General features: G+C 40.6%; 2 protein-coding genes across 2 annotated transcripts; one reads left to right on the top strand and one right to left on the bottom strand.

Moving 5' to 3' along the window:
- Positions 1–8655: 8655 nt before the first annotated feature.
- Positions 8656–14064, top strand: LOC113888710 (uncharacterized protein C5orf46 homolog). The gene is made up of 2 exons (XM_027535740.1): positions 8656–8778; positions 13847–14064. The coding sequence occupies exons 1-2, from the start codon at positions 8664–8666 to the stop codon at positions 13996–13998; spliced, it is 267 nt and encodes an 88-aa protein (XP_027391541.1). The 5' UTR covers positions 8656–8663; the 3' UTR covers positions 13999–14064.
- Positions 14065–41414: 27350 nt separating this feature from the next.
- LOC113888711 (secretoglobin family 3A member 2-like) lies at positions 41415–44964 on the bottom strand. Its single transcript, XM_027535741.1, has 3 exons — positions 44811–44964; positions 41951–42132; positions 41415–41560 (listed from the first exon to the last, which is right to left on the bottom strand). Exons 1-3 carry the CDS (start codon positions 44863–44865, stop codon positions 41537–41539), a joined length of 261 nt encoding a protein of 86 aa, XP_027391542.1. The 5' UTR covers positions 44866–44964; the 3' UTR covers positions 41415–41536.
- Positions 44965–55735: the final 10771 nt, after the last annotated feature.

Below are 55735 nucleotides of genomic sequence, written 5' to 3'. Positions count from 1 at the left end.
ATCGTGATTATCTGGGTCATGAAGATCTCAGTCATGAAGATTATGTATACTTCTTCTGTGTATTCTTTGCCACCTCTTCTTAATATTTTCTGCTTCTCTTAAGTCCATACCATTTCTGTCCTTTATTGTGCCCATCTTTGCACGAAATGTTGCCTTGGTATCTCTAATTTTCTTCAAGAGATCCCTAGTCTTTCCCATTCTGTTGTTTTCCTCTATTTCTTTGCACTGATCATTGAGGAAGGCTTTCTTATCTCTCCTTGCTATTTTTTGGAACTCTTCATTCAGATAGGTATATCTTTCCTTTTCTCCTTTGCCTTTTGTTTCTCTTTTTTTTCTCAGCTATTTGTAAGACCTCCCAGACAAGCATTGTCCTTTTTGCATTTCTTCTTCTTGGGGGATGGTTTTGATCACTGCCTCCTGTACAATGTCACATACCTCCGTCCATAGTTCTTCAGGCACTCTGTCTATCAGATCTAATCCCTTGAATCTATTTGTCACTTCCACTGTATAATCATAAGGGATTTGATTTAGGTCATACCTGAATGGTTGAGTGGTTTTCCCTACTTTCTTTCATTTAAGTCTGAATTTGGCAATAAGGAGTTGATGATCTGAGCCACAGTCAGCTCGCAGTCTTGTTTTTGCTGACTGTATAGAGCTTCTCCACCTTTGGCTGCAAAGAATATAATGAATCTTTTTTCGGTGTTGACCATCTGGTGATGTCCATGTGTAGAGTCTTCTCTTGTGTTGTTGGAAGAGGGTGTTTGTTATGACCAGTGCGCTCTCTTGGCAAAACTCTATTAGTCTTTGCCCTGCTTCATTCCATATTCCAAGGCCAAATTTGCCTGTTACTCCAGGTATCTCTTGACTTCCTACTTTTGCATTCTAGTCCCCTATAATGAAAAGGACATCTTTTTGGGGTGTTAGTTCTAGAAGGTCTTGTAAGTCTTCATAGAAATGTTCAACTCCAGCTTCTTCAGCATTACTGGTCAGGGCATAGACTTAGATTACTGTGATATTGAATGGTTTGCCTTAGAAATGAACAGAGATCATTCTGTCATTTTTGAGATTGCATCCAATACTGCATTTTGGACTCTCTTGTTGACCATGATGACCACTCCATTTCCTCTAAGGGATTCTTGCCCACAGTAGTAGATATAAAGGTCATCTGAGTTAAAATCACCCATTCCAGTCCATTTTAGTTCACTGATTCCTAGAATGTCAGCGTTCACTCTTGCCATCTCCTGTTTGACCACTTCCAATTTGCCTTGATTCATGGACCTAACATCCCAGGTTCCTATGCAATACAGCATTAGACTTTACTTCCATCACCAGTCACATCCACAACTGGGTATTGTTTTTGCTTTGGCTTGTCTCTTCATTCTTTCTGGAGTTATTTCTCCACTGATCTCCAGTAGCATATTGGGCATCTACCAACCTGGGGAGTTCATCTTTCAGAGTCCTATCTTTTTGCCCTTTCATACTGTTCATGGGGCTCTCAAGGCAAAAATACTGAAGTGATTTGCCATTCTCTTCTCCAGTGGACCACATTTTGTCAGAACGCTCCACCATGACCCATCTGTCTAGGGTGGCCCCACTCATAGTTTTCTGTGATTGTGGTTTTCAGTCTGTCTGCCCTCTGATGAAGAAGGATAAGAGACTTACAGAAGCTTCCTGATGGGAGAGACTGACTGAGGGGGAAACTGGGTCTTGTTCTGTTGGGAAGGACTATGCTCAGTAAATTTTTAATCCAATTTTCTGTGGATGAGTGGAGCTGTGTTCCCTCCCTCCCATAGTTGGGGCTAAACTCTGGTGGAGGTAATGAAGATAGTGGTGACCTCCTTCAAAAGGTCCCATGCATGCACTGCCACACTTAGTGTCCCCAACTGAGAGAGTCAATTCCTAGGCAGATTGATAAGAAGTCCAGGGTCCCCAAGGGGAGAGGGGGCTGGGGCTCTCAAAGTGGAGATAGGGGTCTGGAATTCTCAAGGAGGAGAAAAGAACAAACTTTTTTTTTTTCCTCTACATTCCTTCAGTTCAGTTCAGTTCATTTCAGTCGCTCAGTCGTGTCCGACTCTTTGCGACCCATGAACTGCAGCACGCCAGGCCTCCCTGTCCATCACCAACTCCCGGAATTCACTCAAACTCACATCCATCAAGTTGGTGATGCCATCCAGCCTTAGTCTTAGTCAATTACACAACTCAGTTTAAACTCTGTACTAGGGATTATACAAGAACAATGTATCCTGCTATAGGACAGTTTCTCCTTCCTGAAAACCTTATGACTAATCCTGATATCTTGGAATGTATATTATGGGAGTGGGTCTGGTAGGATCTTTCTATTGTGAAATTCTAATCTTGTTATCCTAAAATGTAAACTGTGGGAGTGGGTCTGGTAAAATTTTCACAAACTTGAGATATGCTTTTGATTCAGATGCAAAAATCCTTAACAAAATTCTAGCAATCAGAATCCAACAACACATTAAAAAGATCATACACCATGACCAAGTGGGCTTTATCCCAGGGATGCAAGGATTCTTCAATATCCACAAATCAATCAATGTTATACACCACATTGACAAATTGAAAAACAAAAACCATATGATTATCTCAATAGATGCAGAGAAAGCCTTTGACAAAATTCAATATCCATTTATGATAAGAACTCTCCAGAAAGCAGGAATAGAAGGAACATACCTCAACATATTAAAAGCTATATATGACAAACCCACAGCAAACATTATCCTCAATGGTGAAAAGTTGAAAGCATTTCCTCTAAAGTCAGGAACAAGACAAGGGTGCCCACTTTCACCATTACTATTCAACATAGTTTTGGAAGTTTTGGCCACAGCAATCAGAGCAGAAAAAGAAATAAAAGGAATCCAAATTGGAAAAGAAGAAGTAAAACTCTCACTGTTTGCAGATGACATGATCCTTTACATAGAAAACCCTAAAGACTCCACCAGAAAATTACTAGAACTAATCAATGATTATAGTAAAGTTGCAGGATATAAAATCAACACACAGAAATCCCTTGCATTCCTATACACTAATAACGAGAAAACTGAAATAGAAATTAAGGAAACAATTCCATTCACCATTGCAATGGAAAAAAATAAAAATACTTAGGAATATATCTACCTAAAGAAACCAAAGATCTATATATAGAAAACTATAAAACACTGGTGAAAGAAATCAAAGAGGACACTAATAGATGGAGAAATATACCATGTTCATGGATTGGAAGAATCAATATAGTGAAAATGAGTATACTACCCAAAGCAATTTATAGATTCAATGCAATCCCTATCAAGCTACCAACGGTATTCTTCACAGAGCTAGAACAAATAATTTCACAATTTGTATGGAAATACAAAAAACCTCGAATAGCCAAAGCGATCTTGAGAAAGAAGAATGGAACTGGAGGAATCAACCTGCCTGACTTCAGGCTCTATTACAAAGCCACAGTTATCAAGACAGTATGGTACTGGCACAAAGACAGAAATATTGATCAATGGAACAAAATAGAAAGCCCAGAGATAAATCCACGCACATATGGACACCTTATCTTTGACAAAGGAGGCAAGAATATACAATGGATTAAAGACAACCTCTTTAACAAGTGGTGCTGGGAAAACTGGTCAACCACTTGTAAAAGAATGAAACTAGAACACTTTCTAACACCATGCACAAAAATAAACTCAAAATGGATTAAAGATCTCAAAGTAAGACCAGAAACTATAAAACTCCTAGAGGAGAACATAGGCAAAACACTCTCCGACATACATCACAGCAGGATCCTCTATGACCCACCTCCCAGAATATTGGAAATAAAAGCAAAAATAAACAAATGGGACCTAATTAAACTTAAAAGCTTCTGCACAACAAAGGAAACTATTAGCAAGGTGAAAAGGCAGCCTTCAGAATGGGAGAAAATAATAGCAAATGAAGCAACTGACAAACAACTAATCTCAAAAATATACAAGCAACTCCTACAGCTCAACTCCAGAAAAATAAATGACCCAATCAAAAAATGGGCCAAAGAACTAAATAGACATTTCTCCAAAGAAGACATACAGATGGCTAACAAACACATGAAAAGATGCTCAACATCACTCATTATCAGAGAAATGCAAATCAAAATCACTATGAGGTACCATTTCACGCCAGTCAGAATGGCTGCAATCCATAAGTCTACAATCAATAAATGCTGGAGAGGGTGTGGAGAGAAGGGAACTCTCTTGCACTGTTGGTGGGAATGCAAACTAGTACAGCCACTATGGAGAACAGTGTGGAGATTCCTTAAAAAACTGGAAATAGAACTGCCTTATGATCCAGCAATCCCACTGCTGGGCATACACACTGAGGAAACCAGAAGGGAAAGAGACACATGTACCCCAATGTTCATCGCAGCACTGTTTATAATAGCCAGGACATGGAAGCAACCTAGATGCCCATCAGCAGATGAATGGATAAGAAAGCAGTGGTACATATACACAATGGAGTATTACTCGGCCATTAAAAAGAATACATTTGAATCAGTTCTAATGAGCTGGATGAAACTGGAACCTATTATACAGAGTGAAGTAAGCCAGAAAGAAAAACACCAATACAGTATACTAATGCATATATATGGAATTTAGAAAGATGGAAACAATAACCCTGTGTACGAGACAGCAAAAGAGACACCGATGTATAGATCAGTCTTATGGACTCTGTGGGAGAGGGAGAAGGTGGGGAGATTTGGGAAAATAGCATTGAAACATGTATAATATCATGTATGAAACGAGTCACCAGTCCAGGTTTGGTGCACGATACTGGATGCTTGAGGCTGGTGCACTGGGACGACCCAGAGGGAGGGGAGGGGAGGGGAGGGAGGAGGGTGGAGGGTTCAGGATGGGGAACGCTGGTATACCTGTGGCGGATTCATTTTGATATTTGGCAAAACTAATACAATATTGTAAAGTTTAAAAATAAAATAAAATTTAAAATAAATAAATAAATAAAAGGTATATAACACCATTGTTTACACTAGTAAGGGGGTACTTGTCGAGAGCCGCATTAGGCATTACTGACAAAATGGAGGCACGGCCCTAAACCCCCTCCCTTTGTTCCGTAGGCACGGACCCAAAATGAAGGAGTTAGGCTTTGTGATTCTGACTTGTTTTTCCCTTTCCTCGGCTGAGTTGACTGAAGAGAATATTAAGGTGCTTATTGTTTTTGAGAGGAGCATAAGAAGGCATAAAGCCTTCTGCAGCTGTGCTCAAAGAGTAATTTATAAAGTTAATCACTGACATTTGTTCAAGGACTTTTATAAAAAAATGTTCCAGGGTGAGCACATAGGCTGCAGCTTGAGGGCATGGGAGGGATTGCTATCCGAAGCCCATTTGTGAGAAAAGTGTTTATGGCAACGGAGTTTGCTGAATTTAGGGCTTAGGAATAATTAAAATAGTTAGAAGCTAAAGATATAAGGATTGCTGTAATGTTAGCCTATTCTACTATAGCTTATAGGAAAATTAGGGACTTTAGAGATACTGTTAGGTGTAGAAGCCCCTTTCTAAGAAATAGTGAGCTTAGGATACTTAGGGGCAAACAGAACTTAGAAAGATAAGAAATAAACTGAGGAATGTGGTATGCAGCCCAGACATTAGCATGAGTTACAGTTGTATTCACAAGGACACATGAGAAAAAGTAGATAAGAGTATCGCTGAGGAAGGAGCTCCTTTTGAGGGGCAACAATGATTTCTGGAGAAAAATAAATCTGGAGTCAATGGAACTAAAAATACCAAACCTCTGACCTAATGCTTTTGTAAAAGTATAAAGAGAGTATATAGCTTGAAATAAACAGTCAGTCCAAGAAAACTGAGAGGCTGCCTCAGTTTCTCTCTCGCCAACACCACTCACCTCCTCAGGTTTGATCCTGGCTTGCTGAGCTGGACTCTGGCAGATACTCTTCTGCCCCATTCTGATTGTCTATTGTCAGAAGCTTTCTCTATCCCTTTTATTACTTTAATAAACTCTATTACAACAAAAGCTCCATGAACGATCAAGCCTCTTCTCTGGATCCAGATTGAACTCTCGCCTCCAGAGGCCAAGAATCCCAGCGTCTGTCATGGTTAAGCCAACAACCTTTCACGGCCCTGCAGCAGCCACCACCACCCACGCCTCCACCAGAGACTCATGGACATTTCTGGGCAAGTCTGGGTCAGTGTCTTGTGGGGTCACTGCTCCTTTCTCCTGGGTTCCTGGTGCCCACATGGTTCTGTCTGTGCCCTCCAAGAGTATGTTTCTGCAGTCCTGTGTAAGTTCTGTCAGCTCTATGGTGGGGTTAATGGCGACCTCCCTAGAGGGCTTATGCCTACCCAGGTCTGCTGCACCCAGAGCCCCTGCCCCTGCCACAGTCCACTGCCAACCTGTACCTCTGCAGGAGACACTCAAACACAGTTCTGTCTCAGCCTCCATGGGGTCTCTGGATCCTGGTGCACACGGATTGTTTGAGCCCTCTGAGCATCTCTGGTAGGTATGGGTTTGATTCTAAACACTATTTTGCCCCTCCTAACCTTCTTGTTGGGGCTTCTCCTTGCCCTTGGACGTGGGGTATCTCCTCACAGCCGCTCCAGTGCCACACAGCCACTGCTCCAGCACCACGCAGCCACTGCTCCAGCGCCCACCGTCTTGCTGGGGCATCTTTGCCCTTGGACAGGCTTATATCCTCACAGTTGCTCCAGTGCCGTGCAGCTGCCACTGCAGTGCCACACAACAGTAAGAGAATCTAAAAAGAGTGGATATGTATGTGTATGATTGATTCGCTTTGCTATATAGTAGAAACTAACACAACACTAAATCAACTATACTCCAACAGAAATGAATTTTTAAAAAATAATAAAAATGAGAGAGAAGAAGCACTATTCTGATCCCGAGGATGGTGCTATTTCTTTGACACCCGACTACCAAGAGCCATTCATTCTTCATTAAATGAGCCACTACATGGAGTATGCAGACTTATCTCCATGCCCCATTTAGCTGATATATCCTTGATAAGCCAGCAGGCCCTATGTTGTAATACCCAGAGCTTTTGCTTGCCTGCACAGCATCCTTGTGGTGAATTAGAAAAACACACCACTCTCTTGGCTGATTAAGCCCTGAGAACTTGAAGCTTGTGCAAAGCAAAAGGAATCGTTAGCCTGCAAATATAGGCACATGTCAGGGTCCATGGCAGGACTAGCTTGAATGTTATTTCCCCACTAGGCTCTTGGAGAGCACAATGCTCAGTCCTAAGCAGTGACCCTGATGGCATAAATCTAACTTGCTGAAATCTCCCTACTAGGAACACAATCTCCAGGTCACAACCCTCTCTATAGGAGAGACTGAACCAGAAGATAGGTTGGCGAGGCCTGAAAGCATCCAAGCAGAGCTTCTTGATGGCTTTCAAGTACTAAAGTGAGAGTAAGAGGACCTAGCCTAGGCCCTGTGACACCAGAAATGCCCATTTCTGTAGCTTGGTTAATTTCATCACTTATTAAAAGGATCCTCTGACATTCACAATGTACAAGTTTTGGTCAACATGTAAGTTTAGGGACCATCCCTAAATCCTTATTCCAGGTAACTGTTTTATTACATCATTCCTCAGAATAAGCAGTATCACCTAGACTCGAACCAAATTGTATCTTCTTGAATGTCTGTATCTGAAAGGAAGGATATTTTACATAACAGCATGTCAAACCCAATACTATCTTTCAATGAGTGCTGTAATTTAATTTTTTTCTCTTTTTTAATGTCTGCTATAGGCCTTGAGTAATAGATATATATATGTAAATTCTGAAAAAGATAAACTTGCCCTCAAGGAGCCTTCAGTCAATTTGTGGAGATATTAAGCAGGTGCTTATCAGGTACATAAAAAGAACACTTAGCCATTCCCTGGAGAACCAGAACAACGTTCCCAGGGAAGTGAAGTGAAAGCCGAGACTAATGCCAAGTACTATGCTAGACTCCTTGAGGATTCAAAAGTGAATAAAGTACCCTGCCTTTAAGAGATCTATAGGCTAAAGGAGAAGAGAACTCTTAAAATACTTAGCTCCCAAATAACTAGTCAAGGAGGATATATGGCTGGTGACAGAGCAACTATCTGGAGTGGGATGCAATGGCCATGATGGAGGTTCTGCAGAGGGGGCATTTGAACCTGAGCTTGAGGAATAAGTGGGGACGGAGCAAGGGGAGACAATAGGGATGATAACATATACAGGAAAACAAAGGGCATGAGCACAGCATGTGGGTGTGAATGGGCAAGCCCAGGTGGGGACAGGTCACTAGCTCAGAGCAAGGAAGGAAGCAGAGTGTACAGGGAGGAGAGTAGGCACACCTTGCCAACCGGTTTATTGCTTGTTCTTTGGCACTGGAAAGCAATTCTGCCTGATCCTCACCTAATTGTCAACCCTGGCACAGAAATAACTGCAAAAGAATGATTGCAGTGTCATTTATGAAACACATATTAAAAATACCAAGAGGGTTTTTCTTTTCCTACCTGTAAAACTCTTGGTTTTAAAGACAGGGCAGGGCCCATTAGTATAGATTCAGAAGCAAGCTCTACTGATATATTATGCAACAACCTAAATTCCATAGCAGATGATGTCAGCTATAAATGCCCTATAAATGGAGCAAGACTTCGGATGCATCGGAACAATTTCTCTGCATCGATACCCACTGCTACAAACATGGCTGTCTCAGGGCTTCGGCTGACAATTGTCTGGGGACTGCTTGTCTTAATCCTGACTTGCCAGGCTGGTAAGTACTTTAAGTCTCAGCTCATGCTTTACGCAGTAGTTAGCCATGACTGGAGGAAGTCAGTGGCACTGATCTGGAACATGCAAAGGAATGAGGGGAACTTAGGGCACCGCAGAAAGAGCACTGGACTGGGAGACAGAGGCAGATTTAACAAAAAGCAAGTAGGATTTGTATTCAAGTGTGCTTCAGTTACAGCCTCCATCCTCAGTGAATGTATGAAGTTCAGAATGATTTTTTTTCTTATATCCTCACATGATATAGTGACACTATTATACCATAAATTCCTTGAAAGCTGGGGGCATTTGTTTTTTCTTTTTTTTAATGACTGTAACTAATAATATTCAAAAGTGAAGAGTCTAGAATAAGACTCCTGGGCCTGGCTCCACCACTAATCAGAAATATGACTCAGAAACACTATTTAACCTCTATGGGCCTCACACTTAAAAGGGAGTATCAGTTGTTAAGTTTCTCATTTAGCTGTCATGAAAATTAAAGATAAAACATACTGTTCCATAATAAACACCAACATTAACCATTATGGATATGTATTATCTCGTTTGATTCTCATAATTCTTTTAAGTAAACATGCACAGTTTTATCATTTCCCTTTTTGCAGGTAAATAAGCCAGGCTTGCAGAGAGAAAGTTACTTGAGCATTGACACAGGCAGAAGTGGCACATCTGGGACTGAAACCCAAGTCTTTAGATTCTTTCTATTATAAAGCATCTACTTCTTTCATGTCTGTTCCAAGCACACAGAGGACCACAGGCAGCAGGCAGAAGTTTCATTAATTAATTTTTGGTCTACAGATGACAATGAGCCCTTAATCTGTCTGTATTCAGAATAACAGGTCAGAAAATACAGACAGTGCTAATTAGTAATAGAACCTTTTGAGCTATTCTAAATATAATTTGGCAGAACTCACAACCTCGGTCACCCACCGTCCACTGGCACAACATGTGGGCAGACACTCCAGCAGGGCTATGGCAGAGGTGGCCTCAGAGATTACTGTGTCCATCTGGTTCTTTGGTTTTGGTTTTACTCACTAAGGCGTGTCTGACTCTTTGCAACCCCATGGACTGTAGCCTGCCAGGCTCCTCTGTCCATGGGATTTCCCAGACAAGAATACTGGAATGGGTTGCCATTTCCTTCTCCAGGGAATTTTCCTGACCCAGGAATTGAACCCACGTCTCCTGCATTGCAGGCAGATCTTTACCACCGAGCCACCTGGGAAGCCCACTGAGTCCATCTACCCCTAAGTAATCACTGTGATAAAGCGAAAAGTGAGATTTATATCCTAGAGACCAGTCCCAGGTCTGTCTCTCATGAACACTGAAACTGGTTAAAACAGTTCACTGCTTTGAACCTCAGTTTCCTCATCTGTAGAATAGGATAATTACCAACTTCACCAGGTGAAATGAACATGGTTTTGTAATCACTTTATAAGCTACAAAAACTGTAGAAATATCAGCATTATTGTTTTTCAGAACTTTATGATTATACTAAGAAACACAATCAAGTATTAATGTAAATAAATGCTGCTAAAATATTAAGAAATTTGAAAATTTTGGAAAATAATAAAAACTAAGAAATTTGACATACCAGAAAAAAAATTATCAAAGCCAATAGTTGAATATTTTCTCCTTTCAAATATAATATGGGGGAGCTTTTATTTGGGCTTCCCTAGTGGCTCAGATGGTAAAGAATCTACCTGCAATGCCAGTGACCCATTTTGATCCCTGGTTTGGGATGATCCCCTGGAGAAGGGAATGGCTACCCACTCCAGTAATATATACACATATATATGATATACAAAGATACATCAAGTATCCTTCCATCTTGACAAGAACACAGTGAAGAAACTGAGAGGCAGAGCAGTTAAACATTGGTGAATTTTTTGCTGAAGACAAGAATCAAACTCAGATATACAGGACTTCAAAACATCACCCACCACACTGTAATACCTCTCATATACATGATCCAAGGCAGGGCCAAGGATTTGATCTTCACACACACTCTAAGCCAGGGCTCCTTGTATTTTGAAAACTTGTAACTATTGCTAAGTTACAATAAAAATAATAAAATTAAATTGTTATTCAAGTAGGCAGATAGGAACCAGAGAAAAGAACTCACTTTTCATGGAAGAAATTTCCATCTGCAGCTGGTAAATGTCTCCAGAGAACAACTGCTTGAAGGCAGGATTTCATGTAAGAAACGTGTTCTGTGAAATTTGAAAAAAAAAAAAAAAAAATAGATTCAAACCCTCGCTCATCCACTTGCTAGATGTGTGACTTTTGCTGAGTCATTTATTTTCTCTGAACATCTGTCTTCTCTTCTATAAAACTGTAATGCTATCACTGAATTGAATAAAGATCAGGAAAGTGATGAATGTACATCCTAGTACCTACACATTACAAATAAGCCTTCTCTTTCCTTCCCCTTCCTGTAATGAAAACAAAGCAATTCTGGTCTCCATGGTTGCCCTGCCCTTTATGTAAGGATCATGTCCATATATGTCCATTTTTGCCTTAACTCTTAGCAGCATATGCTATATACATAATAGTAGGCTCAAAAACACTTATTGAATGTGAAAACCAACAGCTGAATAAATACTTGGTGGTTGGTATATTGATCTTGTCTTTAGGTCTCAGACTATTGAATCTTTTTTTGTGGCAAAGTAAAAAATAAATGTTTGTAGAATTGAAAGCCATATTTTTTACTAAGAGTCTCTATTTTAGGATATGATACAAATGCAACTCTTCTCGCTAATTGATAGCCTCCACACCAAAAGCTAGTTACATCTCCTTCATTCAGAGTCGTGGGGTACTTTGTCTAGAGGATGGGACTTCTTGAGTCAAAATTTGTGATAAGATTGACAGATAAAATACAGGGCTCCCAGTTAAAGTTGAATTTCAGATAAATAGCAATTTTCTATTTTAGTTTATGTATGTTCTAAATATTTCACAGGTCATTCTTATACTAAAAAAATATTGTTTTTTATCTGACATTCAGTTTTAACTGGGCATCTGTGTTTTTGTTTACCAAATCTGCCAGCACTACTTGTGAGGCTACAGTTAAATCAAAAGATAAAGGGTTCTACTTCATCCTGACACCAGGGTCCAAAGGGGAGGCCATTCGTACTTTCTAAATGCTGCTCTTCATTGCTTTTAATCCCCTGAACCTGTTAGACCACTAAGCAAAGCCAAACCCACCAAGGGACCTTGCATGTCACCAACTTCACTTTCTGGATCTTTGGCCTCATTCCAAAAGGCACTTGATTAAATATCAAAAGTAAGAGATCTAGAGCCTGTTGTCCACAGTAAACTAAGTCAGAAACAGAAAAACAAATATCATACATTAACACATACAAATGGAATCTAGAAAAATGGTACTGATGAGCCTACTTGCAGGGCAGGAATAGAGATGCAGAGGTAGAGAACAGGCCTGTGGACACAGCGGGGAGGGAGACGATGGGGTGAACTGAGTGACACTGAAGCGTATACATTACCATATGCAGAATAAATAGCCAATGGGAACTTGCTATGTAACACAAGGAGCTCAATCCAGTGCTTTGTGGTGACATCCAAAGAGGTGGGATGGGGTGGGGGATGGAAGGAACGTTCAAGAGGGAGGGGATATATGTATACTTATGACTGATTTAGGTTGTTGTATGGCGTGAGAGTTGGACTGTGAAGAAAGCTGAGCGCTGTAGAATTGATGTTTTTGAACTGTGGTGTTGAAGACTCTTGCGAGTCCCTTGGACTGCAAGGAGATCTAACCAGTCCATCCTAAAGGAGATCAGTCCTGGATGTTCATTGGAAGGACTGATGCTAAAGCTGAAACTCCAATACTTTGGCCACCTGATGTGAAGAGTTGACTCATTGGAAAAGACCCTGATGCTGGGAGGGATTGGGGGCAGGAGGAGAAGGGGACGACAGAGGATGAGATGGCTGGATGGCATCACTGACTCGATGGACATGAGTTTGAGTAAACTCCAGGAGTTGGTGATGGACAGGGAGCCCTGGCGTGCTGTGATTCATGGCGTTGCAAAGAGTCGGACACGACTAAGTGGCTGAACTGAATGGCAGAAACCAACACATTGTAAAACAATTATCCTCCAATTAAAACTGGTTTTTAAAAAGTAAGAGACCAGCAGTTAAAATCACATCTTCTCCTGCTATTTGTAAGATCTTCTGCAAGTCACCCAGTGTTCTCAGATTCTGAGTCCAGTGAGCTAAAATCTGCACAGTCCAAAAAATTGATCAAACTTAATATTACATATAGATGTAAAATCATTATTTACAGAACTATCACATGCTGGGATACAAATGACAGAATTTCTCCTTGTCATCATAATACTTGCTGTCTTATAACACACATGTAGTTAGTTCATACCTTTTTTGTCCAAGACTATGCAGTTCATCACAGAGTGCTTTAGAACCCAGGTTTTAGTACCAGACAAACATGGGGCTGAATTCTGATTCTACCACTCCAACACTGTGACTCTGGTCCCCTTCTAGACCTCTCTCAACTTCCATTTCCTTACCTTTAACTTGGGATAATAATGTTGCCTCCCTCATAGGGTTGCTGGGAGAATAAAATGAGACAGTGCACATAGATTGCCTGTCCCAGGATTGCCTGTCCTATGTGCTCAGCAAATGCTACCTATTATTATATCATCCTCCTCATTATCACTTCCAGAAGTCCAGGGATTACATGAGAAAAATACATTAAAACCAAGCATCCTGTATTTCAGTCCCAGCACTGGTGTTTACTAGCTGCTTTCACTCTGAACAACTAACAACTTCTGTGAGCTTTGGTTTTCTCATCAGAAAGAGAAACTGTGTCTACCAAAGGCATCAATATCTGTGGGTCTGTTTGCTTAGGAATAAATGGCATAATGCACATGAAGACAATAGGCAGGCATTAGATGTCCCTAAATATAATTATATGAGGTTACATAATGGGGGGGGGGGTGTTATAAAGGGCCCTAGGATTCCTTACAATGAAAGAAACTTCCTTATCTTTTTGCTGAGAATCAACCCTGAGATTCCGTTTTGTTTTTCAGATGACAAACCAGAGGGCAAGCCAGATGAGCAGCCACACGACTCAGGCAAAAATTCAGAGCCAGCGTTCCCAAAATTCCTAAACATTTTGGGCTCAGACATTATTGAGAATGCGGTGGAGTTCATCCTCCGCTCCATGACGAGGAGCACGTAAGCACTGAGACAAACCTTGCTTTTGTCCAGTTGGCTGTTGGTAATGACCACATTGCATTAAAATGAATGAGAAACAAAATTACATGCATGCCAATGTACTGTTTTAATTGAAACGTTGTCTATGTTAACATATATTTGCATCTGCATGGATTTCCCTAAACTCTTTGGGGGTGAGAACATTCCCAAGGAATTTATGAAACAAGGGGATCCATAAAATATGTTTTATTTGACGACCAAGTAGGGGGGAAGAAGAGCATCAGACCAACAGGCAGAAAACTAGGTTCTGGTCTTGACACAGGTGCTACTTACTGGGTGATCTGCACTTAGACTCTCCCTCTCTGTGTGCGTCAGTTGGCTGATCTGTAAAGTTAAAGGAATAAAGGACCTACCCAATGCAGACACAGTAATTCTCTGATGAAGGTGGTGGGTAGGGATGTGCTCAGTAGTAAGGGGCATGAGAAGTTCTATCTTTATTTTCTAGTCTGAGTAATTTAGGAGGGTTAGCAGACACAGTAGCTATCTCTCCTCCAAGGCAATCTAGAGAACCTCTCTTAGAAGGGAGGGTTTGTTTTGATCTTGACAGACTGCCTTGTTGGCAAATTGCATAGCCCATAAACTTCCTGTGATTTTCAACCTGCTTCCAAGCTCCTGTGCCCAACTCCTAATACAGCCTACGTAGATTTACATAGCTCTGGTTTCTAAATCTACTTCACCCTGTTCTTCATTCTCCTGACATTAACCTCCCTCAGTTCAGCTCACCAGGGTCTAATTTGTTTTCCTGAATTTCTAGGTGCTAACCTCCCTGAGACTCTGCTCTCTAATTCTCTCTTCACAACACCCTAAGCAGAGTTTGACAAAGTATAGACCATTACTTACCTGCTTAAGAATCTCCTGGAGAACTTTACAAAACGCGGACCGCTTCATCCCATGTTGTACCTTCCCCAGGCAAAGCTGCAGGTTTGCATTTTAACAACCTTTCAGGTTATTCTAATATTGATTAACCATTGATTGGATGCTCTGAGCTACATGGCTGGGTCTTAAAGGTCCACATCACCTTTAAATTTATATTCACATTTTTGTGTAGATGTGAATCTTTCTATTTTCTAGGGGCAGTGCTTCTGACTTTATAAGATTCTCAAAATAGTCTATAACCAGTGACAAATTAAGGGCCGCTTCTGTATAGAAGTGATCGGGGCCATTTTGTAATGCCCGATCTGCTTAAATTGACATATTACAATCAGGTGAATAGGCAGGAGTCTGCATACAATCAAGAACAAACTGTTAAAACTTAAAGGTGTTTATTTTGTGTTTTCATTTTTCCTATCATGGTTACTTTTGCAACTGTCGAGTTCCCACGACTGTTCATGTAAACAAGGAAAAAACTGACAAGGAAAAGAATAAGAGCAACACTATTCATCTACAAAGTACAGATTAGACTCCAGTTGAATTCAAATTGTTATAAATCATAACAATAGCAGTGCAAAGAATCAGAACAATAATAATCCCTTTTATTCCTTCCCTGGGGAATTCCCTAGATATATTATAAAATAGCACTTGTTTTCTCTGTTAACTCAAACTTGAGGGATCTTCATTAAAGACACAACAGTCCTTGCTCAAGGCAACACATCTAACTCCCCTCCCTCTGTCCAAGAAAATACCATAAATATGGCAGAGGATGGGGAGTGGGAAGAGACCCTCAACAACTATACCTAAGAACTTAATGTGTGCTTAGGAAAGTAGGGGGAGGACTTGTGAAGGAAACAATCTAGACTATAAGTCTAGAAGTCTCCTCAAAGCAATTGCAGTCCTTATCGTATAAGGTGACATGAGCATATCTGGTGATAGCTAAGATGTTTAGGTAAATGTCAGTCAACCCTCACAGTGAAGGGTCTAAGGAAAGGAGCTGGCACTGGGCAAGGATGCTTAGGGGAGTGTTTCTGGCAAAAGCAAGATGTGCTTTGGATCTTAAAGGACTCGATGAGATTTGATTAGAAGAGAGAATGACAAGAATGATGGAACTTCATAAAGATAGAAGTTTTGCTTTGTTTACTCCTGTGTATCTGATGCCTACATACCGTATCAATCATGTAACAAATGCTGGGTATGTGCTTTCAGGACAGTGAATAGACCAGCTCACTCCCCCTACTTACCCTCTGGGTAAACTTAAGAGCTATATGAACTGCATTCTGGTCACCACTGATCTAAAAATATCCATATTCTTAATTCCCCTGGCCCTTTGAGAAGCCTCCAATTCTTGTGAATTTCACCCTGACCCCCAGGTTTCCATGACACAACATTTTCCTTGTTCTCTCCCTACCACAAGCCTTTCTTTCTTATTCTTTCTATTTGACTTTTCATGCATCTGCCCCTTAAACATCATTGCTACTCAAGGTTCCAAATGTAGAGCCTCCCTGATTTTTCACATCACAGCTTCCACATTAGGAATATTACTTACAGTCTGATGTGTTCCTAATACAGATGTCTATTGCATTCTTTTCCCTGAGCTACATAATGTAACAATTCATGGGTTGCTACAAAAACCTTATTTAGGTTTTCGTCAATACATCAAATTCACCTGGTCTAAACCCAATCCCATCATCTCACTTACAAATCTGCTCCTCTTCATTTTTTCCTTATCTCAGTAAGTCACATTTCCATCTATTCAGAATCTAGACACTTCAGGTCTTCTTTGATTCTTCCTGCTCATCACCACTTCTATCTAGTTGCTAAATTTTCTAAGTTTTTCTTAGGGCTTCCCAGGTGGCTCAGCAGTAAAGAATTTACCTGCCAATGCAGGAGATGCAGGTTCAACCCCTGGGTCGGGAAAATCCCACGGAGAAGGAAATGGCAACCCAATCCAGTATTCTTGCCTGGGAAATCCAATGGACAGAGAAGCCTGGTGGGCTATAGTCCATGGGGTTGCAAAGAGTTGGACACAACTTAGTGACTAAACAACAAGTTTTTCTTCCTATACCATTCCTTTTCTTCAACTCCACTGACTCGTAGGGCTAGTTGAGCCTATCATCATCTCTTTCCAGAGCTCTTCTCATTAGATCTATCATTACTTACACTGTTTCTGTCTATCCCCACTCCAACCCATCCTCTACCTGGCTACAAATTTGATTCTCTCTCTGCCATGCTTGAAACCCTTTCAGTGAACTTCCATTGCCTGCAAAATCAGAGCAAATGCAACAGCTGATGCTAAAGGGCCTTCCCTGATGCCAATATATCTTTCAGTCAAATCTCTCACTTTTGAAGCCAAACACCTGATGACCCAGTGACAAGTTATTTCTGTTTCAGAACAGATAATGTTCGTTTAAATCTCCAGTTATCTTTGCACATGATTTTCTGTCATCAGTGCCTCACCCTCAAACCCCAGCTCCACTCTGTTCACCTGCTAAGTCTGTAATGATTTTGTAAAATCCAGTACAAAGACAAGCTCTGTGAAGATGTCACAGACCCCTACTATTAGAAAATTCAGATATTCAGATGCTGGGATTTCATAATGCCTTTGCTGGAAGGCAAATCCTGCAAAGGCATTATGAAGGCATATGGCTTTTCTTATCTCACTGTTTTAAATTATTTGTCTCTGAATGCATCTGTTTTCTCCACTAGATAAGAATATCCTCATAGACCACATTTTTTTCTTTTACCTTCTCAACAGCTACCCCACAGTCAATCCTTAAACAGTATAGAAACCTCTGGCATTAATTCATGCTTCTGGAGACCTAAGTTTTAGACTCTGCTTTGCAATTTACCAGCCATTTGACTTAAACAGGTTATTTGATCTCTATGAACTTCAGAGGTCTTTTCATATGTAAAAAGATTAAAAATCATCACTTACCTATTCAACAAATATTTATTAATTCATACTATATGCCAGGTATTGTTCTAGGTATTGGGGATGTATTATGAAACAAATAGATCAAAATATCTATCTTTATAGAGTTTATATAAGACTAGACACCAAACTAATAGATTTCTTGGCAGAATTAAAGAGAGAATTATGCATGCATGGCTTGTCAAATATGAACTACTGTAGAAATCTTATATCTTCTTATTTTACAACCCAGGAAAACCTGGAGAAGAAAAGTATTGCTCAAATAGTATAAATTAGTGATCTTTTTAACATTCCTGATCAGTCTAAATCATAATTCATTGTTTTCTCTTTATTTTTTTTCAAGAGAATTTTTGGAACATGGTGATAAACAAGGAGAACATTCATCAAAGTGACTTTCTCAGGTGATTTTAACTTAAAAACTTACAATCAAAAAATAGTATACTGAACATAGCAAAAAATGTGTTTTTTGTGTGTGTTTTTGCTTTGTTCTTGCATTTTTAAAATAATTTTTAATAGATGTATTTTTATTATCTCAAAGTCACAGACTTAGTAAGATTTTCTTAAGGGAAGAAGCACGATTGTGGGGTGAAACAAGTAAGCACTGAAGTGAGGAGAACTGGGCTTGTCCCAACTCCGCTTGGAACTCGATTTGTGCAAGATCTGCCTGTGAAAGGAGGAGCTTATATGCACTAAAGTCTAAGGACCCATGAAATCATGCAGTTAGTTACTCATGAGAATAAGATTTACAAAAACTATTTCCAGCAGAAAGAACTAATAAGCTCTCTAATTTATATGAAAACAGTCTGGTTTGTGTTCAGAGATACCCGCTGGTTCCTTATCCAGTTCTCTCTTGAGAATGGATTTCGAAATATAAATACAGAAATGTTAGACCTGGGAAGTGAATTCTATAAGTAACTAGCACAAACTAGCTTAGTTTTAGGTTTAGGCATTAAGCTAAGTGCTCTGTATGCGTTACCTAATTTAATTCTAACATTCTCTATGAAAGATAGGTATTGTCATTCTAAAATTTTGTAAATAGGGAAACCAAAGCTCAGGGAGCTTAATTAAGGTGATCTGAATTCAAGCAGCCTGAGTCCATAGTCTGTGCTTCACCACTAAGCAATAGAGCTTACTGGAGAACAGAGAACAGTGACTGAACTGTGTGATTTTAGACATGCCTCGAGGTGTCCATAGAGATAATACACTACCCCTCTGGTTAGTTGCGTTCTATACATCTCTAGGATGCATATTTATATAAGTAGATATACAAATAAACTATCTTTCTCCTGTAACATATGCCTCTTTCTTACACAGTCCTTTAACGCTCATTTAACCCATGCCTACTATGTGTCAAATTCTGTCAATGCTACCAAGATAAATAACACTGTCCCATCATTAAGAAGTTTCTAGTTTGGGCTATCACCTAGCACAGTGCGCTCCAGGACTGTGCAGGGAAACGGTCAAGTTCTATGTACAAGTGCCGTGGATATGCCTTGTAGAAAGGATATAAAAAGGAAGACCTGGAGGAAGGAGTGGGCATTAGGAGGGCTTTGCAAAGAAGCTGCATTTCCGTATAGTCTCAGATAATGAGCAGAAAGGGGCAAGTTCTCATAAACAAATCTTCTAATAGTCGGACACCTAATTAATCTGAGGTCCTCACAACCTCTGCTTAATCACATTGACACAATTTCCTTATGTTAATAGCCTTACAATTTCACCTCCTAGTGTCCTGCGTCACTTGAAATCATGGGGATTCAAGTCTCCCAATGTCTTAAGTCATTTGACATTCAACACACCTTTCTTATGTTAAAATAAGAATCGGATGAATCTTACTAAGGTTATAAGAGAAGTAAAAGATGGCAAAGCACTTTGCAAATTCTCAATATCTATCTACATTTTTTTAATTAAGAAAAAAGTGTAACCGACACACCAGATGACATGTTTAGACTTGCTGAGTCAGAACTTCCTCAGGAGGGAGCTAGAAAAACTAAATTTCATAGGAAATCCTTAAGTAACCAATGAGCAAAACTGCAGATGGGCAAGACACCACTCAGTATCTACACCATTAAGCCTGATGGGAAATGTTGCTTTTAGAATTTAGAGCAAGAGAAAAAATGAGCCTTCCCTAAGGACTGCTTCCTCGTTTCTGGTTATAAGATTTATGTAACTTGGTCTATTTCATTTATTTTTCCTGTCTATCCAGAAACTCAAAGAAAAACTGATGACTCAATTTATCCCAGTGTTTAACATACGTGCCTTCTCCCTTCATTCCTGTTACTGATTCTTGCCTCATATATCTTGCATTTTCATTTTTGTTGCTGTTGCTTGTTTTTTCAAATACATATTATAGTTGATTTCATTATAATAAATCATCTCATGTTCTATAGTACAGAGACATAAAAATGTTTGTGTTTTTCCTAGGTCTTAAGCCTTTTCTAGCTGGTAATTGTTTCCCTGTGTCTGGTTTGTTTCTAAGGACACACCTACACGGCTCCAGAACAAGCCAAGGGCAACCAAATCCTGCTTTTCCAGTTCTGTTTCACAAGTCCTCCAGGACAGAGGGCTCAAAGCAGTTCCCAGCGAGTGCTTAGAATTCAGGCCCTGGCTTCAACCAAACACAGCTTATTCTGAACATCCTGACTTTGCAATTTTGCTTCTAGAAGTCAAAATAAATATGTCCACCGTGGGTCACAAATCCTAGTTCATTAAGGTTTTTGTTGGTAGAAGTAATTTTTCCAGAAAATGTTTACAGTTTTTAATGATGCAAAAAAAAAGAAATATATAAAAATTATTTTTATCCAGAATAACTGAAGAACATTTCAAATTAAGAGAACTAAATTTTGGATAATGTAAGTCCAAAGTCTCAGAACCAGTAAATGACAGAAAAAGGATTTGAACCTGACTCCAAAGAACAAGCACTTAATCCCTAAAAACATATGAAATTTCAGAGTTAAAAGTTTCATAAATCCTTTTTGGAAAAGTCTTTCAAAAAATCTGAACCCATGTTGTTGGGCTAGTAAACTAAAACCTGACCTTTAAAAAAAAATTAACAAGGTTATTGGTGTTTCACAGTCTTCATTGGGTTTTCCTAGTGGCTCAGCAGTAAAGAATCTACCTGCAACACAGGAGGAACACAGGATCAGGAAGATCACTTGGAAAAGGAAATGGCAACCCACTCCAGTGGGTTGCCTGAAAAAACCCCAGGGACAGAGGAACCTGGTGAGGTTGCAACAGTCAGATGTGATTTAGCAAGTAAACCACTACTCCCACCAGTCTTTGTTATTCTCATGGACTAGCAGAGTGCCCTTGAAGACACTTGAAAAGAGTGGATGAAAGAATTTTGGCAAGTCTAGTGCAGTCTTTTCATTTCTTCCACAACCTTGTTACACAGATGTGGGTCCTCAGTGGCCACTGGTGTGGTTCTTGCCTACTTGGTCATAAAGGATTGAACCACTGTCAAATCTGACCCAGCTGAGCCAGGAGGATTCTCCCAGAATTATTTAATGGGACAGTGAGACAAGACTGAAACCATAAAGCACAATGACAATTATGGCATTAATTGCACTCTACAGCTCTACAGCATATAGCACTCTAGTCTAGAATAAAAGATCTATGTACTTCTGTCCTGGATCCTGTTCTCCCAAGCATTACTTCAGTGTATTTTCAATAAATCTTTTGTTTGTTTGTCTTCCTTTAAGCCAGGATAGGTGTGCATGCAACACAAAGAAACTCTCATAATGCAGATAGCTAAGCAAAGAGTGAATACCTACTAAATACTGAAAAATACATTACTTTCTATCATAAATTTAGATAATCCACCTTCTGCATTTTCCAGAGACTTCCAGTTTTTTATTCCCAACTCCACTGACATTTAATAAACATTGTGTAAATTTAAGATGTACAATGTGTTCATTTGATAGACATGTACACTGCAAAATGATTACCATGAAAAGGTTAGTTAACACATTCATGGCCTCACATGGTTACTTTTTTTTTAATTTTATTTTTTAATTTATTTTTTGGCCATGTGCAGCAAGTGGGATCTTAGTTCCCTGACCAGGGATGGACCCCCACACCCACTTCAGTGAAAGTGCATTCTTAACCCCTGGACCTCCAGGGAAGTCCAAATAGTGAGAACTTTTAAGATCTACTTTCTTAGCAACTTTCAAGTACACAATACAGTATTATTAACTACAGCACCAGGCTGTATATTAGATCCCCAGCTTACTGATATTATAACTGGAAGTTTGTAAACTTTGACCAGCTTCGCCCATTTCTCTCACCGCCTCCTCTGGCCCTGGCAACCACCAATTTACTCTCTACTTGAATGACTTCCCTTTTTTTAAAGATTTCATATATGCATGAGGCCATACAATATTTGTCTTCCTTTGTGTAAAAAGCTGAGCTTCCCTGATAGCTCAGCTGGTAAAGAATCCACCTGCAATGCAGGAGACCCTAGTTTGATTTCTGGATCAGGAAGATAGGCAAGAGAAGTGAATGGCTACTCACTCCAGTATTCTTGTCTAACTTAGTTCACTTTAGCATAACATCATCACATTTCATCTGGTGGTTTAGCTGCTCAGTCATGTCCAACTCTTGTGACCCCATAGAATGTAGGCCTTCAGGGTCCTCTGTCCATAGTATTTTTCTAGGCAAGAATACTAGAGTGGGCTGCCATTTCCTTCTCCAGGGGATCTTCCCAACCCAGGGATCAAACACAGTTCTCCTGCCCTGCAGGTAACTTCTTTACCAACTGAGGTACTAGGGAAAATTTGCTGCAAATGACAGGATTTCCTTCTTTTCTAAGGTTGAACAATATTACATATATATGTATATATACACACACACCACATCTTCTTTATCCATTCATCCATTGACAGGCATAGGCTGTTTCTAGATCTTTATTGTAACTAATGTTGCAATGAATATGGAGGTACAGATATTTCTTTGAGATAATGATTTTATTTCCTTTAATATATATCCAGAAGTAGGATTGCTGGATTGTTTGGTAGTTCTGTTTTAATTTTTTTATGGTAGTTCTGTTTTTTATTTTTTAGCCTTTATGACTGCACCAATTTACACCCCCACCAACAGTGCACAAAGGTTCCCTTTTCTCCATATCCTTGCCAGCACTCATTATCTCTTATCTTTGATAATAGCCGTTCTAACAGGTGTGAGGTGATGTCTCATCATGGCCTTGTTTTCTATTTCCCTGATGATTAGCGATGTTGAACACCTTGTCATATATCTGTCAGCCATTTTTATGTCTTCTTTGGGAAAAATGTCTCTTCAGATCCTTTTCCCATTTTTTTAATAAAAAAAAATGTTTGTTTTTGCTGTTGATCACTGTGAGTTCCTTATCTATTTTGGAAGTTAATCCCTTACCAGATATAAGATTTGCAAATATTTTCTCCCATTCAGGGCTTCTGTTGTGGCTCAGCTGGTAAAGAATCTGCCTACAATGTGGGAGACCTGGGTTTGATCCCTGGGTTGGGAAGATCTCCTGGAGAAGGGAAAGGTTACCCACCCCAGTATTCTGGCCTGGAGAATTCCATGGACTGTACAGTCCATGAATTCGCAGAGTTGGACACGACTGAGTGACCTTCACTTTCACTTTTCACTTCTCCCATTCCATAGGTTACCTTTTCATTTTGTTTATCATTTCAAAACTAAGCTAAATTTAAACATCACATCATCTTAAAGTTATCTAAGATTTCTATTATATTCAGCATCTGCCATGTGGACTGCTTCTTCCCAACAAATATGACCCAAGAATCCTCCTTCAGATCTGAGTGCCTAATCTGTGCTAAGGAAATTTACTGTAAGCAAAATGATTGGTGTACTCCCTGTGGGAGAGAGACATGCCCTATCAGAGCTTTTGTCATTATCTCCATCTGTTCATTGTACAATTTGAAATCCCTCTTTCATGCTGGTAAAATAACAAAACACAACACAACAAAACAAATAACAACAGCAAAAACATAGGCACTGAATCGGTACTGGATTTGGTGCACTGCAAAGAAATACGTAAGACTTCCCTGGTGGCTCAGATGGTAAAGAATCCACCTGCAATGCAGCACACCAGGGTTTGATCCCTGGGTCGGGAAGATCCCCTGGAGAAGGAAATGGCTACCCATTCCAGTATTCTTGCCTGGAGAATTCCATGAACAGAGGAGCCTGGTGGGCTACAGTCCATGGGGTTGCAAAGAGTTGGACACAACTGAGCAACCAATACACAAGCAAATATCTAAGATCTCCAGCAACCTGTAGAGATTTTGAAATTTCCCAACTGCTCTACAATGCACATTTCCTCTTCCTGCCCTATGTTACCCCTCTTCCCACCCTCCAATAAGACCGCTCTCTGCAGCCAGCAGGAACACTTGTTTTTGTTTTGTTTTCTATTTTTTATTTATTTTTATTTTTTTCAACTGGAGTAAAACTGCTTTACAATATTGTGTTAGTTTCTGGTATACAACACGAATCAGCTATATGTATACGTATATCCCCTCTTCTTAAGCCTCCCTCCCACCTCCCCCAAAATTCCACCCCTCTAGCTCATCACAGAGGACTTCCCTGGTGGCTCAGATGGTAAAGAATCTGCTTGCAATGCAGGAGACCAGGTTCTATCCCTGGGTTGGGAAGATCCCCTGGAGAAGGAAATAGCAACCCACTTCAGTATTCTTGCCTGGAGAATCCCCATAGACAGAGGAGCCTGGCAGGCTACAGTGCGTGGGATTGCAAAGAGTTGGACAAGACTGAGCGACTAAGCACACACATGTCATCACAGAGCACTGGGCTGAGCTCCCTGTGCTAGATGGCAGCTTCCCGGTAGCTATCTACTTTGCACATGGTGGGATATATATGTCAATGCTACTCTCAGTTTGTCCCGCACTCTCCTTCCCTCCGTGTTCCATAAGTCTGTTCTCTACTTCTTTTTTTTTTTTTTTTAATTTTATTTTATTTTTAAACTTTACATAATTGTATTAGTTTTGCCAAATATCAAAATGAATCCACCACAGGTATACATGTGTTCCCCATCCTGAACCCTCCTCCCTCCTCCCTCCCCATACCATCCCTCTGGGTCGTCCCAGTGCACTAGCCCCAAGCATCCAGTATCGTGCATCGAACCTGGACTGGCAACTCGTTTCTTACATGATATTTTACATGTTACAATGTCATTCTCCCAAATCTTCCCACCCTCTCCCTCTCCCACAGAGTCCATAAGACTGTTCTATGTTCTCTACTTCTGCACCCCTATTCCTGCCCTCAAATAGGTTCATGTCTACCAGTTTTCTAGATTCCTTATGTATATGCATTAATGTAAGATATATGTTTACTTCACTCTGTATGACAGATTCTAGGTCCATCCACATCACTTCAAATGACCCAAATTCGAGGAACAACTGTTTTTGAAGATCAAGAATCTCTCATATCTTCACATTTTCTTTTGCTTTTTTATGATCCCTTGACACTATTATCTCACTGTAACCTTATAACTGCAGTACAGTAGGGCCAAGTGTACAACTGAAGTAACCTGGGCCAAGTATTATTTTCTTCACAAGATAGGTGAGGAAACCAAGATTTAGGGAAGCTAATGGATATCATGCCTAAGATACGAGAGCCGATGGTGGCTGAGCATGAGGCTGGTCCAATCTCCAGCACAGCTCTGCTGCCCTGTGACACCCTGAGGACACAGTTCACAGCATCACTGTGTCTACAATCCCAAGATCCCTACCCTGACATCAGCACTTCAGAGAATTTACCTCTTACACTTTACAGCAATGCCATGCAGGAAAAGTAAAATAAGGTGTTTATCACTCAGTTGTGTCCGACTGTTTGCAGACCTGTGGACTATAGCCCACGAGGCTTCTCTGTATGGGATTCTCCAGGCAAGCATATTGGAGTGGATTGCCATTCCCTTGTCCAGGGGATCTTCCCAACCCAAGGATTGAATCCAGGTCTCCTGCATTGTAGGCAGATTCTTTACTCTCTGAGCCACCAGGGAAAGAGTACTTCTATTAAAATATTCATATTCTTTAACATCTGAGCCATGCAGAAAGAGCACATCTATTGAAATATTCAAATTCAAATTCTTTACCTTCTGAGCCACATAGAAAGAGTACTTCTATTAAAATATTCTAATTGTATGGATTCCTTCTGCAACTTCCCATCTCATTCTGAACAAAAGCTATTCAAATTGTTTTACAGTGGTGGCTGAGGACCTCCCTGAGTTGCCCAGGTCACATTTCTTCTACTGCCATTCATTCCTTTGCACCTTCCACTCTAGCCATCTGGGATCTCTTTAACACTCCAGGCATGTTCTTTCCTCAGAGCCTTGCATTTACTGTATCCTTTGCCTAAAATGCCCTTCCCCAAGACAGCCACATGGCTTGCTCCCTCAGTTAATTTTGTCTTTGAGATTACCTTCTCAGTGAGATCTTTGTTTGGTATTTTGCTTAAAGTTGCATCTTCTGGCCCACCATTTCTTATCCCTTTAGGCTGCTATATTTTAGTCCATAGCACTCATCTTTTAACACTTGTTAAGAGTTTTATTTATTTTTTTCCCTTTTCTGCACCCTCAATAGACTACAAGCTCTATGAGGCTATACTTTTACTTCTTTTGCTCAATATTCCTGGAAATATATATGACAAGCAATCAGAACAGCATTTGTTCTATATAAATGCTGTTTATATAAAGCATTCTATATATATATATATATATAATGCTGTCTATATAAAAGGTCAATAAATATTTATTGTGCTCTATATTAAGCAAACCCCTTCATGGATCACTGTCTTGTCATGGCAAAGGGGCTTGCAAAACTCAATGAAGCTACGAGCCATGCTGTGCAGGGCTACCCAAAACAGAAGGGTCATAGTGTAGAGTTCTGACAAAATACAGTCCACTGGAAGAGGGAATGGCAAACCACTCCAGTATTCTTGCCATGAGAACACCATGAACAGTATGATAAGGCAAAAAGATATGACACTGCAAGACAAGCCCCCCAAGTCTTAAGGTGTCCACTATGATACTGGGGAAGAGCAGAGGTCAATTACCAATAGCTCGAGAAAGAATGAAGCAGCTGGGCCAAAGCAGAAACAATACTCAGATGGGGATGTGTCTGGTGGTGAAAGTAAAGTCTGATGATATAAAGAACAATATTGCATAGGAACCTGGAAAGTTAGGTCCATGAATCAGGGTAAATTGGGTATGGTCAAGCAGGAGATAGGAAGAGTGGACATCAACATCTTAGAAATCAGTGAACTAAAATGGACCTGAATGGGCGAATTTAATTCAGATGACCATTATATCTACTACTGTAGGCAAGAATCCATTAGAAGAAATGGAGAAGCCCTCACAGTCAATTAAAAAAAAGTCCAAAATACAGTACTTGGGTGCAATCTCAAGAATGACAGAATGATCACAGTTCATTTCCAAGGCAAACCATTCAACATCACAGTAAACCAAGTCTATGCCCTGGCAAGTTTGGCCTTGGGATACAAAATGAAACAGGGCAAAGGCTAACAGAGTTTTGTCAAGAGAAAACACTGGTCATAGCAAACACCCTTTTCCAACACAAGAGATGACTCTACAGTGGACATCACTAGATGGTCAATACAGAAATCAGACTGATTATATTCTTTGCAGCTAATGATGGAGAATGTTTATATAATCAGCAAAAGAAAGACATGAGCTGACTGGCTCAGGTCATCAGCTCCTTACTGCAAAATTCAGGCTTAAATTTAAGAAAGTAGGGAAAACCAATAGGACATTCAGGTATGACTTAAATCAAATCCCTTATGATTGTACAGTGGAGGTGACAAATAGATTCAAGGGGTTAGATCTGGAAGACAGAGTGCCTGAAGAAATGGCGGACAGAGGTTCATAACATGGTACAGGAGGCAGTGACCAAACCAACTCAAAGAAAAAGAAATGCAACAAGCAAAGTGGTGGTCTGAGGAGACTTTACACATAGCTGAGGAAAGAAGGGAAGCAAAAAGCAAGGAAGAATGGGAAAGATATACCCAACTGAAGGCAGAGTTGCAGAGAATAGCAAGGAGACATAAGAAGGCCTTCTCAAATGAACAGTGCAAAGAAGTAGAGGAAAACAATGGAATGGGAAAGTCTAGAGATTGCTTCAAGAAAATTGGAGATATCAAAGGAACATTACATGCAAAGATGGCCACAATAAAGGACAGAAATGGTAAGGACTTAACAGAAGCAGAAGAGATTAAAAAGACATGGCAAGAATATACAGAAAAAACTATACAAAAAAAAGGTCTTAAGGACCAAGAAAACCACAACGGTGTGGCCATTCACCTAGAGCCTGTCATCCTGAAGTCTGAAGTCAAGTGGGCTTTAGGAAGCATTACTACCAACTAGTAGTTGTCCACCAGTACTACTGCTAGTGGAAGTGATGGACTTCCAGAATTTCAAATCCTAAAAGATGATGCTGTTAAAATCCTGCACTCAAAGTGCCAGCAAATTTGTAAAACTCAGCAGTGGTCACAGGACTGGAAAAGGCTAATTTTCATTCCAATCTCAAAGAAGGGCAACGCCAAAGAAGGTACAAACTAACATACAATTGCACTCTTTTTGCAAGTTAATAAGGTAGCGCTCAAAGTCCTTCAAGCTAGGCTTCAATAGTACGTGAACTGAGAACTTCCAGATGCACAAGCTGGATTTAGAAAAGGCAGAGGAGCCAGAGACAAATTGCCAACATTTGTTGGATCATAGAGAAAGCAAGGAAATTCCAGAAAAACATCTACTTTTGCTTCATTGACTACATTAAAGCTTTGGATTGAGTGGTTCACAACAAACTGTGGAAAACTCTTAGAGAGATGAGAATACCAGACCACCTTACCTGTCTCCTGAGAAAGCTGTCTCCTGAAAAACCTATATGTGAGTCAAGAAGCAACAGTTAAAGGCTTACATGGAACAATTGATTGGGTCAAAATTGGGAAAGGAGTACAACAAAGTTATGTATTGTCATCCGATTTATTTAACTTATATGCACAGTATTATGTGAAATGTGGGGATGAATCACAAGCTGGAATCATGATAGCCAGGAGAAATATCAACAACCTCAGATATACAGATGATACCATCTAATGGCAGAAAGTGAAGAGGAACTAAAGAGCCTCATGATGAATATAAACAAGGAAAGTGAAAAAGCTGGCTTAAAACTCAACATTCAAAAACCTAGGATCATGGCATTCAGTCCCATCATTTCATGGCAAATAGATGGGGACAAAATGGAAGCGCTGACAGATTTTATTTTCTTGGGCTCCAAAATCACTATGAATGGTGACTACAGTCAAGAAATTAAAAGACACTTGTTTCTTGAAGGGAAAGCTATGACTAACCTAGACAGCACATTAGAAAAGCAAAGATATCACTTTGCCAACAAAAGTCCATATAGTCAAAGCTGTGGTTTTTCCAGTAGTCATGTATGGATGTGGGAGTTGAACCATAAAGAAGGCAGAGCACCATAGAATTGATGCTGTCAAATTGTGGTGATGGAGAAGACTCTTGAGAGTCCCTTGGACTTCAAGGAGATCAAGCCAGTCAATCCTAAAGGAAGTCAACCCTGAATATTCATTGGAAGAACTGATGCTGAAGCTGAATCTCCAATACTTTGGCCACCTGCTGCAAAGAGCCAATTCATTAGAAAAGGCTCTGATGCTGGGAAATATTGAAGGCAAAAGGAGAAGAGAGAGTCAGAGGATGAGATGGTCAGGTAGCATCACCAACTCAATGGACATGAATTTGAAAGCTCCAGGAGATAGTGAGGACAAGGAAAACTGGTGTGCTGCAGTCCATGGGGTCTCAAAGAGTTGGACATGACTTAGTGACTGAACAACAACAACATATTAAGAAAAAAAATTATACATAAGGACAAGATAGTAAGGATACAAAGTTGGACACTCTGTAATTTTGGCATTCAAGTAGTTCAGGGTCTTGATGCAGAAGTTATGAGCACATAATCAAGTGACCACACTTAGCTTGATCTAACAGAGGCACAGACATGGTAGCACTGGAACCAGGACAGCCATCAGTTCTCATTTGGAAGCCCTGGGAAGACAGAATCTGGACAGATGAGAAAGGATTTGGAGACACAGAGAAAGTGGAGGAAGGGTAATTCAATCACAGATGACAATTTAGACTAAAGCTCAGACTGTGACAATGCTTGACATTCAATGGCAGCTGTTCAAAAGCTACCTGGGTTGGTAAAGGAACGGATATCATTGGGACATCACCCATATGTGGACCTTCAGAAATGATGCTTTATTTAATCCTCATTGTAAGTGCAAAAATTAGATATTAGTATTCCTTTTTGAAATAATCGGGGCTTCCCTCATAGCTCAGTTGGTAAAGAATCCACCTGCAATGCAGGAGACCCCGGTTCAATTCCTGGGTTGGGAAGATCCCCTGGAGAAGGGATAGGCTACCCACTCCAGTATTTTTGGGCTTCCCTTGTGGCTCAGCCGGTAAAGAATCCACCTGCAATGTGGGAGACCTGGGTTTGATCCCTGGGTTGGGAAGATACCCTGGAGAAGGGAAAGGCTACGCACTCCAGTATTCTAGCCTGGAGAATTCCATGGACCAGTCGATCAGGTCACAAAGAGTCAGACACGACTGAGTGACTTTCACTTTCACTTTTCACTTGAAATAATCAGTTGAGAACCTGAAAGTTTAAGGAAACTTCCCGAGATCCCTCACATCACCACTGAACTTAAAAAAATTTCTCTGTGAGCCCAAAACCCCTGAGTTTTACTTCAATGCCTTTTTAGTTTGTGATAGGATTTCCTTCTGTTGTTGTTGTTGTTTTTGAGAGGGAAGGGAACTTACTATCTAATAGGTGCTAATTGACAAGACACTTTATTCAAAATTCCTCTTCAAAAATGATTAAAGTAGTATATGCGATGGCTCAGCAGTAAAAAAAAAAGAACCCACCTGCCAATGCAGGAGACAGGTTTGATCCCTGAGTCAGGAAAATCCTCTGGAGAAGGAAATAGCATCTCACTCTAGGATTCTTGCCTGGAGAATCCGGTGGACAGAGGAGCCTGGGGGCTCGCAAAGAGTTGGACACAACTTTGTGACTAAACAACAACAGTAACTCGCTCACCCTAAGGGAAAAACTAGTTAATCAATTAACCATCTCCCACTCAGACGCCATTATCCCCACCAGCCCTCCAGCAACCAGTGGAGGGGAACTCCGTTCTCTTGTCCATCGTAAAGTACATTCAAACGTAGAGCGAGGTCTGTGTGTGCCCTATGCTCTGCAGCATGTCCTTCTCATTTAACAATATCTCACTGTATTTACTTTAGATAACTGGATACAAACCTTGAAAAGCTACCTGACAGCTCAAAACTTAAGACACTGTAATTTCCCTATTGCTGGACATTCATGATTCTTTTTTTTTCCTTCATGTTTTTATTTCTTCATAAAAGACTTCCAAAAACTAAGTTGCTAGATGAAAGGACTTTTTTAAAAAAAAACTATTATGCATATTGTCCAAAAAAAAACTTAAAATGTAGCAATTCTCTTACTGTCTCAAATTGACATTGTACTGACAAAAATTAGCTGAGATCTGTATATCTCTCAGTGTATGAATAACTTTCTACAACTTTACTGAAGCATAACTGATATATAAAAAACTGCATATATTTAATGGAGAAGGCAATGGTACCCCACTCCAGTACTCTTGCCTGGAAAATCCCATGGGTGGAGTAGCCTGGTAGGCTGCAGTCCATGGGGTCGCTACGAGTCGGACACGACTGAGTGACTTCACTTTCACTTTTCACTTTCATGCATTGGAGAAGGAAATGGCAACCCACTCCAGTGTTCTTGCCTGGAGAATCCCGGGGACGAGGGAGCCTGGTGAGATCCCGTCTATGGGGTCGCACAGAGTCGGACACAACTGAAGTGACTTAGCAGCAGCAGCAGCATATATTTAAAGTATACAATTTGAAAAGTTTATATATATATATATATATATATGTATATATATATGTGTATATATATATGGCTCCACAAAACCAACACCACAATCAAGATAATGAAAATATCCATTACCCCCCCATTGATTTTTCTCTTTCTTTTTTTTTTAAATTTAAATTTATTTATTTTAATTGGAGGCCAATTACTTTACAATATTGTATTGGTTTTGCCATATATCAACATGAATCCATTTGTAATTCATTCCTCCCTTTCACTACCCCTTATTCTGGCCACGGTGAACTGCTGATTTGCTTTTTGATACTACAGATTAGCTTACATTTTCTAGAATTATAAGATAGACTTCGGAGTACTTATTTGTTTCTCACCACGTTTTCAGCCATGTCTCAGACACTGAGACGACAATTGACACGCAGTGGGTCTGGTTGGCATATGTGAGTACTGAGGGACCTTGGAAAAGCCAAACACATGACCAATACACCTCTAGCTCAGGTAATACGTGAGGGAAACCAGGGTACTTCTAGCTTTCAGTCCTCTTACCTGCATTCCTCTTACCAACATGGGTGGAGAGTGCAGTGTTCACTTAAAAGCAGACTAATACTAGACTAACCTGAAGGTAGTGTAGTCTCCTATCCTTTCATTAAATGAAATGCCTTCTAGAATATCTAGAAAACAGATCATCTGATAGGTATATATTAAGTCATGTTACTCATTTAATCGTAGAATACTTACTGAACATTACTGCGCACCGCGTACTATGCTAGGTACTGGATTCTGCCCTCTTGGAGCTCACAAACAAGTGGGAGAGACAAATAGTGATCACCTAATCACACATAAGTATACAATTATTTTTGAGATACATGCTCCGAAGGGAAGGAACATGATTATATTACAGCCTCTAATAAATGTATCTCACTTGGACAGGGAGGAGGGTTTCCTAAGATAGTTAGACCTGAACTGTTATCCAGGAAAAGAAAAAAGGAAAAAAATGACAAGGAGATAATGAGAAAAAATTCAGCAGAAGCAAATGAAGAGGAAGTACTTGTGAGCAAACAGACAAAAGCCCTGTGTCAGGCATCCTTGGTGCCAGAGGTTCAAGGTGGCTGGGAAACAAGTGAGAGCAGAGAGAAAAGCAAACACTAGGCCTAGAGGACCTCACAGGCAGGGTCAGGATTCCATTCTTAACTTCGAGAACGATGGGAAGCCACCAAAGGGTTTGAAGCAGTAGAATGAGAATGCTCATTGTTGAATTTTGAAAAGATCACTTGGCAGCTGCAAGGATCAGACTGAGGGCTCGAGAGTAAGCTCTTACAAGAGATGAGATACTAGGGTGAAGGAGTATCAGTGCAGATGGAGCCATGTGGGCGGACTCAAGAGAATATTAGGAAGCAAGGTGGACAAGACAAGATGATGAGTTGGATATGATGTGTCATGGAAATGGAAGTATCAAAAGTTGTCTGACTAACACAATCTGACTCTCAGTTGTCTGACTAGCACAGTTGGACCTGTGGTGGTGCTACTGATGGAGATGGAGATACTGGATCCAAAACTGCCTGTGACTCTCAGGATACTTGCATATTCAGGAAACTCAACAAAATATTCTTTGGCCAAGATGGATTCTTCATAACCTCGAGTCCCAACTTAAATAACATTTCCAAAGAGAGGACTTCCTTGACCACTCAAAATAAAACAGGGAACCTCTTGTCACTATTACTATTCTTAAAATCCTATTCTTTTCTTTCATTGTTCTTATCATAAATTCATAATGATCTATTTACTTGTGTTTACTTATACAGTTTCTGTCTTTCTTCACATTGCAAAATCTGTGGGGCCATGTTGATTTTGTTTTATAATTTTGTGCTCAATTTTTGGCAAAGTTAGTGTAATTTATATTCAATCACCACTTGAATTAAAAATACATAGAGGATATAACAAATAACAAACAACCATTACTATAACTATTAGTCATGTTAGTGGTTACTATCATTCAATCAGGAAACAAGTTCTCATTAGACAGAGACACATACCTAGCTAGTGGCAAAGAATGCACCTTTTTAAAATGCTCAAAATAAAGCCATAGGTAGTTACTAGAAAGGACGATCTAGATCGTTTTCATCTAGGTGTGTTTCCAAATGAAAAATTTGATACAATAGAAGGTGCTGAAATTTATTAAATATCTTCAATAGATAATATGTAACAAAATGTCTTCTTCGATGTTTCTAACGACCTATGAGCGCCCCCTACTGCCTTCAATCTGCTTCAACAGCCTGCAAGCTTTTCTTTTCCAAGCTTTATATAAACGCAGCAAATTTTACTTTCTTATCTGTTTGTTTGTATTACTTGACTTAAACACGGAGGCCAGAAATAGAATGTCATATATTGCATCTCCCGACCCTCCAACATATCAAGCCAGTAAAGGAATTTATTGCTTTCTTAGGCAGAACAATTACACCAGAAGCCTTGTCTTGGGTCCCTAATTCATCTTTGGGAATGGATCTTCTCTGACTTAAATAATCTCAGATCTCAGTTGCTCTTTTATATGGAACTTTGTCAGTGGCTATCAAAATTTTAAACACTAAAGAATTCTTGGCATTGCATTTCTACTTCCAAGATTTTTCTGAAAATATAAACAGAAAAATAAATGCAAATATGTAGAACTCTTCAAAGTAACAAAAAACATACTAGAAATGATTTAAATATTCACATTGATGTCAGTTTAGATAAAGTATGGCTTATTCATGGATGCATGTTTCTTTATTTTTTTGGCCACAGGGCATGTGGGATCCTAGTTCCCCAACAAGGGATCGAACCCATGCCCCCTGCAGTAGAAGCATGGACTCCTAACCACTGGACCACCAGGGAAATCCTGGTTGCTTTTAAATGTGCCCAAAATGTTTTGAAAACTCATATAAAACTATGAATGGGTTTCTTATAGTTTGTTGGGTTTATGGAAGAAAGGAATTAAGGTTACATATTCCATCACTTCGTGGTAAACAGAGGGGAAACAGTGATAGACCTTATTTTCTTGGGCTCCAAAATCACTGCAGATGGTGACTGCACCCATGAAATTAAAAGACGCTTGCTCCTTGGAAGAAAAGCGATTACAAACCTAGACAGCATATTAAAAAGCAGAGACATTACTTTACTGACAAAGTCCGTCTAATCAAAGCTATGGTTTTCCCAGTAGTCATGTATGGATGTAAGAGTTGGACCATAAAGAAAGCTGAGCACCAAAGAATTGATGCTGTTGAACTGTGGTGTTGGAGAAGACTTGTGAGAGTCCCTTGGACCGCAAGGAGATCCTACCAGTAAATCCTAAAGGAAATCAGTCCTGAATATTCATTGGAAGGACTAATGCTGAAGCTGAAGTTCTAATATCTTGGCCATCTGATGGGAAGACCTGACTCACTGGAAAAGACCCTGATGCTGAGAAAGATTGAAGGCAGGAGAAGGGGACAACAGGAGATGAGATGGTTCGATGGCATCACTGACTCAATGGACATGAGTTTGAGCAATCTCCAGGAGTTGGTGATGGACAGGGAAGCCGGGTGTGCTGCAGTCCATGGGGTCCCAAACAGTCAGACACAACTGAGTGACTGAACTGAACTGATGTAATTATACACATATGCTGCTGCTGCTAAGTCGGTTCAGTCGTGTCCAACTCTGTGCAACCCCATAGATGGCAGCCAACCAGGCTCCCCTGTCCCTGGGATTCTCCAGGCAAGAACACTGGAGTGGGTTGCCATTTCCTTCTCCAATGCACAAAAGTGAAAAATGAAAGTTAAGTCGCTCAGTCGTGTCCAACTCTTTGCGACCCCATGGACTGCAGCCTACCAGACTCCTCCACCCATGGGACTTTCCAGGCAAGAGTACTGCAGTGGGGTGCCATTGCCTTCTCCATACACATATAGATACACGTATATATAATTATACACATGGGTATATAATTATACACACATGTATATACATGTATATACACATGTCACATGTGTATATAATTATATATGCATATAATATATATCATATATAGGTATATAGCTTATATTAATTAAATTGCATATAATATGTATTTCTGTATTCTGATTATCTTCCCAATGTGTGCTAAGTCGCTTCAGTAGTGTCTGATTCTTTGCGACCCCATGGACCATAGCCTGCCAGGCTCCTCTGTCCATGGGATTCTCCAGGCAAGAATACTGGAGTGGGTAGCCATTTCTTTCTCCAGGGGACCTTCGTGACCCAGGGATCAAAGCCGGGTCTCCTGAATTGAAGGCAGATTCTTTACCATTTGAGCCACCATGGAAGCCCCATATTCTCTACCAAGTTTCTTGCAAAATGATGCTATAATATAAAAAACAGTGTATTGACATCAATACATACAAATACAAAGCACTTCTATTACCATAAACATTTCTCATGGGATCCTTATATACCACACTCACTTCCCTCTTATTCCTGTCTGCTTCTTAACCCCTGGAACTCAGAAATCTGTTTTCCTTTTCTATAACTTTGTTATTTTGAGAGTGTTTATGTTTATATAATGGACTTACACAGTATTTAGCTTTTGGAGATTGACTTTTTTCATATAATTCACTTTTTTAGCATAATTCTTGGAAGTTTCATCTGGACTGTTGTGTGTATCGATAGTTCCTTCTCTGTTTATTGCTGATAGTATTCCAATTCTGTAGATAAATATATAGCAGTTTGTTTAACCATTCATCCATTTAATGACAACTGGATAGTTTCTAGGTTTTGACTATTACAAATGAAACTGCCATGAACATTTGTGTATAGGCTTTTGCATAAACATAAATGTTATTTCTTTGGAGAAATGCCTAGGAGTACAATTGCTGGGCTGTATGGTGTAGTTCCATGCTTAGTTTTTAAAGAAACTGTCAAAATATTTTTCAGAGTAGCTGTACCACTTTACATTCACACCAGCAATGTATGAGTGATCCAGTTTTTCTATATGCTGGACAGCATTTGGTGTTGTCACTTTGATAAATTTTATCAACTTCTGCCAAATGTTTATCATCAGGCTCTGCCTATGTTCCCTCACATAGTCTGTCCTTCATAACTAAGTCCTTCCCTTTGATACACCCCCAGAAAAAAATCCTTCAGACTGCTGTGTTACATTTATTACTTAAAACTTGGTGAAACAGAACTTTTGCCCCAGGCTTCTCCATTTAACACCTTGAATAAAAGCATTATCATCTTTCTTAAATATGTAAAATGCCACAAAGTAGGAGAAATGAACAGCTTATTAATACAACTGATAGGAGAGAATGAAAGGATCAACCCAACAAGATAAAACTTAACAGAAAGAAATCCATCCATTCAATAAACACAAACCCAACACTGACCACCTACAGACTCTGTACTATGTGCTGAGAATACAGACATAAGTAAAATCAGGTCCCTATCAATCTGATTTCACAGTTGAGAAAGAAGATTTTGATATAAGGATAAAAATGCATGTGTGCTAAGTTGGTTCAGCCATGTCTGACTCTTTGCTACCCTTTGGACTTTAGCTCACCAGTCTCCTCTGTCCATGGGACTCTCCAGGCAAGAATACTGGAGTGGGTTGCCGTGCCCTCCTCCAGGGCATCTTCCTGACCCAGGGACTGAAGCCTCATCTCCTATGTCTCCTGCATTGGCAGGAGGATTCTTTACCACTAGCACCACCTGGGAAGACCAAGTATGAAAATAAGTATGTCTAATCTGTGATTTGAGTATGTTTGTTAGTTTAAAATAGTGTCTGACTATTTTTTTATTCAATCAGCACTAAAAATCTTTCAGTGAGTTTGAAGCTGGAGTGATTTTTCTATTTTAAGAAATCACTTTTCTTCTGTGTGGCTGATAGATTGGAAAAGATCAGCTTTGGGAATACAGAGAATATTTGGGAGGTTAACAGAGTAGTCAAATGATAAATGACAAGGTTTTGGGGAAAGCAGTAGCAGTAGTGATAATGAAAATGTATATGATAGATATGAAAAAGTCTTATAATTAGCAGGGCTTTGTTACCAATTAGAAAGTAATAAATAACACCAAATCTCATGGTCTTACATCTGCAACATTTTAGTTTTTTCTCATACTGTATGGCCATCTTGGGTTGCGTTTCCAATCACAGCACAGGGGAAAGAGAACTTAGGCCAACTTTTAAAGCTGCCACTTTCAAGTGATCCTGTCCTTTTCATTGACCAAAGCAAGTCATATGACCATGCCTGACTTATTTAGGAAGGGCATATACAATTCTATGAATGGAAGATGCCAAAAATGGGTTAAAATAATGTAAATTACCACATTACTTGACTACTTCCAAGTAATTATCACCTAAGTTTTCTTTCCCCATGTGCCATGATGATCAGAAATGCTCCAAAGACTATTCCATCAGTTCTGGGTCACAGAATTCAGGCAACACAGGGAGAGCTACAGCCAACCCAAGATGGTCATACAGTATGATAAAAAATTAAAATGTTGTGGATGTAAGCCCATGAGATTTGGAATTATTTATTACTACAGCTGGATTTCCCTGGTGGCTCAGCAGTAAAGAACCTGCCTGCAGGGCAGGAGCCACAGGAGAAGCAAGTTCGATCCCTGGATAGGGAAGATCCCCTGGAGGAGGGCATGGCAACCCACTCCATTATTCTTGCCTGGCAATCCCATGGACAGAGGAGTCTGGAGGGCTACAGCCGGTGGGGTCCCAAAGAGTCAGACACCACTGAGGCGACTTAGCAGGCACGCACACACGCATTAGCACAGCTAGGCAACCTAGTCTATTCTTAGTAGATGCAGCTAAAATTAGGCTTCTGAGAAGATAGAATACCTAGAATGATTCCCAAGTTTCTGACCCCATACAACAAGGAAAATAGTGCTATATACTGAGGTAGGGAATTAGAACATCTGTATGTGTTTTAAAAGACAAGAAGTCCATATAAATGTCTTTTGAGCTGAACATTAAAAAACAGTTTCCATTGGAGGTGATTTATAAATAACTAATTTTCTTCTTCTCAAAGGAAAAATATAGGTTGCAGCTATATATTTTAGAGTTCTTTTTAAATTTATTTATTTATAATTGAAGGATAATTGCTTTATAGTATTGAGTTGGTTTCTACCAAACATCAACATGACTCAGCCATAGGTTTGCCCATGTCCCCTCATACTTAACATGGAGATTATATTGACAGCTAGGAAAGTTCAGTGGTTAAGACTCTGCTTCCACTGTAAAGAGCACAGTTTCGATCCCTGGTCAGGGAACAGCCAAAAATAAAATTAAATTAAAAAAATTTTTCAATATGGGGTTAAGGAAGGGTAGGAATCAAGATCCTCTCCAGAGAGGAGATGACAGTTAACATTGTATTAGTCAGGAACCAACCAAGAAACAGAAACTGTTTTAATGCATAGAACAGAAGGAATGTAATGCACAGAATTGACTCAATAGATAAGAGAAGACCTAAAAAATTAACTAGGTGATGTAAGGCAACCTAGAAACTGATAATAACAGAAAGCCACTATGAACTTCAGCTGGAAAGAAAAAGAAGAGATGGTACAACCAGAGTCCAAGAACTGGCTCACCTGGCAAAAACTAAAACCAAAACAAACTTCTCCAGCAGGAACTGGTGGCTCACACCCAGTACAGACAGTTGACTTCTCTCAAATAGAGAGCAAGAGGAAGCCACACTCTGGTCTTTCCCCTTTTCCCACTACCCATCTCCTGCTTGTGCCTCGAGTCCCTTGAACAGCAAGATCAAACCAGTCAATCTTAAAGGAAATCAATCCTGAATATTCATTGAAAGGACTGATGCTGAAGCTGAAGCTCCAATACTTTGGCAAAGTATATGAAGAACTGACTCACTGGAAAAGACCCTGATGCTGGGAAAGATTGAGGGCAAAAGGGGAAGAAGATGACAGAGGATAGGGTGGTTGGATGGCATCACTGATTCAATGGACACGAGTTTGAGCAAACTCAGGGAGATTGTGAAGGACAGGGAGCCTCTCAGGGAGATTGTGAAGGACAGGGAGCCTCTCAGGGAGATTGTGAAGGACAGGGAGCCTGGCGTGCTGCTATTCACGGGGCTGTGTAGAGTTGGACACAACTTAGCAACTGAACAACAGCAACAACAACGTCAACTTTCATAATTACCTGAGAGATCGACCTGGGAACCACCTGCATGGGTCAGTATCTCATCCCTCAGTGCCCCCACCATGGAGTAGAGCATGGGGAACATGGGGAATGGATTGGAGGGCAAATAGTCCCAGATTTGCACAAGTCCAAGTCTGGAGGCAGACCAGGGCCAACATTCCAGGCGAGAAGAAGCTTGATTTTTCATTAAGGCATAAAATATGTTAGCAGCAAAGAGATTTAGTTATCTTTTCAGCATGACTGGGGCTGGGGCACATGTGAAGAAAGGAATATTAATGAGACGAGGCATGTAAAATAAGTCCAGATCATGAAAGACCCTATATGCCACGCTAAGGAGCTTGAAATCTGTTTTATCGGTGGTCATATACAGCTAGAATGTTATCTTGGAAAAGATAATTCTGGAGTCATTGTACATGTAGCACTGAGGAAAGGGAAGATATTTTAGAATGATGTAATAGCAACCTAACTTGGTGGTAGTTCTGTGAAGCTATGGGGTGGCCTTAATTTAACTACAGACTTAATATAAGCTCACATTCTGCTGATGTAGACTCCCAACCAACGAGCTTTGTAGCACTTTAGTCTTATCAGACAATACGTGGAAATTTCTATTGTATTTCATGTTTTAAAGTTTCTTTATGATACGTGACATAAGTCAAAGAAAGACACACACTGTAGAATATTGCTTATATGTGGGATCTAAGAAAGATGGCCAACTGGTGAATATAACATAAAAGAAGCAGGCTCACAGATACAGAGACCAAACGAATATAGAGATATAGAATATAGAGATATAGAGATATAGAATATATAAAGAATAAACCAGTGAGAAGAGGAAAGTGGGGAGGGGCAAGATAGGGATATAAGATAAAGAGATACAAACCACTATGTATAAAATAAGCTACAAGAGTGTATTGTGTACACCCGTACAAATAACTACAAATGGAGTGCAACCTTGGTAAAGTTAAAAAATAAAATAAAAAAAAAGAAAAATAAATAAATAAAAATAAAAACTGTGAATCACTATATTGTATACTTGTAATTTATAATATTGTGCAGCAACTATACTTCAACAAAAATCTTTTAAAATGTCTTTAGAAGTAGGGGACTAAGAACATAAGGAGTCTGAAAAATCATCAGATAATAAGAAAAGGAAAGGGGAAGAATGACTACGCCTTACTGAAAATTCGAGTTGTCTTTACAATGTTAGGTTAGTTTCTACTGTACAGCAACTAACACAACATTGTAAAGCAACTATACTCCAATAAAATTAATTTTAATAAATAAAAAATAAAGGTGAGGAATGTTGAAATGAATGTGCAAAAATAAATAAAGTACCATCTTAAAAAAAGAAAAAAGGAAATGTGAGTTGTCTTTATAACAACAGACTGTCTAGAGTTTATAACCCAAGGACAAAACTATCTAACTAGGCCCTTCTGAATAGAGTCCCCCAAACAAAAACAGGACAAACTGAAGTCTTTTCAATGCTTTATTCATTCTTTTCTGGGGCCACTACATTTTAGGATGGAAAGAGTTTCTGCAGGGGAGGGAGGGAGAGCTTCATCTCCCTCCCTCCCCACTCTTGCTTTTTCTGCCATCACACCAAATATGAGAGCGCCTCCTGAAAGTCAAAAGGACAATATTAAAAATAAGAGCAGTTTACATGTCATTAGCAGATAGTCAATATCCTATTTCACCACCATTATCCTGAGAAGGAAACAAAAGCTCAAGAGTGATTGAGTCCCATCCAGAATCACAGAGCTGGGAAGTAGCACACATTTTACAACCAGAACACAAGTCTTTCTCATTCAAAAATTCCTTCTAGAATTGTGGACACTGCACTTGCCCTGAGATTCCAGGACATGCTGAATGTGTGTGGGTACAGTCCACGACGGGGAAGCACAGGTTCACAAATGAGAACAGGTCGGGTGGGAGTGGGCTGGACAGGAAGGGCACTCAGGGTGGGTAAACCCTGACCTTTGACCAAGTTAGCCCCACAGGCTGTAGTTACCAGTAGTTTCTTCACGGCCTCGGAAGCCTCTGGTGTCAGCTCATTGACACACTTCCTCAGCCCTTCCACAAGGTGCTCAACGGAAATGCCCAGAGTATTCAGAAGAAGCTTCAGTGGGTCCAGGAGTGGGAGAGCATCCAGAGGCACGGGACGAGGCAAACTGTTGATGAGGAAGGCGGTAGCTGCAGAGCAGAAGAAATCCCAAGTGAGAGCTCACCGCCCTCCATTCTATCGGTGGCTCCATCTTGATTTCCCAAAAACTTCTGCTTCGGGACCTCTGCACCTACTGTTCTATCTCTCTAGAACTTTCCTTCACCAGATAGCTACATGTCTTTCTTCTTCACTTATTTGGTCTCTCCTCAAATGTTACATTCTCAGAGATGTATCTAAAATGGCATCACCAGTCACCCTCCTTCTTTATTTTTCTTACCACTACCTAAAATATTAAACCTTTATTTATTTATTTAACCTTCATCCTCTCATTAGAATGTACGCTCCTCGAGAATAAGGACTGAGTTTTATTCACTGCTGTACCCCATGCCTAGAACAGACCCTGGTATACAGTATGAACTCAGTAGATACCAGTGATTGACTGGACAGGGATATACTTTGCATGTGGCTGTCTCCACAGCCCACGAGTTTGAAACCAACAGAAAGATGCTATAATGACCTTCCACTTGGACACATGAATGGACCCAACTGGAGCCCAGGAAACTGCTCCCAACCAATTCAACTCAGTGCTACAAACATAACTGAGTAGGGACTCTAAGTCAGTTGGTGCAGATACACAGATGAATAAAATAAGATACTTGACTCAGAGAACCCATGCAATCTGATGGACAGTAAAGAGCTGTGTATGCCACAGTGCAGCACGTGCTATGCTAACATTATGGACAAAGCTCTATGGAAACACGGAAGAAGTGATGATTAATTCTAATATAGGAGAGTGTTACAGGAATTTTCCCAGAATAGATGTTGCCATAGTTGTGTCTTGAGTCAAATATCATGATGACAGGTAAAGAAGGGGAGCAGCATTTGGAAAAGGAAAATAATTGACCAAGACACCAAGATAATAAGATCAAAGATCATACACAGGATGGTGAGTCTTCTTCAGATTTCCACTTGGATGTGCTAAGCAGGTGAGGCTGCAACCTGAGTGAGGTCAGATTTTCAGACTTGAATGTCAGATGAATGAGTCTGAGATTTTTTTTTTCCCCCAAGTGTAATAGGGAACTACCATGGCTCTTCTATGGGACAACTGCATTTTATATCTTCAGCAAGATAACTTTCACATAGACAATGTTAGAGAATGGGGGAAATGCATATTATACATATTTTTACAAAATACACGTGCATGTATGTAAATACACAGATGTAGAAGCACATACATGAGAAACACATCTTCCTGCTGGCACTTCCACCCCCCGTACTGCTGGCCAACACTTCAGCCTCCTTTGCAATCCTTTCTGTTTTCTCATTCAAAAAAAAAAAAAAAAATGGAGCTTGTACACCTATTTTCCCTTCACTTTCTACTGCCTATTTTCCCACCCAAAGTTCTCCTCCAGAAAGGGATATTTATATCCTTCCCACCCATCTTTCTGCTGCCACCTCTCCTCAGGTACCCCTAGACATTAAAGAATGACAAAATATCCCAAATAGGTGAAGTTACAAATTAGTTCAAAAATTCACAAGTCAAAGTCACCATTGTAGCGTGGGTATTACACAGTTTCTCATGATTAATCTCCCTACTTCCTACTTTCAGCACTTTGGTGAGTGTCTTCTCTGTATTTACTTATATATTTCAGAGGGGAGATCCTCAAAGCTTTCTGTTCTCCAAATGAGCAGCAGCCATTATGATGTATTCTGCAGATACACCCAAATGTATCTTCCTGTAGCTAAAATGACTCCCTCCAAAAAGAAAGGATTGGTTGCCATTCTCCTCCAAAAAGCCAGCTTCTATACCCTACCTTGGAGAAGGCAATGGCACCCCACTCCAGTACTTTTGCCTAGAAAATCCCATGGACGGAGGAGCCTGGTAGGCTGCAGTTCATGGGGTCGCTAGAGTCAGACACGACTGAGTGACTTCACTTTCACTTTCACTTTCATGCAGAAGGAAATGGCAACCCACTCCAGTGTCCTTGCCTGGAGAATCTCAGGGACAGGGGAGCCTGGTTGGCTGCCGTCTATGGGGTTGCACAGAGTTGGACATGAGTGAAGCAACTCAGCAGCATACCCTACCTAGAAATGGAACTGTTCACCCTTCACCCCTGTCACAGAGCTCTATCTGTACTTTCATTGTGTATCACAGTGGACCAGTACAATAGTGACTTCTGTAGAAGTCTTCACTCCTCTGCCAGACTATAAGAACCTTGACAGAAATATGCATGTCTGATTCAGGTCTGAATCTCCCAAAGCCTACCCAGTGCCCAACAGATTATAGCCATCTAACAAATACCTGTTGATTGTATGAACATAGAAAAGTAGCTATGTCTCAAGAGAACCAGCATGGCAATCTGATTAGAGACGAGAGCAAGGATGACTCCATATAATTTCAGAAACATGAAAGAATCAAATCTTAATTCAAAATTAAGGGAAATCAATGGCCAGAGTTCAGTAATGAAGTGCATTTGTTGACCCTCAGTGGGAGCTGATTAATTTCCTTGTAGGATACACCAGGGATAACTTGTGTTGGATTAGAGCTTGGAGCTGGGAGCAGGAGGCATCTGAAGTCCCTTCTGACCTTACCAATATCTGTGGCTCTAAAACTCCCTTCACCATATGCCGCCAGGAGCCTTGGCTCACTAGTTGTGCTCCTGTTATCAAGAAAGTAGAGAGAGATCGTGTGTTCCAGGCCACTTACCAGAGTAACTGCAAATGCCGATGGTCACCAGCAGGAACACAGTGACCAGCTTCATGGCGGGTTACCTGTGATATTTACCTGGAGTTTAAAATTAAACTGGAAAACCTAAGGGGTCCGCTGAGCCAGTGGTTCCCCTTGCTGTACCAAGTGTGGCAGTGGCTTCTGCTCGCACACATATTTATATGCCAAGGACTTGGATTTCAGTCATGACCACTTGACTTGCCCCTGGGAAGAACAGCGTGAAGGTCATGTTTCCTCTCTAAACAAATTGAAGGCTTTTTCCACTTTCCCTCATGTTCCCATGAGAAACAAAGCCCTAACTTAAAGCACCCTCAAGGCTCTCTCACACCACAAGCTCTTACATGAGACACGGAGTGGGATAGGGGGCTGTGGTAAGCAAAAAGCTCTGAGTCCTTTCCCTGGAAGAACTCTGAAAAGAAGGTTTTGTATCAGGATTAAAAGGATTAAGGCTCTGTTGCTTTCCTCCAGTGTTCTATTTGTTTAAATTTCAGAGAAACACATTACCTGATGAACGCCCCAGTTGACAATTCTGAGGTCCCTTCAGCCCTGAAATAATATAGACTCAGCTTAATGGCATTTAGTAACCATGTTTCTCTGGAATTTACCTCTACCCACCCCAATTCTGTCACATATTTACCATGGCAAGATATTTTACCACTTCTAGTGCTTCCCACCTATCTGGGGGGAACATCTAGGGTCAGGCCTTCTCTATGTTCTCATTTAGTTCAGGACCCAAAGTAAAAATGCCTTTTTAAAGACCTGGGATTCAATAGTTACTCTATAGTATTGTTCTCCTCATCTAAAATAGGACATTTAGCAGCTAACAGCAAGACAGTCCCAAAGGGGTGTGACCCTGAGGGAAAAAAATTTTTTTTACAAGATCCCATACGTATAAATAACTTGGGTCACCAAAACATGCATGTCAGAAGCCTTTTAGCAGTCCAGTCCCTTGCAATCATGCAAATGAAATACTTGTTGGCCAGGGGAGGATCCTATCTGTAAGCCCAAGCCCTAGAGCTCCTTGGCGTATCTAGTGCAAGAAAAAGAGAAAGAATGAACCTTGAAAGGGAGAAATAGAGATCAGAGTCCAGGTGGGTCCCAGTCCCAGCTCAGGGCTAGCTAGCCAAATGACGTTGCTGACCTCAGCCACCCCCTCCACTGAGGGGATACTCAGAACCTTCTGAGGAAGATATATCAAAGCATAGTCCACTTTAGATGCCAGGCCAGGAATTGGGGCCCTGCTTGAGGGTATGGTACTATTATGAGGATTTAATATAATTATGTAGACCCAGGATGTAACTGTACCAACCCAAGATTAACACCTAATAAATGTCACCTGTTGTTCATTTCCATACATTGCTGAGTTACAATTGCCATTTCTTTTTCTGCTACTTTATAAACTACACGGAGGAGAGCATGTATTACTGCATATATGGAGTATTACACATACTCAATCCTGCCCCCTCTACTGCTTTCTCTGCCCGAGAAGGCTTCATCTATTCCTGGGGAATTATCCCAAGCCAGAACTCTCACATGGCCAAGGCTGTATGTGGTGAAGTGGTATTGTTCAACAAATAGTTATTAAGCATCTTTGTGCCCAGCACTGTCAGGAACTGAGACTGGAGCAGTTAACAAGGCAAGCTAATTTCCTGCTTTCATGGAACTGACAACGTAATGGGATAAACAAACAATCAACATGTAAACAAATAAAGACTAGTCCTAGGTGCTGTGATGAAGCTAATAGGGTGCACTGATTGTAGAGAAAAAGAGGGTTAGGGGTACAGTCAGACCTGAAAAGAGATTCAGGCTTGGCTACTCCCATGCTTCCTGTGTCCTGAGTCTGTGTATTATTCATGTCTTTTTAGTCCATATTTCTGATGCTTTGACATTCTGGGGCCTTGCTGATCTTGGAGGGACTACCATTCCCAGGGCTAACTAATTCTTAGATAGCAAATGACTCACCTGGGAATGTACTTTCCTAAGCAAACCAGCCAATCTACAGCCCACACTGCCAACCACCTCCTTGGGGAGCCCCGACACTGGCCCACTGTCTGCCTGCTTCAATTACCCCTGAGGCCCAGGCAGGTACCAAACAGCTAGGGACAGTGCCTACACCCCAGACAGAGCCCACTGAAATTATTCAAACTAGCCTGTCCTAAACCTGCTTACCCTGTCTCCCCATCCCTTCCCACAGAAACCAGAGTAAAGGCTCCTGCCCACTCCCCTACCACACCTTCCTGACAAAGCCAGAGCTTCCCATGCACCCTACTGCCCTGGGGTGTGGCATGCCCTTTTTCTGGGGATCTATCTCTGTAACAAACTATCTTTAAAATGGCAGTCATCTCCTGATCTGATGACCTGCATAAATATAAAACACATTCTTCTTTCCCAGGACTAATTTGTAAACATCTCAAAGAACTTTTTCTTGTTCGTGTTTGGATCCTAACACAAAATCTTACACACTTGATAATATTATTAGGAACTACCAATCCGTGCCAGGCCCTACACTTTGCATATGGTATCCACTTCATTCTCATAAAACCCCTGATGATAAACAGTTTTAATCCCATTTAATAAATAAGAAAGTCTGAAGCTGAAAGCAATGAATTAATTGCCAGAGTTACTTAAATATATATAATGTGGCCAGAATTTGAGCCCTTTCTTCTGATTTATATTTCTTCACCTTGAAAAACTTATGGACAGGGAGGCCTAGTGTGCTGCATTTCATGGGGTCGCAGAGAGTCAGACACGACTGAGCGACTGAACTGAACTGAACTGAACTGAATAAGCTTTTCCAGCAAGCACTTGTTAATAAATAATTCATTAGAAGAAATGAAAAGGAAACAAATGTCACAGTGTCTAAATTAATTTGGGGTGTGTTTTTTGAATGAACTTTTGTGGAGATTAAGTTCATAATTGGGAGTGGAAGTTCAGTTAGTCATTCAACAAGCATTTATTGAGCATGTTTGGCTGATGTGCTTCTGTGGTAGATTTTAGAAATACAGCATGACTCCTGCCTCTTCTTGAGTATATTAAAGGAAACTGTTAGAAGCAACTAAGTCCAACAGAATAAAAGCCATATATGACAAACCCACAGCTAACATTATTCTCAATGGTGAAAAGCTGAAAACATTCCCTCCAAGATCAGGAACAAATCTAGGATGTCCAATCTTGACAATTGTATTCAACATAGTTTTGGAAGTCCTAGCTATAGAAATCAGAGAAAAAACTAAAAGGAATTCAAATTAAAAATGAAAAAATAAAATTATCACTGCTTGCAGATGACATACTATACATAGAAGATCCTAAAGACACCACCAGAAAAAGTACTAGAGCTTATCAATGAGTTTGATCAAGCTGCAGGATATAAAATTAGGTTGCTTTTCTACACACTAACAACAAAAGGTCAGAAAGAGAAATTAAGGAAACAATCCCACTTACCATTTCACAGAAAAGAATAAAATACCTATGAATAAGTATACCTAAGGAGGCAAAAACAATAAGATGCTGAAGAAAGAAACTGAAGATGACACAAACAGATGGAACGATATACCGTGTCCTTTTTGTCTCTGTGAGAAGAATGATAGTTCTAAAGAAGCCAACTGAATGTAAATTCAAGACACAGATCAGAAAAATAAAAGAATCAGCCCGAGATTTTATCTCAGACTCTTCCTTCTAGGTGAAAAGAGACAGTAACTGGAAAGTCACACTGGAGACATTGAAGTAGAGTTCATTATCTTTTCTTCTGCTTGCTGTAAATCGGATGGTCAAAATGGCTTAAAGCAAAGGCCTAATAGGAAAAGGAGTACGTCAAGGCTGTATATTGTCACCCTGCTTATTTAACTTAATGCAGAGTACATGATGAGAAACGCTGGGCTGGAAGAAGCACAAGCTGGAATCAAGATTACCAGGAGAAATATCAATAACCTCAGATATGCAGATGACATACCACCCTTATGGCAGAAAGTGAAGAGGAACTAAAAAGCCTTTTGATGAAGTTGAAAGAGGAGAGTGAAAAAGTTGGCTTAAAACTCAACATTCAGAAAACAAAGATCATGGCATCTGGTCCCATCACTTCATGACAAACAGATGGGGAAACAGTGGAAACAGTGTTAGACTTTATTTTGGGGGGCTCCATAATCACTGCAGATGGTGACTGCAGCCATGAAATTAAAAGATGCTTACTCCTCGGAAGAAAAGTTATGACCAACCTAGATACCATATTGAAAAGCAGAGACATTACTTTGCCAACAAAGGTCCGTCTAGTCAAGACTTTGGTTTTTCCAGTGGTCATGTATGGATGTGAGAGTTGGACGGTGAAGAAGGCTGAGCACCAAAGAATTGATGCTTTTGAACTGTGGTGTTGGAGAAGACTCTTGAGAGTCCCTTGGACTGCAAGGAGATCCAACCAGTCCATTCTGAAGGAGATCAGCCCTGGGATTTCTTTGGAAGGAATGATGCTAAGGCTGAAACTCCAGTACTTTGGCCACCTCATGCAAAGAGTTGACTCATTGGAAAAGACTCTGATGCTGGGAGGGATTGGGGGCAGGAGGAGAAGGGGTCGACAGAGGATGAGACGGCTGGATGGCATCACTGACTCGTTGGACGTGAGTCTGAGTGAACTCCGGGAGTTGGTGATGGACAAGGAGGCCTGGAGTGCCTAATAGAATATAAGCCCATGAGGGAGAAACACAGGAAATGACCCATACTGCTAAGTCGCCTCAGTCGTGTCCAACTCTGTGCGACCCCATAGACGGCAGCCCACCAGGCTCCCCCGTCCCTGGGATTCTCCAGGCAAGAACACTGGAGTGGGTTGCCATTTCCTTCTCCAATGCATGAAAGTGAAAAGTGAAAGGGAAGTTGCTCAGTCGTGTCCGACCCTCAGCGACCCATGGACTGCAGCCTTCCAGGCTCCTCCATCCATGGGACTTTCCAGGCAAGAGTACTGGAGTGGGGTGCCATTGCCTCTCCAATGACCCATAAATCAAGACCAAATTGAAGTAAAAATCTAGGAAGCCTCAAAAATGTAAAAACGTGAATTTGTCCAGGCTGGAGTTTTCAAAGATGACTTCATGAATTCAAGTGGTTCTTAAATTCAAAGATTTGAATAAGCAGAGAAGATGAGAGCTAACACTAGAATTTGTAATGTTTTAAGAAACTAATTAAGACAAGTAAGTAAATTAAAAAGAAGATGTGTAGGAAAAGTCTCTTCCATCTTTCTCTGCCCAGCACTGTTTGTTCACAGGCCCTGACCATAGCAGATTTCAAACAAATCTTTAGTTTATGACCAAACAGCCCATGGACTGTGTTAGATGAGTTAATGAAAAGGTATGGCTATAAAAAAACTAATTTCTGGTGGCCTGGGACTTGATTTGGCAAGACTTGATCTGTAGTGAGATATTTGGGTTCTTGAGCAGGGCTGAACTTCGTCAGAGGGGTTTATAGTGTAAGGGAAGCAGAAAGGTCTTTCAGTGAAGAGTCTGGGCTCTGATGACCCCATACTCCCAATTGATGGCCCATTCTCACATTCACAGCTAATGTCACCATCTTGTTAGAGGACCAGAATAGCATCTGCTACACCTTCCCTCCAGCAAAGATGTCAACACTCCCAGAGGCAGCTCTCCAGTGCCCAGCAGACATTCTCCATGACTAGATCATGTTCTAAATCCTACCTTTCAACTGCTCTTTATAGGGGAATGACTTTACCGTATCCCCTGGTGATCTTACAGTGATCCACACAGGTAAAGGGTTGAACCATAGCTTATCTGAGTCTTAGGGGAACACCTTGCGATCCTCCTGGAACCCGAGAGGATGGAGGGCTACAGGAGCCATCTCCCACACACCTTCACATCTCTCCTGGGTGGCTGGCATAAGACATTGCCTCCCAGGTTCTACGAGGTGTGGAACTTTCTGCCCTACCTGCCTTGGAACAAGAGCTGCAGAATAATTCAAACCAAACCTCACAGCTGTAGTCTAGAATTAGCTCCCCACAACTGGCCTTGGAGTCATCCAGTCCCTTCCGTTTCATGTTCATCCTTTATTATTATTATTTTTTAAAGATTTCTTTATTTGGCTGTGGTGAGTCTTCACTGCTCCACGAGGGCTTTCTTGTGTGGCAGTGAGCAATGGCTACTCTTTGTTGTGGTGAGCAGACTTCTCTTGCAGGGCATGGGCTCTGGGCACTTGGGCTTCAGTAGCTGTGGCACATGGGCTTAGTTGCTCCTTGGCAGGTGGAATCTTCCCCCAACCAGAGACTGAACCCACGTCTCCTGTATTGCAAGGCAGATTCTTAACCACTGGAGAACCGGGGAAGCCCCCACTTTTATCCTTTTTAGTGCATGGGACAAAGATGATAGGGATCTGACACTTTGGGTCTATTCTTCTCTTTTCTGTCAATAAAGTGATAAACTGTCCAAATCTAAGAGTGATTCACTGTACCTTTAGCAACTAAATCAATCAAGACCTCAGCCCTGCCTTCTCTTGAATATGTGAGTTAACACCCCTCCAAGAAACAGGCAGACTGCACGTTCGCCATGTGGGTGTGACTCACAGAAGAAGATGAAAAGTTCCTGGTGCACTTCGCCAAGTTACAGGTCCCCAACCAGTGCCTCTGCTATAAATCACTTCCCCCTTTCCCAGTGTTTACACTATGCCTCTTGACCAGAAGTACAGGGAGAGAGAGGCCTTTTTACTAACATGAGTGGGCTCCTGGCAAGCCTCAGACAAATGTGCATAGTTGATGTTTGCTCAACAATGTCTCGGGCTTCTTCAAATCTTCCCAGTGCTGAGACTGCTTTTTCGTCCCTTGATTGCCCTTATTCTTCATTTAGTAATTAAGAGCACAGGTCCTGGGGCCAGCTTGCCTGGATTCACATCCTAGTTCCTCCATTAGGGAAGTTACCTTATCTCTCTGTACCTCAGTTTTATCAACTTACAAAATGAGGCTAACAAAACTGACTTCTTTATAGGACTGTTATAAGCCAGAGAAGGAATAAACACACAAAATGGTTACAAGAAATACTACTGCAGGATGAGCATTCAATATACATCAGATGTTATTATTATTACCACTCTCTCCCTCTCCACTTTTTGTTTTCCAACTTTCTAACCATAACCTCAAACACAGCAGCCACCATTACCAACAAGTTCATGAACACCAACTTCTCAATTATTTAATTTTGAATATTTGGAGATTTTATTTAAATTTTCTCTTTAAAGAATTCCGTATTTCTTTTGGCTTGCTATATAGAATAAAAGGAGGGGAATGAATAATCACTGTATCCAGGAAACAAAGAATTGAGGTTTTTTTGGCATAAGTTTTTCAATTTGAGACAACTTCATGCTTATAGAAAAGATCTGAGTAGAGTATGAAGAATTCTTTCTGGAACCATTTGAAAGTGAATTATTGATCCGATGCTCCATCACTTAAGGAATACTGGTGCATACTATGAGGATAGACATCCTCCCACTTGAATATAATTAGAAATTAATGTTGATACATTACTACCAACTGGGACTTAGACCTAATTCAAGTTTCACCAACTATCTGAATCCTGTCCTTTTGTAGCAAAAGATGCAGTTCAGAACCATGTATTACACTTAGTCATTATGTCTTTTTAGTCTTATTCATTCTGGAAGAGTTGCTCCATCTTGCCTTGACTTTCATGACATTTTGAAAGACCACAGCCCCCACACACACACCTTTTTTTTTTTTTTTTTTGTAGACTATTGCTCAATTTGGCTTCATCCAACGTTTCCTCATTGCCAGGTTCCGGTTATGCAAGAAGTCAGGCTGTATTGTCAGTGGATTCTATCAGTTTGGCACAGGGTTTATCCTCTACCATGAGTATTATTCATTGTGATTCCTTGATTAAGGTGAAGTTTGCCGGACTTCTCCATTGTGCTCATTTCCCTGTTTAAATAACAAATGTTCTGTGGGAATGTACACTGAAACTCTGTAAATATCCCATTTCCAAGCATACATTCAATTTACTGCTTAAATATCAGAAGCAATTCATGGTTTCCTACCTTACCAAATGGAGTATCAGCCATTACTATAACGTTATATTTGATAACCAAAATGTCTCAAATATTGCCCGTGAAAGCCCCTGCAAGCTGGTCTCTGCCTCTGGTGTGTTCCCATCTTTCTTCATGCATTTGCTTGCTTTTGCTTGCCTTGGTACTACAGGATGATCCAGTGAAAGTCACTCAGTCATGTCCGATTCTTTGCAACATCATGGACTATAGAGTCCATGGAATTCTCCAGGCCAGGATACTGGAGTGGGTAGCCATTCCCTTCTCCAGGGGATCTTCCCAACCCAAGGACAGAACCCAGGTCTCCCCGCACTGCAGGTAGATTCCTTACCAGCTGAGCCAAAAGAGAACCCCAAGAATACTGGAGTGGGTAACCTATCCCTTCTCCAGCGGATTTTCCTGACCTAGGAATTGAACCTGGGTCCACCTGCATTGCAGATGGACTCTACCAGCTGAACTACCAGGGAATCCCAAGATGATCCAGGCTCATCTTCAATTTTCTCTGCCCCAACCCTGGAATAAACCTTTCTCCAAAAAGTGACCTAGTTCTTTTAGAAGAAAGGTATTAAAATATTGTGGAATCGTCCTGGGACTAGGTTACTCATGTCAATCAGGATATCCTGCATCAAGGTCCTCCCAGTGGACAGAACCAGAGAATATATGTATACACATTTAGATATACTTAAATGACTTCTTCTCTCTGCAAGGGCTTTGACTGTCTTGCTATTCAGCACCCTCTTCAGTGGATGTTCTTCTTACTCGGGCCATGACTCTCCATGCCATGAAGAGTCATGCATGCATGCCAGGCATGCCATGGCTCTCTCTTAACTTCTCTTAGTTAAATCAGTCCTTCAGTGGAAAAAATTGCTTTGTTCTTATCCTATGTTTGCGCCTCAGTTTGCCAGCTTTGACAGCTTACACTGATGGTGAAACAGAAAAACAGTTGACTGGGGTCAGAGAATTTTTAATCAATTTCTTTCATTTAATTCCCATAGGAAATCATTTCACCTTTCTGAATATCAGCTCATTCACCTGTAAAGGAAAATCAAATATTAAGCATATATGGTTACGTGGATTAATTGAAATGGTGTATATTCAGGCTCTTGGTTTACAGGTAGGTATCACAATAATGAAAATGAAGGTTATCATTCCATCACATCTAGAAAAAATTTAGGACTCATTCCTTTATTGACAAAGGAGGGGACTGAGAAATAAGACCAAACTAATTTCAATGATCCTTTTTTTTTTTAACATCAATATGAGCAAAAAGTGTTTTAATCTCAAAAATCATTTCAAACTCCACAGGCTCTGATAATACAGCTATAAAAATATCCAGATGAGGACTTCCTTGGTGACACAGTAGTAAGAATCCACCAGACAACGCAGGGGACACAGGTTCGTTCCCTGGTCCGGGAAGATTCCACATGCCATGGAGCAACTCATTCACCACAACTGCTGAGCCTGTGCTCTAGAGCCCAGGAGCCACAACTACTGGGAGCCCCTGTGCAGCAACTACTGAAGTCTCTGCACCCTAGAACCAGCAAAGTACTGAGCCCACGTGCTGCAGCTACTGAAGTCCATGCACCTAGGACCGTGCTCCACAAGAGAAGTCACCACAGTGAGAAGCCGTGCACTGCACGAGAGGGCAGACCCCACTCTCCTCAGCTAGAGGAAGTCTGCATGCAGCAACAAGGACCTAGTGCAACCAAAATAAATGAATATAATGAAACAGTGAGTACATGTCAAAAACAATGAATTTAATTTTAAAAAATCTACCAGAATTATAAAAATGTGGTATCAAAATCAAAGAAGAAAAAAATTTATTTCATTACTGGTTATTAGTCATAGTCAGGTTATTTCGATCTGAATCTAATACTTGGAAGCAATTTGCAACCTGAACCTATTAGTTATTTAAGGCTGCATAATAGAGCACCTTCACTTTCACTTTTCACTTTCGTGCATTGGAGAAGGAAATGGCAACCCACTCCAGTGTTCTTGCCTGGAGAATCCCAGGGACGGAGGAGCCTGGTGGGCTGCCGTCTATGGGGTCACACAGAGTCGGACACGACTGAAGTGACTTAGCAGCAGCAATAAATTACTCTAAAACTTAGTGGCTTGAAACAACCACAGTTTACTATTCTCATAATTCTTTGAAGTGACTGTATCCTTCTGCTGTCTGTTTATGAGGCACTGGGATGTCTGGATATACAAAATACTGGCCTTTTGTAGCTGGCTTTGGCCAGCAGCTAGCAGTGGGCTGTCTGCAAGAGGCCTTTGTTGTCCATGAGTGCCAGAAAGTGTATTCCAAGAAAATATAATTACAACTGTAGATGTCCTGATTTGTTGTTGTTTAGTCGCTAAGTCATGTCTGACTCTCTTGTGGCCCCATGGACCACAGCCTTCCAGGCTCCTCTGTCCATGGGATTTCCCAGGCGAGAGTACTAGAGTGGGTTGCCATTTCCTTCCAGGAGATCTTCCTGACCCAGAGATTGAACCCTCATCTCCTGCACTGGCAGGTGGGTTCTTTACCACAGAGCAGTCAAAGATGTCATAATGGTTAGCCTCAAAAATATACACAGTTTCTTTTACAACAGGGGTCTCCAACCTCCTGGATCTAATGCCTGATAATACGAGGTGGAGCTGATGTAACAACAACAAAATGTACAATAAATGCAATGCATTTGAATCATCCGCAAACCATCCCCACCCCTAAGGTCCATGGAAAAATTGTCTTCCATGAAACTGGTCCGTGGTACCAACTGGTCCCTGGTTCCTGGGGACCACTGTTTTAAACTACATTCTATTATTCCAGTCAAGCCATAGGACTAGTCCAGATCTGAGCAGAAAGGAAAAACACTAATTCTTGGTGG

The sequence above is a fragment of the Bos indicus x Bos taurus genome, unplaced genomic scaffold (genome assembly GCF_003369695.1).
Source record: "Bos indicus x Bos taurus breed Angus x Brahman F1 hybrid unplaced genomic scaffold, Bos_hybrid_MaternalHap_v2.0 tig00001201_arrow_arrow_obj, whole genome shotgun sequence".
Taxonomy (NCBI): Eukaryota; Metazoa; Chordata; class Mammalia; order Artiodactyla; family Bovidae; genus Bos; species Bos indicus x Bos taurus.
The sequence above is the reverse complement of the archived record's forward strand: the minus strand, read 5'-3'. Positions and strand labels throughout refer to the sequence as shown.

Bases quoted from the DNA above. Each gene is read 5' to 3' on its own strand.
- LOC113888710 (XM_027535740.1), top strand. From the start codon at position 8,664: ATGCATCGGAACAATTTCTCTGCATCGATACCCACTGCTACAAACATG. The intron at 8,779-13,846 runs GTAAGTACTTTA...TTTGTTTTTCAG, and splicing joins AATCCTGACTTGCCAGGCTG to ATGACAAACCAGAGGGCAAG.
- LOC113888711 (XM_027535741.1), bottom strand. From the start codon at position 44,865: ATGAAGCTGGTCACTGTGTTCCTGCTGGTGACCATCGGCATTTGCAGT. The intron at 42,133-44,810 runs GTAAGTGGCCTG...TCTGCTCTGCAG, and splicing joins CGGCATTTGCAGTTACTCTG to CTACCGCCTTCCTCATCAAC. The intron at 41,561-41,950 runs GTAACTACAGCC...TTTGACTTTCAG, and splicing joins AGGCCGTGAAGAAACTACTG to GAGGCGCTCTCATATTTGGT.